The sequence below is a fragment of the Salvia splendens genome, chromosome 11 (genome assembly GCF_004379255.2).
Source record: "Salvia splendens isolate huo1 chromosome 11, SspV2, whole genome shotgun sequence".
Classification (NCBI taxonomy): Eukaryota; Viridiplantae; Streptophyta; class Magnoliopsida; order Lamiales; family Lamiaceae; genus Salvia; species Salvia splendens.
Window position 1 is genome coordinate 24,419,900 of NC_056042.1, and position 54,580 is coordinate 24,474,479.

The 54,580-nt window shown below is 38.5% G+C and overlaps 5 protein-coding genes across 10 annotated transcripts in view; 3 read left to right on the plus strand and 2 right to left on the minus strand.

Annotated features, from left to right (window-relative positions):
• LOC121756147 (mitogen-activated protein kinase kinase kinase 1-like) overlaps nucleotides 1–4,014 on the plus strand; it is a 5,573-nt gene extending 1,559 nt beyond the window's left edge. Inside the window, exons 2-9 of the mRNA XM_042151612.1 lie at nucleotides 112–196; nucleotides 318–380; nucleotides 540–697; nucleotides 1,839–1,911; nucleotides 2,055–2,114; nucleotides 2,709–2,813; nucleotides 3,373–3,578; nucleotides 3,759–4,014. Coding sequence (XP_042007546.1) covers nucleotides 112–196; nucleotides 318–380; nucleotides 540–697; nucleotides 1,839–1,911; nucleotides 2,055–2,114; nucleotides 2,709–2,813; nucleotides 3,373–3,570 — 742 coding nt within the window. The 3' untranslated portion in view covers nucleotides 3,571–3,578; nucleotides 3,759–4,014. The remainder of the gene's footprint in view (nucleotides 1–111; nucleotides 197–317; nucleotides 381–539; nucleotides 698–1,838; nucleotides 1,912–2,054; nucleotides 2,115–2,708; nucleotides 2,814–3,372; nucleotides 3,579–3,758) is intronic.
• Nucleotides 4,015–12,574: 8,560 nt separating this feature from the next.
• Nucleotides 12,575–14,985, minus strand: LOC121755891. Of its 4 annotated transcripts, none has more exons than XM_042151321.1 (2): nucleotides 14,416–14,985; nucleotides 12,575–14,130 (listed from the first exon to the last, which is right to left on the minus strand). In XM_042151321.1, the coding sequence occupies exon 2, from the start codon at nucleotides 13,711–13,713 to the stop codon at nucleotides 12,958–12,960; it is 756 nt and encodes a 251-aa protein (XP_042007255.1). In that variant the 5' UTR covers nucleotides 13,714–14,130; nucleotides 14,416–14,985; the 3' UTR covers nucleotides 12,575–12,957. The 4 variants fall into 4 exon arrangements, with proteins under 4 accessions (XP_042007255.1, XP_042007259.1, XP_042007258.1 ...); XM_042151325.1 differs by lacking the exon at nucleotides 14,416–14,985 and having other exon boundaries at nucleotides 12,575–13,004; nucleotides 13,159–14,368; XM_042151324.1 differs by lacking the exon at nucleotides 14,416–14,985 and having other exon boundaries at nucleotides 12,575–13,004; nucleotides 13,115–14,366.
• Nucleotides 14,986–33,184: 18,199 nt separating this feature from the next.
• On the plus strand, nucleotides 33,185–36,063 carry LOC121756260 (eukaryotic translation initiation factor 5-like). Its single transcript, XM_042151758.1, has 2 exons — nucleotides 33,185–33,339; nucleotides 34,114–36,063. Exon 2 carries the CDS (start codon nucleotides 34,457–34,459, stop codon nucleotides 35,786–35,788), a length of 1,332 nt encoding a protein of 443 aa, XP_042007692.1. The 5' UTR covers nucleotides 33,185–33,339; nucleotides 34,114–34,456; the 3' UTR covers nucleotides 35,789–36,063.
• A 2,612-nt stretch (nucleotides 36,064–38,675) lies between these two features.
• Nucleotides 38,676–40,495, plus strand: LOC121754974 (auxin response factor 17-like). The gene is made up of 2 exons (XM_042150261.1): nucleotides 38,676–39,712; nucleotides 39,922–40,495. The coding sequence occupies exons 1-2, from the start codon at nucleotides 38,783–38,785 to the stop codon at nucleotides 40,417–40,419; spliced, it is 1,428 nt and encodes a 475-aa protein (XP_042006195.1). The 5' UTR covers nucleotides 38,676–38,782; the 3' UTR covers nucleotides 40,420–40,495.
• Nucleotides 40,496–43,041: 2,546 nt separating this feature from the next.
• Nucleotides 43,042–45,549, minus strand: LOC121756106 (ADP,ATP carrier protein 1, mitochondrial). Of its 3 annotated transcripts, none has more exons than XM_042151564.1 (4): nucleotides 45,395–45,549; nucleotides 44,146–44,645; nucleotides 43,673–44,044; nucleotides 43,042–43,573 (listed from the first exon to the last, which is right to left on the minus strand). In XM_042151564.1, the coding sequence occupies exons 2-4, from the start codon at nucleotides 44,638–44,640 to the stop codon at nucleotides 43,277–43,279; spliced, it is 1,164 nt and encodes a 387-aa protein (XP_042007498.1). In that variant the 5' UTR covers nucleotides 44,641–44,645; nucleotides 45,395–45,549; the 3' UTR covers nucleotides 43,042–43,276. The 3 variants fall into 3 exon arrangements, with proteins under 3 accessions (XP_042007498.1, XP_042007499.1, XP_042007501.1); XM_042151565.1 differs by having other exon boundaries at nucleotides 45,399–45,501; XM_042151567.1 differs by lacking the exon at nucleotides 45,395–45,549 and adding an exon at nucleotides 45,120–45,210.
• Nucleotides 45,550–54,580: the final 9,031 nt, after the last annotated feature.

Sequence of the window (54,580 nt, forward strand, 5' to 3'; positions counted from 1 at the left end):
TCTGCCAGTTCTATGAACATGATAATGGACTGCTGATATTCTGAGCTCTGTAATATGTACAATGATACTGAATTTGGGCAAGAAGTAATTTAGTTAGTTTCTATGATGCAGTGGTGGATTCTTTTTTGCTGTAAAGGAAGTGTCTTTGCTTGATCAAGGAGAGGATGGGAAGCAATGTGTGTTCCAACTTGAACAGGTCTAGCAGTTTTGTAATCATGCTTGTTTATTAACCACCTTTGTACAATTGACCAATGCGGAAGGTACTTCTTTGTATGTTCCAACACTTCTGATCTTCTAGTTCCTCTTAATCTGTTCAGGAAATCGCTCTTCTTAGTCAATTTGAACATGAGAACATCGTACGGTATTATGGGACAGAGAAGGTACCATTTGCTGAAATATTTCTACCCAGCTTTATTTGTGCTAGTTTTGTCCTGTTTCTCTAATTCATTATGGATTCTCCACAGTACTGCTGCTTTCTTCTTTGTCTATCACTATACTTTATCCCAAGTTTTATTATTTTCCTATTTTCTGTAAAGTAGAAGGGGTCACATCTCTGTATTTTTCTTGAGCTGGTCACACAAGGCTCCCTTTTGAGACTTTACCAGAAATATGATCTTCGAGTGCCTCAAGTATCCGGTTATACACGGCAGATTCTACATGGTTTGAAGTATCTGCATGACAGAGATGTCATCCACAGGTGATGAAATCAGACTTTTTGGGTGTTTACTCTTCAACTCTACTTTCTTTTAGTTACAGCATACACCTGTTTTTACATAAATTGTATGACTTGCTGCATTAACAATTCTTTGTGTAATTATCCTTCAATAACCTTTTGTTTTAAAAAGATGGAATTCAACCTAGTTCCATCACTTTTATCCAAGGAAGTATGAATCTAGGGCTTCACAATAATTATATTAAAACTACTTCCTATGTGAAGGGAGCTTTATTCGTGGGAATCTCATCCACTAGGTGGTGAGGCTGATACCCACTTAATCACTTATGTGTGGCTGTCTGTTTACTTTAGTGTTGGTTTCTCTGTAAGAAATACCTCACACATCTGTTATGCTTATATAAAGAGTATGTCATGCTTGAGGCTTGTGAAAAAAGTGTTTTTTTTATGATGTTGTTTTCCCACGTTGTTACCCCCTTTTGAAACTTCCAGTTTTCAATCCACATTCATATGTATCTTTTGGATCATGATAATGTCAAATGATGCTTGCTTTGAATTGCCTGATCTCCATGATGATGCATGATGCATACCTTTTTGGGGACAGGAGAGGTAGTAGTTTTCTCTGACCTTATTTGTTATCTTCTACCCTTGCTGAATATTAGGTTAGTATGAATCCCTTACTTTAGCTCCAAATTATTATGGGTATCTTCACTTGGGAGTCTTGGATAGAATCATTTCATCTAAGTGTGTCAACTTGTGCAATAGAACACTCCTTTGTTACTGGACGTTTTTGTTGGCATATTACTATAATTTTGGTAAAAGCTGAATAATATTTTAATACATGTACTGCAACCGTCTGCCATGTTTAAGGGCCATTTACCACTACTATAAGATTTGTCTAACTTCTCGAGCCGACCCGGAAAGCTATCCATATAGTTGAAAGCCCAAGAGAGGGGGGTCCATTTAAAAACCAGATGGTAAAACAATTTAGGTGGTCTAGTAATGTGCATTTTGATGGGATATATGCCCCACGCACAGTGCCTAGATTTGAAATTCTCTTCTCTCAACTGACTTGCGCTCACCATAGCAAAGTTAACGGATTCGTTTTCTTTTTTTAACTGACTTCGAAATGTTAATTTTTCTTATCTTTCTGTCGTGCATATTGCAGAGATATAAAATGTGCAAATATATTGGTGCACACAAATGGTTTAGTGAAGCTTGCTGATTTTGGTCTTGCTAAGGTCATCTCTTATTTTCCATTTATAAATATATATGCAATATAAAATTGTATGCATATTTCGCACAATGCTTTAATAATTTCATATCATGCAGATGGTTTGGTAGATAATATTGTTGTGTGTCTTGTGATTATTTAACTATGCAGGCTGCCAAGTTGAATGACGTGAAGTCTTGCAAGGGGACTGCATTTTGGATGGCTCCCGAGGTCACTATTATACTCGTTTAGATGTTGACTTGTTTGATATTCTTAGGGGGTGTCTACGTTGGGTGTTAGCTTAAACAGATAAAATAAACTATAAGGCCTATACGCAATGATTCGCAATCCACCATATACTTTGATGTATTGAACAATTTGGAGTGTGTTTGATCATGTAATCCCTCTAATCCTCAATCTTATGTGCTGTCAATTAGGTGGTGTATACTTTGGATGACTGGTATATAGATCAAAATAATATAGGCTAATTTATTACTACCATTTACCATTAGTCTTTCACACAAAGTAAATGCACCCTTTATATATCATCCAAAGTAAACACCCACTTATGAAATGTAGTTCAGCATAATATATGTGAAGCAACTAATACTTCAAATTGTTGAAATGCAAGTCTGTTCAACAGTAAGAGTTTGTGTGTCTTTCAGAACATAACTTATTTGGAAGGAGTTGCATATGAAAACCTATCTAATATAATTTGTTGTTTTGGTTGAAATTGTTTCTTTCTGTTATCTATGTTGGGGAATGGAATGTTGATGAAACTCTAACGGTGCTACATCTACTTAATAGCTTCTTGTGCTTCTGCAGGTTGTTCGGAGCAAGGGCTATGGGCTTGCAGCAGATATATGGAGTCTCGGATGCACGGTGTTGGAGATGTTGACCAGACGTTTTCCATATTTTGGTTTAGAATATGTAAGTGAAAGAACTTTGCTGTTTTAGACTTTCTAAATGACTTGAAAGTTTCTTCTGCTAAGATATTTTGTCTGTTTTGTGTGATTACAATAATTCTGACCATGCATCTTTGGTGAGTTTCTCATATTTATTTCCACTTGGGCCCAATCGATCATTTGCACAGTGTGCTAGACACAATTTGCCTGACATTATTGACCAGTTGATTTATTTGAGAAATTGACATTTCCATTGTAAATACTCTAGTAAAGGAGACTGATACATGAAAAGAGGAATACTATCACCGAGTACCTCATGAATAAATTTTGTTTAGTTGTCCAAAGCTACAAACTTATATTGTTTTTCATGATTGCTTATCCAAGTGGGATGAAATATTTTGATAGCTATTAACTATGGCACTCGGCTTATTACCTGAAGCTCATTTTTTCAGCCATCTCGCTATCGGAGGACACTATTACGTTTTGCAGAAATAGTTGTAGGAAGTTTGTGCATGTGATCAGATCACATTGATGATATCCGCCTCATTACGCTGGACCTTGATAATCGTTCTCTCTCATGACAGATGACAGCATTATACAAGATAGGACAGGGAGTGAGACCAGATGTCCCCGATACTCTTTCAAGTGATGCGCACGATTTTATACTTCAATGCCTACAGATCGACCCAAGCTTGCGGCCAACAGCTGCTGAGCTCCTGGACCACCCCTTTGTGAAGCGGCCACTTTCATCATCTGCTCACAGCTTTGGCTGGCAGTTCTGATAATTGAGGTAAGCAGCACAAACATTACTTCCCAATTTTGAGTTCCAGTGTTGGCTGATGCAAATTATCAATAATGGTGAACTACTAGATGCTCCTCACTTCACTTGTTAACGCACTAAATGGTTCGAATTTGTTCTTTTTGTCTTTCTTCTCTTCTTGTTGTCATGGTTCGTTCTTTCTCCTTGTAGGACCATGGTGTGTATGTACTGCAAACCTGAGGATTTGACATTATACTAAGAATATAAGGCTCGAGAGTTTCCATTCTTCGATTATTTCAATACATTTCGATTTTGCCATATAGGAGTAGGAGATCCTTTTTTGTAATGTGTATTCATGCTCTCTCTTTCTCTGTTGATTCTGATTGTTATGTAGTGTGGTAGTGTGTGATCTTGTAATTAGTAGGATGTATATAAATGTTAATGATGCTTTGCTTCTTTTCTTTCATGATTTGCCCGAAGTTTCTGTTCAGGTAAAATAACATCTATTGTTGCAGACTACCAGTCATTATTTCTACGTTGCCACAAAAATTTCAAGAATGTACACTTCATATCTCTGGTTGTAATTTCTGAAAACTTTCCTGGAAAGAGCCCAACCCAAATTTTGTCTGATCTTTTATCTATATATTTGTAGTAAAATGAGTAATTTAATTGACTTTTTGAAACACACAATGCTATTGGTGCTTTTCACATTTACGTAATGCTAAAAAGGTCCCCTTTCAGGATACTTTTTTATCCAAATGCAACCCCAAAATCTATTTGAGAGATTTCGAAAAAAAGGATTAAATTCGTTGATCTTTCGTTATTTGGGATTAAATTCGCTGATCTTTTAGAATATGAGATCGAGGCGTGCGAATTTTTCAGATTAATGCTTTTTTATGTTTTTTCTCTTTTTTTTTCTTATTATTTCTCTTCCACCAATCAGTGGCGGATCTAGGGGGGGCAGGAGGGGGCGGTCGCCCCCTCCGTGCGACTATTTTTCCCTTATCGGGATGTAAAATTACCATGTTCGCCCCCTCCATTTGCCTCCGGCGTCGCCCCGAACAACAAAAGAAATAGCCATGTCCGCACTAAATCAAGCTAATACTATATATTCCGCCCCCTCCGTTTCCGGATCCTGGATCCGCCACTGCCACCAATTATCAACTGACTAAACTACCTCAGATTAATGCTTTTTTTTATGTTTTTTCTCTTTTTTTTCTTATTATTTCTCTTCCACCAATTATCAAGTGACTAAACTACCTCTTAAAATTTTTACCTAAATTCTAAACCTAAATTCTAAGAAATCAGCCAACCGGTTTCTGTGAGGACTCCCAAACAACCTGCCTCTTAATTCCAAACCTGCCTCCATCCTCCTCCTCTCTCCTCCACAGGGTCTCCACTCTTCACCGCCTTCGCCACCTCTTTTCCTTATTCCAAACCCGTCTCCATCCTCCTCCACGGGCGCCTGTTCGCTGCCTCCACCTTCACTTTCCTCCCCGCCGTCTCTTCAACCCAAAACAATAGTGAAAGTAAGGAATCCAAAATACATATTTTCTGTTTTGTCTGTATATGCATACCAATATTTTGGTGTGTTTGCATATGCAATGTATACAACTATACATACATATTTTTTGTTTTGTCTGCTATGTATCTCTCAAAAAGTGGAGAAATTGCGTTATGGCTGATCAAGGATAAATTTATTAGTGTTATAAATCACTTGCTTAAGTAATTGGAAAATTTGATATACTTTTGTTTGCAGATTTTGTGCAGGAGAATACACATACAGGGTTGTGATCAATTGAGATTTTTTAGCCTAATTGAGAATTGAAATGCATTATCAGTTACTCATTTTTATTAAATGAGTGGTCCAGAATTTGCCACATGAAAAATATTTTTAGATTAATTAATTATAAAAGGGCAGAATGGTAATTTCATGTTTGAATGGGGAAGAACTACAGCGCCAAAATAAGTTTCCGAAACCGCGACTGATCCTTGAACTTGTGGAGCGGGTCGTCGGGGAAGAATATCTCGGAGAGGCGGAGGCGAAGCTTCTGAGAGGTGGTTCTGGGCGGCGGCGGGCAGACTCTATGAACCTCCAGCGGCGGCATTTGCATTATGCTTCTCGGCAGCGGCGGCGGCGGTGGCGGTGGAGCTTCCGCGTCTGAGAAATTCTCGACTCTGTTCGAGTTTAGGCCCATTTTAGTAAATCACGGTGGCTCTGTTGGGAGTGAAAGAAAAGAGACGAAACCATATTGCTAGGTATATAGAATAGTAGCTTTCTTGAAAGAGACGTTATGTTGATTTTCTCAATGCATTACAAGCTTTACATCCATTCTATTTATACTAGTCTATGGAAAGATCTAGATAAACATAGTCTTAACCTAGCTAGCTATCATCCAAATACTACTACAAGATAAAGTGAAGTAACTGAAAGGTAAGGGGGCATCTGCTTTCATACGTGCTGTCGGCCAGCTGGGTTGTGGTCCTTTTCTTCACCCTTGACCAACTAAGACATCCTTCCAGCTCAATGTCGAGCTATGTGCTGGAGTCGGCTTTGTCGCGTTGCTACATATTCCAGCACGACTTAGGTTGACGACTTTATTCTCATGCAGCTCATGTTTTCGATTGCACTCTTCACCGAGCTCTTGAATTGCAACGCTAACACTTCCCCTCAATTCGAGCGAAGAGAGCGAACATACTCCAAGTCTGTTCCGGAGTCTCGCGAAGAATTGGTAGCTAAGTGGCTTGGTCATTACACCCGCAACTTGATCCAAGGTGGGCACATGTCTTAGGTCCACTTCCTTTTTTTGCTACTTTGTTTCTAATGAAATGAACATCCAATTCAACATGTTTTGTCCTAGCATGTAGAATTGGAATTGATGAGAGAGCTATCGCACTCAAATTGTCGACCCAAATAGTTGGCGCATTCTTCCTTTCAATCTTCAGCCCATCCATAAGAGAGCTCACCCACGCAACCTCACAAGCAGCTTCAGATAGACTGCGATACTCTGCTTCTGTTCTAGATCGTGATACCACAGATTGCTTCTTGGATTTCCAAGATATCAAATTTACCCCCAAGTAACAGCAATATCCACTCACAGATTTGCGATCGTCAAGATCTGCTGCCCAATCTGAATCCGCAAATGCAGTGATGGTACTGCTCGATGCTCGAATGTGCAGACCATAGTCCAAGGTTCCAGCGAGGTATCTCAATATTCGCTTCACCGCTTTCCAATGAGTCTGCAGTGGACAAGACATAAACTGACTCACTTTGTTTATGCTGAAACTGATCTCAGGTCTAGTGATGGTGGCATATTGAAGAGCTCCCACCGTGCTCCTGAACAGCTTCCCATCGAGCATGGGATCACCATCTATCTTACTGAGTTGTGAGTTAGAGATCATAGGTGTGGCAGCTCCTTTAGCTTCTTGCATCTTCAGTTTACCCAACAAATCTTTGATATAAGAAGCTTGATTCAGATGAAGACCTTCATGTGTCTTGGAGACTTCAACACCCAAGAAATGTTTCACTTCTCCAAGGTCTTTGATTGAGAAATGCTTACTTATCTGATCAATAATTTGTTGGATGACCACTGAGCATGAACCAGTAATAAGAATATCATCAACGTATATTAGGAGATAAATTACCACAGAACCTGAGATCTTGTAGAAAAGAGAAGCATCGGCCTTTGATTGAGTGAATCCCAGTGAGAGGAGCACAGTTTGTACAGTGAAAAACCATGCTCGAGAGGCTTGTTTCAGGCCATAAATTGCCTTATTAAGCTTACAAACTAAATGAGGGTGGCCTTGTTCAAAGCCAGGAGGCTGCTTCATATAGATATCTTCTTTCAAATCACCATGCAAAAAGGCGTTATTCACATCAAGGTGAGTAACTTTCCAGTTGGAGGAGGCTGCAAGGGAAAGAATAATTCTAATGGTTGTGGATTTAACAACCGGACTGAAAGTATCTGTGAAATTAAACCCAGGTTGTTGAGAGAAGCCTTGAGCAACAAGCCTAGCCTTGTGTCTTGCTATAGAGCCATCAGCATGCTTTTTAATCTTAAAGATCCATGTACAACCAATTACATTTTTACCCGGTGGGAGAACAGTGAGTGTCCATGTTTTGTTTCTAAGGAGAGCAAGGAATTAAGCTAACATAGCTTCTTTCCATACGGGGATGAGGAGAGCAGCAAGTATAGACTTTGGAAGAGAGGACAGTGAGATAGAGGAATTGTACACTTTGGGTTTGAAAATGCCTCTTTTTGCACGAGTGACCATAGAATGTTGATTGACCACAGATGGATCTGCATCAGCAGCAGGAGGAGAATCAGAAATAATTGGAGCTGTATCAACAATAGGAGATGCATTAGAATTTGGAGCAGCATCAGAGGAAGCTACATCAGATGCTAAGGAGTGGGAATATGTTGAGGGGAATTCACATGAGAAGAGGTGGAAATATGAGATGGAGTATTATGCGGCAATTGTTGAGTGGTTTCTATATGTGATGGACTCGGAGGAATAGTAGGTGAATGGGGGAAGACAACTTGTGGGATATATGGCATGAAGTGGGGCACAAAGATTGTTTGTGAGCTCTTCACAGTAGTGGAGGAATAAGGAAAAATTGACTCTGTCAAATATTATATCTCCATTGACAACAACTTTTCCAGAAGGGAGGAGGGCTTTGAATCCTTTGTGTGAGGGGCTGTAACCGATGAAGGTGGCTGCTTCTGATCTATTTTGTAGCTTGTGTTTGTTGTAGGGCCGCAAAAGAGGATAACACAAACACCCAAAGACTTTCAATCAAGTATAGTCGGGTTTAGATTTGAAAAGCATCTCAAAAGGAGAATGGAAAGAGATGGTTTTAGTAGGAGTTCTGTTGATGATATAAGATGCTATAGTGAAGGCATCATCCCAAAATCTAGAAGCCAGACCCGCTTGAGACATCAACGCTAAGCCCATCTCAACCACATGTCTATGTTTCCTCTCTGCAATCCCATTTTGTTCGGGGGTATATGGACAAGAAACTCTGTGAGTAATACCACACTGCTGCAAAAAAGATGTTAAACCTTGATATTCTCCCCCGATCAGATTGCAATATTTTGATTTTGCAAGATAGGAGGTTTTCAACCATATCCTTGAAAGACTTGAAAACTGACCGAACTTCCCCTTTAGATTTCAACAAGTACAGCCATGTGAATCTGCTAAAATGGTCAATAAATGTCACGTAATATGAATACCCATTTCTAGAAACAAGGGGATAAGGCCCCCAAATGTCACTATGAATTAAAGAGAGATGCATACAGTGTTGAGTAATGGATGGAGTATAAGTAGGCATGCACACGGGTAGAAACCGCCGGTTCCAGTTCATGAACCGGAATCGGCCCGCCAAGGGTCCCGGCGGTTCCGGTTCCGGTTCAAAAAACCGCCGGTTCACGAGGCGGTTCAAAACCACCGGTTTTTTGCCTGAACCGTCGGTTCGGAGTGTTCGTAATTTTTTTTTTTTGCATTTTTTTTTGTTTATCTATGAAATGTGCGTAAATAAAATTCAAAAAAACACGATGAAAGTTGCACTTTTATTGAGATTACAAGTTACAACAATTACAAATCACAAAAAACTTGAAATCTTAAACAAAAATTTACATACAACGAGACTACTAGTCTACAACTACAACGAAGCGAATTACAAATTACAAAAAAGACGTGAAGTTCTGAACAATAAATAGTATATATACTCTTAGTCGGCAAAGGAGATCTTTCTACATAACTAAATTGAGGACACCTTTAGCAATTCAACCTTAAATGTTGAGTTTAGTCTAACAATCAACAATTATAGTAGAATTGTCAAAAGTTTCCCGAATTTAGCCTTATAAAGAAATCTACTTCATCGACTAGAGTGTATACAAATACAATTATTTAATTGTATTTGCATATTTTTAAACTAGAAACAAATGAAAAAAAAAGAAATAAAAGAAAAAGGACTTGAGCTCAACTTAAATTTAAAATTTAAGTTGAGGTGCTTACGTATCCCCAATGCTCATTTGCATTAGGGAATCAAAGCCCGCATAGTTCTCTCACCTTACTTACCTATTTGGCTTGGCCGGCGGTTGACGATTGGCCTACGATTCATCCCCGGTGAATTCTTTTTGTGATCCCTCCTAACAATCATCCCAATCATTTTCTTGTTCTCTGACGTCAGCTTTGGCCCAATCATCAAGTAACATCACGACTTCCATATTTTTCGCGGAGAGCTTACTTCTTGATTCATCCAACACACGTGAGCCAACACTAAAAACGGACTCGACGGCTACAGTGGAAGCCGGAACAGAAAAATTCTCCTTGGCCATTGACGCAAGTATAGGAAAATCTTTCTCGTGTGTTCCCCACCAATCGAGGACGTCGATTTGGGCGGGAGGAGTAGGACCTTCATCACAAAAGGAAAAGAGTGAATCGAAATATAAATCTAACTCACTTACCATACCTGAGGTCGACCTTCCGCCGGTGCTGTAGCTGTATAGGTCGGCGAATTGGGATTGCGCGTCGGGGTCATCATAATCGGCTTGAAATGCGAAGCCAACGTTATGTTGTTGAGGAGGGGGGTCTTCTGACTTGGTGGGTACTGTTATACTTGGTTTCATATTCGGTGTAGAGAGCACGCATGTTAAACTCGAAGGTTTGTTGGATAATTGACCGGTTCGGGAGGTTTATTTGAAATGTTTCTGAGAGGTCTACTCCGAATTCGTCACTGGTATCCGATTGCTATGCTTTAAGTGGACCAAGATCAATAGAACTCAAATTCTTATAATAAAAATCTAAAATCTTCGAGGTACCGGCAAATTTCCATTTTGGATCCAAGACCTTTGCAATAAAAAACACCGTTGGAATCTCACTGAAATACTTAAGTCATTTCTCAATCATATAATATAAAACACACATCAATTCAGGTGAAGAGTAAGCATTTTTCATCACAGCTTTAAAACCAAGTGATATATACATGCAATGCTCTAAAACACGAACAACAGTGCAATAATAAACACACGATAATTCAACAGTTGCATTTTTTAAATATTTGAACAATTTAAATAAAGCCACGTTATGATCCCAACAACTATGCGAAAGATGTAAATCAGAAACGGGATAGGATCTAAAAAAATCACACAAAGAATCTTTATGCGTCAAAGTAGAATTCAGACAATCATATGTCGAATTCCATCTATGAGACACATCCATGGTAAAATTCGTATATCTTACTTTCTTTTGATGACAATACTTCTTCCAAGCCTTGCCGATAGGTGGCTTTTGATGGATTAATCTAACTGCAGTTCTAATAGGACTAACATGCTTTTGCCATAATTCAAGCGCATCTTGTACTCATAAATTCAAAATATGACATATACATCTTTGATGAAAATACGTACCTCCAATAACCGAAGCACAAGCCGCAATCAAGTCATTAATACTTACAGTGTTAGCAGTTGCATTATCAAAACCAACAGAAAATATCTTATTGCATAATTGAAATTCATTCAAAGCTTAAATAATTAAAGAAACAATTTCGGGTGCAGTGTGTGGTGTCTCAAATCTCTAAAACCAATTAAACGTTTGTTCAAAGTCCAACTATTGTCCACAAAGTGAACCGTAATGCCCATGTATGAATGCCGGTTAAAACAATCAGTCCATTCATCTGAGCAAATGTTCACCTTATGTCCCAAGTTTAATAAATAACGTGATAATTCAACTTTTTTCTCCAAACATTGTCTAACGGTAGATCATTGAACGGTCATTCGACCTACTCTTTTGACAGCTACGTTCAAACCATTTTGTATAGTAACCTCAAATTTTTTGTCATCATAAACATTAAAAGAAAAATGCTTCATTGCAGCCCATCTAGTCATAACGTTAGCAAAAAATTTTTGATCATAATTAAAAAGAGGCGTACCTGACGAACCTGAGCCACCGTGTTGGAAGTTTAGTTGGGTTTGGGTAGAGGTAGTGCCACATTCTACCGGATGCTTTGTCACCAAATGACGACGGAGGGTGCCATATCCCCCACCACTCGCAAATTTGTAGATTTTATCACAATAGTTACAATATGCATGAAACGCCGATGTCTCTTCTTGAGAGCGCAGATCATGAGGACTTGGAATCACCTTCTTGTAGTGTTTAACAAAAATATCAGATTTCAAAGCTTTTGTAGTGTTAGTGGGTGGAGGGGGGGAGGCATGTCCTCATTTCCGCCGGTGCTAGACGGAATATGAGAATGAGATCTATCATCACTGTTGTCCGAGTCCGACGATATAGACACGTCATACTCGTCATCTTGTTGTTGGGAACTACCACCGCCCCTCCCCCCACCTTGATGTATTTCAGCGAGTAGCATAGTCATCCTATGATTTTCTTCTATCTATAAATATTATATAAGTTGAAGGTTTAATTAGGAACACAAAAAAAATTAAAAACCCAATCTTATGAAATTATGAATTGTAAAAATAATTTTATTTTTTAGAACTTGCTTGCATGCGTTCAGCCGCCACTCGGGAAACCTCTTCCATAACTTCTCGACGACTAGGTCGCCTTGATTTTGAGGGACGACTACTTTGATCTTGGGCAATTCCTTTGCCCCGATCACCACGTCCCGTCCACCACGAGAAGAAGACATAGTGCAAAATCAAAGTAGTATGGAATATGGAGTTTTGAATAAATGATAAATTACGAACACAACAATAAATATAGTACTCCCTCTGTTTCGTCATAGTTGAGGCGGAACTTTTCGGCACGGAGTCTAAGAAATGGATGTTTAGTAGATTAAGCGGGTAGATAACAAAGTAGATGAAGTAGGTGGAATTTTTAGATTTGAATTTCAATTTTGGATTTGAATTATTATTTAAACTTGAAACAATAATTCCTTTTTTAAATGATTTATTTATTTGTTAATTATTCACATTCAATATTTAAATTCTGTAGATAAAAAAGAGATGGACCTACAACGTGCAAAATGAAATCTGTAACACTTCAATATTTAAAACAGATAGTAGATAGAAAGGTGCTCTTTTATTAACTCAAAATGGATTCTGTAACTTTCCAAAATTCAAGTCAAAGACATTACAAAAAATTCACCAAAATACTGGCGCCACTTTCCATTCACTTTAAAGGTGGTGCCACTTTCCATTCACTGTATTAATACTCCACTGCCTACAAAGCATTTCCCAACCACTGCCATTACACCAAATGGAGTAAATGCTCTCTATCCTGCCACTGCCTTGAATGCTCTCCATCCAAAATCTACCTTGAATGCTCTCTACCCAGCCACTGCTCAATCACTGCCTTGAATGATCATAATGGGGCATCAAGAGTACTCCTCAGAATTCAAGAACCAAGCGGTTCAAATCATCATTGGAAGGTGCATCGGCATTGTTCATCCTCGCGGCACACTTAAGGAGGCACAGCTCAAATTCAAAATCTCTGCAAAGAAACAACAACAACAAGGACAACAATGAGTCGCTCTTGAATCTGGATACCAAGAGGCATTAGAGTTAACATCAAAACCACATTTTGATACAAAATATAAATACAGTGAAGGGGAAGACTGAAAGCTTTGTGGCCCCTGAGCACGTGCCAAATTTGCAGTAGGATTTGAAGGATGAAAGTGACTTTGTTGATGAAGATGAGACTGCTGATTTTGTCTGGATATAGGTCCTCCACCATTGGACGGCTCATACCTATACCAACACCTTTCAGCCGAGTGTCCAGGCTTTTGACAAAGCTGACAGATGAGGCGGTTGTTTGAGCTCCTGCCTCCTCTACCTCTAAAGGCATATCCTCCTCTATTTCCTTGTGTTCTTCCAGAGTTGTGAAAGTTCCCCCTCTGTTGATATCCTCCTTCTTTCTTTGGCTCAAATGAGTTAGCAACATTAGCAGTAGGTTGCGAGCCTTCAAGATTTATAGAGGAATTCTTATCTGCTTCAATTCTCGACTCAAAACTCAGTAGCAAAGCACTTACATCCTGTACGGTGGAGCTTTCAGCTTTGGAAGTGACTGTTACCACCACAGAGTCATATTCTCTTCCAAGGCCACCAAGAATGTACAGTATTTGATCTTCCTCTTCGATTCTGCAGCCAGTGGCTCCAAGCAGGTCACAACAAGTTTTCATCTTGCTCAAGTAATCCTTCATTGGCAGCGACTCCTTTGAGTTGTAGTTTGTGCTGCATTATCTTCGCTTTGGACTGACTTGCGAAGGTGGTTTCAAGAGCATTCCATATATCCTTTGTAGATCTGAGTCCCACTACAAGGATCATGGCACTTTCGGTCAAGGAAGCTTGGATCCAAGCCGATAATCTTTGGTCCTGTCGATGCCAAGCGAGAAACTCTGGATTTGCCTGCATCTGTCCAGCTTGACCAGCCTCGATCATTTTTGGTAGATGGTCACCAATGAGGAAAGATTCCAGACCGTATCCTTCTATGGTTGCCAAGATTTGCTGTCTCCATATCAGATAGTTGTTGTCTCCAAGTTTGACAGAGATCGGATGGTTATTTGGTAGAGTGGGAATAAGAGATGAGAGAGTATTTGAGGCACTGGAACCATCAGCCTCTGCCATTTATCAAAGATAGAAGAAAGAGAGGTTAGAGGGGGTATAGAGATACCATGAAAGAAAAGAGACGAAACCATACTGCTAGGTATATAGAACAATAGCTTTCTTGAAAGAGATGTTATGTTGATTTTCTCAATGCATTACAAGCTTTACATCCATTCTATTTATACTAGTGTATGGAAAGATCTAGATAAACGTAGTCTTAACCTAGCTAGCTATCATCCAAATACTACTACAAGACAAAGTGAAGTAACTGAAAGGTAAGGGAGCATCTGCTTTCATACGTGCCGTCGGCCAGCTGGGTTGTCGTCCTTTTCTTCTCCCTTGACCAACTAAGAGATCCTTCCAGCTCAATGTCGAGCTATGTGCTGGAGCCGGCTTTTCTTCACCGAGCTCTTGAATTGCAAAGCTAACAGGGGAGCGGTGGTTTTGTTTGCTAATTGTTGGGTTTTATTTGCTAATTTTGGATTTATTTTTGGAATCAGCTGCAGAATTCCTGTTGATCCCCCAATAATATTCTTTTTCGATGCAGATGAATCGATTCTGGGTTTTGAAGAAGAATGGCCATCTCCAACTCTGGGCTTCAGTTTCGATAAATTACTCGATTTAGTATTTGTGGCCATCGCTGTTTCTTCGCTAATTGATTCCTTCTCTCTCTAAAACCCTACCCACAGTCTGATTTAAGCCTTATTCCTCTTTCTCTGCAATATCCATCGCCGAAAAATTGTACTTGTGAAGAAACAGAGGAAAGGGGAAAAGATTAAAATTGATCGAATTGGTTGAGAAGTAGTTAGTTATTAAATTGTGTTTTTGGGATGTCCTGTCCTAGTGGGATGTCCGCCCACTGGAGATGCTCTTACATTCAACCAAAAAATTATTTATGAAATTGAATTTACTGTGTCTGAAAATCTATGTGAATCTGGATTTATTGTTGAATTGTGTGATTGAAGTGATTTATTGATGAAATAAGGTCGTAACAGAATAATCAATGCTTTTGGATTAGCAAATTGGAAGTTTTAGGGTCAAATGTCTTGGAGGTGAGCTGGATTGGGGAATCAAGTTTAATTATAATGCACTCTAGGTGTTTGGTGATATTCCTCAGTTGGGAATTAGTTATAAGAGTTAGATTCAAAATTTAGCCATCTCCATTTTTTAATGTCAACTACATATATAATCTAAGTCAACTACATACATATAATGTCAACTACATATACAGTTCATATCAATTACACGCATATAATGTCAACTACATATACAATTCATGTCAGGGGATTGATCAATTGATATAATGTCAACTACATATACAATTCATGTCAATTACACACATATAATGTCAACTACATATACCAATTCTTGTCAGAGAAGTGATCAATTGCTAACTCACTCTCTAGTTGCTAACTGCAACTAATTTAAGACTATAGGATTTTAGAAATCTAGTGGTCTAAAATTTTCCATGTGTATTTTTCATTTTTATTAATTAAATCGAAAAAGATAAAAAAAACTATCAAATTAGAGTTTTGGATGAAAATGTCAATATAGTGTTTTGAAAATATCAATACAATGCTTTGAGAATGTCAACACATTGATTTAAGAATGACATTCTACATGTATTATATTGTTTTCTGGGATTACAAGAGATAAAAGCCGGGCGTAATACAACCCTAAGAAGGAATACGAAAAAGAACAAACTGAACTTAAATTACAATGAAAAGAAAATCGAAACAGTAACCGTGAACAATTGTTTAGCCGAGTCGAGGAGGCCTCTTTCCGCAAGACGAGATACGCCCCGGTAGTGCTCTCGGTTTGGCGTGTCGTCCCCAAAGATAAAACGACTATGTCTCTGGTGAAGCAGCACCGCAATCAACAGAGCTCCGGCGAATTGGATGGAGGAGAGGGCAGAGCTTTCGACAGAAAAAACAATGCAGAGAGAGGGAGAGAGCTTATGATGCAAATGCTTGTGAATATTGTGTCTAATGCAGTGGAATGACTAGCCTATTTATAGGCCAAGCCACCATGCAGGGTCAACCAAGCCATGAAGGCTCATCATGGCAGATTCGTAACCGTCGGCGGTTACAAGCGTGTGGCAGGAGTGTGCCTTTCGCGTGTGGATTTCTCACGTGGCAGCCTTATAGGCTTTGACTGTGCCACGCTTGACGATGTGTCAAGCCACTTGGATTGCTGACTCAGCGGTGGTTTAAAAAGATTACTACGGGTCCAGACCCAAGCCCACCCAAAGACCAATTGCCAAGATCCAAGTTCAAGATTGAGATCGAGATCGGGACCGGGCCCGCGGCCGCGAGCACGGGCTGGCGGGCGGCGGCGGCGACGCGCGTATGCGCGCGTGTGGGCTCTTTCACCCATCTTGGTCCACTATAATTATTAAGTAACATAAAGTCACTTAATTTAAACACATTAAAAGATGTGTCACCTCTCCAATGTGGGATAATTAACACCAGTTAATTATTCCCTAATCTCAAACTCCAAACTTTAAGTAAAAACCTAATTATGCCCAGCTTTAATTAAAAAACTAATTATGGCCAACTTTAATCCACTATTTCTCACTCACCGGAAATCAGATTTGAGAAAGTGAATATACAACATTTATCTACGTAAAATGTAGATCGACGCTATATCATTTAATTTCACAAAATTAGATGTCTCGTCAAATTTATTATTTGGTCAAAATCCATTGACCGGACATATTTATTCCATGATTTCTACAATCCTCCACATGAGTGGAAATAGCCAAATGCATATGCATGCAGACACAAGCTCAACCCTCGAGAGGTGTATAAGCATAAGGATATGTAGTTGTTGGCTTTGAACCCTCCATAGTCGACACCATTGGATACACAGGCGGCTTAGTAGTGCGATGCTTTGCACTAATCCCCCACGGCGTGCACCGAGACAATGGTGTTAACGCTTAAACACCTCAACCTCATTCGTTCTCACGTTTTGTGTCCATTGCAGTCTTGGACACCACTTTGGTTTCATAAGTGCGTTTTATGAAGCGACCACACTTCGCACTTACATAGGTGATTCTTAGTCAAATACCTTGTCATACTTGGTCTCTTTGAGAACTCCATCTCTTTGAGATCCTTAAGAACCATTAAAAGTCATAGACTTATCCTTTACCACTAGGCAAGTTCTCCAATACTCTATTGCTCTTTAGGGAATAGATATAGTTGAGTGTTTCTCATGAACTCTCATAGCTTAGTTTTCCCATTAAACCAAGTTCTTGGGATCTCCAGTCATCATGGTTAGGTTACCACTATGACAATTCTTTAATTTGTGGGTTTCAAACTCATTCCCTCTAGCAACTTATTCATTTGATCACGGTTTAACCCTTTGGTTCGCGGATCCGCTAGATTATCTATTGACTTCACATAGTCAATTGTAATCACCCCTGTTGTGATCAAATGTCTCACGGTGTTATGTCGTCGACGTATATGTCGAGACTTACCATTATAGAAACCATTGTTTCCCCTTCCAATAGCCGCTTGGCTATCGCAGTGGATCAGCTCTGGTGGCACTGGCTTAGACCAACATGGAATATCTTTAAAGAAGTTCTTAAGCCACTCAGCTTCCTCACCAGCCTTATCTAAGGCAATGAACTCCGATGACCCGTGCACAAGCAATGTCAGGTCGAGTGCAATTAGTCAAGTACATAATGCATCCGATGACCCGTGCATACTCTTCTTGTGCAACAGGCTCGCCTTTGTTCTTGCTCAAGTGAACGTCGATTTCAATTGGAGTCTTAACCGGCGCGCCATCATAGGCTTTGAATTTATTCAATATCTTCTCAACATAATGTGATTGTGTTAAGATGATTCCATCAGACGTTCTTAGAATCTTCATTCCAAGAATTACATTGGCTAGACCCATGTCTTTCATGTCAAAGTTTCTCTTTAACATGGCCTTTGTATCGTTAATTACTTGAGTGTTGCTACCCAAGATTAACATATCATCAACGTATAGACACACTATAACATGGCCGTTATTAGTGCTCTTGATGTAGACACATTTGTCGCACTCGTTGATTTTGAACCCATTTGATAACATCACATTATCAAACTTCAAGTGTCATTGCAATGGCGCTTGTTTCAATCCATATAGAGACTTTACGAGCTTGCATACATTTTTCTCTTGTCCAGGTACTACAAACCCTTCGGGTTGCTCCATATAAATTTCATCTTCTAATTCACCATTTAGAAACGCGGTCTTTACATCCATTTGATGAATCTCAAGATTGTGCAATGCAGCAATAGCGAGAAGCACTCGAATAGATGTAATCCTTGTTACAGGTGAATAGGTATCGAAGAAGTCATGTCCTTCCTTTTGTTTAAAACCTTTTACTACTAGTCGGGCTTTATACTTATCCATTGTTCCATCGGCCTTAAATTTCCTTTTAAGTACCCATTTGCAACCTAGAGGTTTCGCACCTTCAGGTAGATCCACCAACACCCAAGTGTGGTTTAGCAAAATTGAATCAATTTCTCTTTGAACAGCTTCTTTCCAATGTAGCCCGTCTCATCGAAGGCTACTTTTATAGATGTTGGTTCTTCATTTAACATAAAAGCAATGTAGTCAGGACCAAATGTTTTTGGTGTTTTGACCCTACTACCACGTCTTAGTCATGTATCCTTTGGATCAGACCTTGTACGCTTGCGCGATTCAGGTTCCTCATCCGCTGATTTAGAACTAGTGGCTTCTTCTTCAATTCTTGTCTCAGAATTGGTTAAGACTTTTTCCTTGTCCTTGCAAGGAAATGTATTTTCGAGAAATACAACATTCCTTGACTCAACGTTGTTCCTACTGTAATAGTCGATATTTCAGACTTGTGAATAACAAATCGATATGCACTACTATTAAGTGCATATCCAATGAAGATGCAATCAACCGTCTTAGGTCCGATTGTAACTTCTTTGGATGGAGGAACCATCACCTTTGCCAAACACCCCCACACTTTGAGGTATTTGTAGGATGGCTTCCTTCCCTTCCACAACTTATAAGGAGTAACATCTTTTCCTTTGAGAGAGATTTTATTCAATATATAGTTGGCTGTCAATACAGCTTCCCCCCACATGTTATGTGGTAATCCTGAAGTCAGAAGCAGTGCATTCATCATCTCTTTTAGAGTTCGATTCTTGCGTTCTGCGACACCATTAGATTGTGGTGAATATGGAGCAGTTGTTTGATGAATTATACCACTTGCGATGCATAACTCCTCAAACGGGACTACATATTCACCTCCTCTATCGCTTCGAATCATTTTGATTTTACAACCAAGTTGATTCTCAACTTCGTTCTTATAATTTTTGAACGCTTGTATTGCTTCATCTTTACTTCTTAAAAGATAAATGTAGCAATATCTTGTGCAATCATCTATGAAAGTGATAAAGTACTTTTTACCACCTCTAGTTTGCACCATCTTTAAATCACATACGTCCGTTTGAATTAATTCAAGGGGTTTTGTGCTTCGTTCAACCGAGTGAAACGACAACTTAGTTATTTTTGCTTCAAGACAAATTTCACATTTATCTTGGGTATCCACTTCATTAGCCTTTAGTAAATCTAAATTCACTAATCTTTTAATGGCTTTTGAGTTTACATGTCCCAATCTATAATGCCACAAATTTGAACACTTAGTCAAGTAAGAGGAAGTAGATGTTTTATTATTATTAGCCAACGGCTTTGCAACACTGCGAGTTGCTACACTATGCTTGAAAAGCCCATCGGTTACATAACCTTTTCCGAGGGATTTTCCAAACTTGTACAATGCAAACCTATCACACTCAAATACAAGTTTAAATCTCTTATTAACTAGTATTGATCCTGACACTAGGTTTCTTGCGGATGTCCGGGACATGCAGCACATCCTTCAAAGTGATAGTGACGCCAGACGTCATCATGAGAATCACGTTGCCAACGCCGAGGACTTCGGACGATGCTTGATTCCCCATGTTGATCTTCCCCCCTTCAACAGCAGTGTAGGAGGCAAACTTGCTCCTATCTGAGCAGACATGAGCAGTAGCGCCAGTGTCGATGTACCAGCCACCCTTGTTATCAACAAGGTTAACTTCTTCAGTGACCACAGCAATGAGGTCGTTTTCATCCCAGTCCTTGAACTCCTTCTCAACGACGTGAGCAGTCGGCCTCTTCTTCTTGCTGCAGCAGTCCTTTGCAAAGTGGCCCTGTTTGTAACATTTGTAGCAATCTCCTTCAAACTTCTTTGTAGGCTGCTTTCCCTTCCCTTTGTCACTTGGACGATTTGGGCGAGGGCGTTTGTTGGAGGAACCGCCCCGCTCCAACAAATTGGCTTTGGCTTCAAGTGGGGTGAAGCCCTTAGCCTTTTGGTCGCTTTTGCGCACATCAGCCTCAATGCACAATTTCACGATCAAGTCTTCAAGGGTCATCTGCTTTCGCTTGTGCTTGAGATAGCTCTTGAAGTCCTTCCAACTAGGAGGAAGCTTGTCGATGATCGTGCACCTTACGAATTTGTCGGGCAAGGTCATCCCTTCAGCCACTAATGCGTGGATAATCATTTGGAGCTCTTGGACTTGCTCCATGATGGGTCGAGAGTCGACCATCTTGTAGTCCATAAACTTGGATGCTACAACTTGTTCAGTACCTGCAGCATTATCTATGCTATACTTCTTTTCTAGGCTTTCCCACATTTGTTTAGATGTGGTTACATTGGAGTATACATTGTAGAGGCTATCATCTAATGCACTTAAAATAAAATTTTTACACAGATAATCCCCTTTTCTCCAAGCATCATAGTCCGCCATGACTTCGAGCCTAGTCTCTTGATCGCTTGGCGTGGGCGGCTCATTTTCCGTGAGGAAGTTGGCGACGCCCAATGTTGTCAAGTAGAATAACATCTTTTGGTACCACCTTTTGAAGTCAGATTCTCCAAACTTTTGTGGCTTCTTGGCAGGTGGCATCATTCTTGGTGCCAAAGGTGCCGAACTTGGTCCATGGAAGGAACCAATTCCGTTGCCCCCGAAGGAGCCAACAATGTGGTTGGGCATAGAGCCCCCACCATTCATGTTGGGCATAGAGCCCGCCATGATCGTACTATCCCCAAAGGAACTAGCACCCGCGTGAGACCCGAAGGCCCCAGCACTCGATCCATTAAAGGATCCGAAGGAACCACTAAAAGTGGAACCAACCGATCCACTCGAGGTGGATCCACCAGTGGGCCCAAGGGGGTTAACAAACTCCCAAGGGGTTGTTGATGAAGATGGATAACGCCCGGGAGTGGGCATCATCATCGGGATCGACTGAGTGTTGACAGGTCCAGTGTTCGCCATGGTGGATGGAGTTACAGCGGCGGTGGTAGCAACGACAGTGTTGGCTTCAGTCGACATCTCCAGCAAAAGGTGTTTAAAGTTTCGAAAGTTTTAGTTCAGTTTATGGCCTAAATTCCTTCAAAGGCAAGTTATATCTCGTCTTGCGATTGTTTGTTTTCTGGGATTACAAGAGATAAAAGCCGGGCGTAATATAACCCAAAGAAGGAATACAAAAAAGAACAAACTGAACTTAAATTACAATGAAAAGAAAATCGAAACAGTAACCGTGAACAATTGTTTAGCCGAGTCGGGGAGGCCTCTTTCCGCAAGACGAGATACGCCCCGGTAGTGCTCTCGGTTTGGCGTGTCGTCCCCAAAGATAAAACGGCTACGTCTCTGGTGAAGCAGCACAGCAATCAACAGAGCTCCGGCGAACTGGATGGAGGAGAGAGCAGAGCTTTCGACAGAAAAACAATGCAGAGAGAGAGAGCTTATGATGCAAATGCTTGTGAATATTGTGTCTAATGCAGTGGAATGGCTAGCCTATTTATAGGCCAAGCCACCATGCCGGGTCAACCAAGCCATGAAGGCTCATCATGGCAGATTCGTAACCGTCGGCGGTTACAAGCGTGTGGCAAGAGTGTGCCTTTCGCATGTGGAGCGTGTGAATTTCTCACATGGTAGCCTTGTAGGCTTTGACTGTGACACGCTTGATGATGTGTCAAGCCACTTGGATTGCTGACTCAGCTGTGGTCTAAAAAGATTACTACGTGTCCAGACCCAAGCCCAAAGACCACCCAAAGACCAATTGCCAAGATCCAAGTCGAAGTCCAAGATCAAGATCCAAGTCCAAGATCGGGCCCGGGCCTCCTGATCCCGGTCCCGCAGCCCGCGACCGCGAGCACGGGCACGGGCTCAGGCGGGCGGCGGCGGCGGCGCGCGCGTGTAGGCTCTTTCACCCATCTTGGTCCACTATAATTATTAAGTAACATAAAGTCACTTAATTTAAACACATTAAAAGATGTGTCACTTCTCCAATGTGGGATAATTAACACTAGTTAATTATTCCCTAAGCTCAAACTTCAAGCTTTAATTAAAAAACTAATTATGTCCAACTTTAATCTACTTTTTCTCACTCACCGGAAGTCGGATTTGAGAAAGTGAATATACTACATTTATCTACGTAAAATATAGATCGACGCTATATCATTTAATTTCATAAAATTAGATGTCTCGTCACATTTATTATTTGGTCAAAATCCATTGACCGGGCATATTTATTCCATGATTTCTACAATATTGACATATTTTATATACTATGTTGACATTTGTTGCTGTAAGAAATAATTGAAAATTTTAAAAAAAAATTCAAATTTTGATATCGGAACATATGCAAGTGAGATCTCGTTAGAATCCTTATGAAATTATCTTTAATTTGATTTGTGCGAAAAAATAATTTAAATCAAGAAAGTTATATGCATTTTAAAATTATGTGATATTTTTCAAAAGTTAGTTATAACTAATATGTTGTAAATTGACTTTAATACCCTTATTGACATTTTTTGTTGAACGTATTGACATTTCAGGGCCTGATGATCTAGGCCCTTGATTTGAATATCTGAGGGTTATTATTTAATTGTAGTTAGCAATTAAGTACTAAGTTAACAATATAACACTCCCCATTCATGTCAACTATACACATATAATGTCAACTATGTGTACAATCCATATCAATTATATATATAATCAATGTCAACTACATACATATAATGTCAACTACATATACTTACATATATTATATGTAAAACGTTGTTGGTTACATAAATAATAGAGGTCGTTGACATGAAAATATGTTGTTGTTGACATAATAGTTGACATAAATAACTTTTGATGTTGACACCGTAGTTGACGTATTGTCTCTGTAGTTGACATTGCGCAAAAATGACAATTATGCACCCTAGTTGACATAATGTCTCCGCAGTTGACATCGCGAGAAAATTGTGAATGAATGGCTGAAAATGCATCTTAGTTCTCAATTAGGCCCAAAAATCTCGACCTAACAGGACCCTACACATGTATATATATATATATGCACGTTTGTCTGTGCCAGTAGAATACACGCATATATAATACATATATACATAGAGATGTAATCAAATACAAACTCTATATGGTATAAACTACAAATTATGATCTGGACCATTAGAAAATGTCAACATAAAATAACATCAACAGAAAATGTCAAAACAGTGTTAACTGTTGACACTGTTTTGACATTTTCTGTTGATGTTATTTTGTCATCTGTTGATATTTTCTAACAGTCAAGATCATAGTTTGGAGTTTGTACAATATTTAGAGTTTACATTTTATCATTGTCACATATATAGGGGTGTTATATTGTTAACTCACCCTTAAATTGCTAACTCCAACTAAATAATATGCATAAGATCATCCAGCCACGAATATCAATAAAGTGTATAAAAAATCAATTAAGAGTATTAATATCAATAAACAAAAAACTATTTATAACTATCTCAATTTAAATTATATTCTTACACGACATATATCAATATTCTAACATGATCCTAAAGTTGAGTCTATCAATTGAATGATATACTATTACTTTAGATTCATTATTTGCATAAATGTGTACTATAAATTGATAGAAGTGCTACATTATTGAGGCGTTTGTATTTACATTATGTTTTGTTACATTATTTAGGCAGATAAAGCCATTATATGTTGCAGCCTTGTTACATTATTTTGTTTTATTGCACTTTAACATTCATGATGTCTTGTTTTGGACAACTTCAGACTTGGCAAGGGTAGAATACGATGATGCCTTGATGACGTTGTTCCCCTTGCAATTGCGCAACGGTTTCACCATAGATTGGCTGAACAAAAGGAGGCTGCTAAAGTGCAAGCAGAAGATGTTGCAGGACCGAGTCGAACCAAGAAAGACAACCGCCTGTACTTCAGGAGGTGTCCGATAGATTTTGTGAAGGGGGTGTGATCCGTTGCTAACTTTTATTAAGTTGCTAACTTGCTAACTCATCAACGTAGTGTATTAAAAATGTCAACACGATGATAATGAAATGTCAACATAAACTTAAGTTGATATTTTAATACATTGTGTTGAAATGTCAACACAAATATGTGTTGACATTTTAATGTGATCGTGTTGACATTTTTAATAAACTACGTTGATGTGTTAGCAAGTTAGTAATTTAAGAAAAGTTAGCATTATACCGCACCCCTTTTGTGAAGTACTCCCTCCGTCCCATTAAATATGCAACATTTGTTTTTCGGCACGGGATTTTATGTAGTGTTGTTTTGTGAGTTAATGAAGAGAGAGTAAAGTAAGAGAGAAGAAAAAGTAGAGTGAGTATTGTTTCCATTTATAGAAACGTTTCATTTTTAATGGGACAGACCAAAAAGGAAAACGTTTCATTTCTAATGGGGCAGATGGAGTATATAAGACCATGTTTATCTGTCTCTAGTGGTCGACCGCCACCTCATTTCCATTTATAAAAAAAAAGAAAATTGAAGGAAGTAGTCCTTCTCTCTCCAAGACCTTGGTCTCTTCCACACCCACCACCAACTGCCACGTCTCCCTCCATTCATCCTATGAGATTGTGCCAAAAGGCATAATCTCAGTGGTTGATAATTTTTTTCTTTTAAAATTTACATATCTTAAATATGTTATATTAAATAATTATAAAAATTATACCAAAACTTATAATTTTTCAACCTTTATAAATACATACCACATTTGCTATAGTTTGCGTACAAAAAATATCATTTTTTCCTCCTATAATCTTTTTCTTTCATACAATTTCATATTCTTTTAATTTCTTAATTTCATTTGTTGCTAACTATAGAAGAGGATTAGAATAATCAATATTTTATGTAGTAATATTATAATTGAAAATTAATATAACAACAAATGTATAATGGTGTGGTTGGATGGTCATTGATAAACCATAAAAAATAGTTTGGTTAGGTTGGATGAATATTGATGATGTGAAGAAATGATGTGGAGGAGATATAAATTAATTAAATATTAAAAAAGTGGTTGGTTGTGTAGTTGCTGATAAACATAGTCTAAAGATGTTCGATCCATGACAAATTGAAGCCGTAAGCGAATTGGGATTTGAAATATCCTAAACTACAATATACCAGAAGTTCCTGGTTTCTTAGCACACTTGATTTTGTCTGCCTTCAACAAACTTCATTGTCGGATAGCGTTTGCTGTTGATGAAAACGTGCACCTTGGAGAGGACGATGTGCATCTGACCTTTGTTTTCCAAAAGGTCCAATCCTCATTGAACGCACTGGCAAAAAGCAAAAAAACTTTGCATACAATGATATCGTCGCAAACCGTTGTAATAAGGGCATGTATATGTGCACTCCTGCAGAGATTGGGGAATTGATAATCCATGACGTCGAAGGGGGTCCCGTTTTGAAGAAACTATTCATGTTCTTGATGGAGAATGCAATCATCGAGACATTGTGCGATGGGATGTGCAAGCCCAAGATTCTCCACTATATCGATGATGTGGATCGGATAAGAAATATGAACTGGTGTGGCTACCTTATCTCGGTGATGGACCACACGTTGAGCTTGGGTTTCGGGCTCAAGTGCATCATTCATAGGGCTAATATGCTTTCAAGGGGTGAGTGATGTACTGCATACGTAATGCATTGAATTTAATGTAACTTGACAAAGTATCTGACACATTTATTTATTTACTTATTGTCAGTGCGTGTATGTGGACAGAGTTGTTCACTACCGACTGATAGTGATTCGTGTCTGGCCACTAACAAAGGTTGGACAAGTGATATTCTTAGACAGCGACAGGATGAAGAGATGAAGCTTAACAAATTCGGGACATGTAGCTGGGAGGCCCTGTTGGAAATAAATTAAGGAGATTGGAAGAAATCACGAGATTAATTGAAGATGATTTTAGTGAATATTTTTCTTAGAAGAGGGATCAAAACACCTATGCCCTTTCTGATTTATTCTGTACCCCAAGAAGACACACTTTATAGCGCAGGTGAAAAATTTATTTCTCTCGTGTTTAGGGACATGGACATAAACAGAACACCTAAAGATTTTCTAAGGTAGGGTAAGAGGTTCTGGTACGTGAGTCAATGTAGATAAAGTCTGAAGAGGAGTTTTCATGTTTAGGATTTTTGTAGGAAGACGATTGGTCAAGTACACAGATGTGGCAATTTCCTTGGGCCACAAGAATTTTGGAACTTTAGAGTCAAAAAACAAAGCTCGGGTAATTTCCAAAATAATTCTATTTTTCCTCTCCGCGACTCCATTTTGTTCGGGGGTATAAGCAAAAGAAGTTTGGTGAATTAAACCCCTCTTTTGAAAAAATTCTGACATCTCTTTATTAACAAATTTTCTTCCATTATTCGATCTAAAGGTTCGAATAGTGGTTTGAAACTGAGTTTGAATCATGTTAAAAAAACAAATTTTGCATATACGTCAGATTTGTTTTTCAAAAAATACACCCAAGTCATTCTAGAATAATCATCCACAAAGATTAAAAAATACTTAAAACCATGATCACCAACAATAGGCGCAGAGCCCTATACATCAGCATGAACCAAGGAAAAAAGAGTTTTAACACGAGTTTCACTAGATTTAAAAGGCTGTGTGTGGCCTTTGGCCAAAACACAAGACTCACAATTAATATCCTTGAGATGAGAAAAATTCGGGAAAAGAAATTTAAAATAACCAGGTGACGGGTGACCAAAACGTCGATGCCACAACCAAGCTTCTCGAGATGCAGATCCGTGAGATAGCATCGCGGCACTGCCGTGGTGAGCCATCTCATCAACATAGTAGAGGCCTTGACGCTCAGTGCCACGCCCAATTATCCTCCTCGTCCTAATATCCTGTAAAACACAGAAATTTGGATGCATTAGTAATGTACAATTTAATTCCTTTGTTACATGACTGATGGACATTTCAGAACATAAAGACAATTCGGCAACTTTAAAGTTGGTGAAATTTCAATTGTTCCACTTCCTTCTATGATGTTAATTTCCCATCTGCAGTCTGAATATGACTTTTCATGCCCCACTAAAATTCACAAAGTCATTTTTATCATGGGTCATAGTATCAGTTGCCCCACAATAAAAAATCCAACTCTTCTCCTTTTCACTAGGCTTATATTCTGCAGTACAGGCAATAGGCAATTTATCCAACACTTCAAACTTATTTGGGGTAATAAAATGGTTTTCTAAAGCCTGGGGTCGAGTTCTACAATTAACAACACATTTGGGGGCAGATTGAATAATATTTTTGAAATGGGATACTATTTGCAATTTAAGGGAAATATGGGGTGTTGACTGTAACTGAGAATTTGGGCTAGATTTTTTTAATTCTTGCCCGTTACCTCCATTCCCAATTGCAATTGCAGTTCCGCCGCCTCCTCCCATCCTTGCATACCCCGCCTCTCCTACTACCTCCTCTCCTCGTCTTCCGCCGCCTCCATTCTGGGAGTTCCATCTCCGGCTCTCACGCGAGGATTGGTGGCCTCACGGTTGCCTCCTCCCGTCGGAAACAATCCACCGTCGTTGCCATCGTCTACCCCGATTGCCAATCGGGCTTTCGCCTTTTGATTTTCGTCCCACCATTCGAGAAATCCTACCAAGAGAAAACACGACTCTCTGGTATGTTTCTGTTTACCGCAATGAGAACACCATAGCTTAGATTTGTCCGGTTTGAATCCTCCTCCCCTGCGGTTGGGTCCGGCGGCGCGTGGCGGTGCTTGTTGGTTTATGTCACCACCAAGAAACTCGAACGTGGAACCAATAGAGAAAGCTAGTACTTCTGCCGAGCCCGTCTTGTCACTTGTAGAGCCTCCTCAACCGCCACCTCCCGACAATCCTCCTCCAGTGATATCTGAGGTAATTCCTGGTACTGGATCAGATTGTACAATTATTTCTAATGACTTATCTACAGAAACCGTTGAGAATGTTGTGGAGAATGCAGCGGTAGATGGTGACACAGGGCGGTACATAATGCCTCCGAGAAGTAATAGAGCGATTCCACCTAAGAGGTACAGCCCAGAGCGTATTTCTAAAAAAACCAGATACTCGGTGGCGAACCTGGCTAAGGCAAATCTCACTGAGATGGCAAGGGCGTTCACTGCTGCCCTGTATGAGGAAGAAGAAATTCCTAGAACTACCGAAGAAGCTATGAAAATTAAGCACTGGAGGGAGACAATGATAGTGGAAATGAAGGCACTAATGAAGAACAAGACTTGGGAGGTATGTCTGAGGCTTGAAGGATCTAGACTAGATGAGCACCATCCGAGTTCTTTTTTCAATTGCTGCAAATAAAGATTGGCCGCTACACCAGTTTGATGTGACAAACGCCTTTCTGCATTGGGAACTAACAAAGCCAATATATATGGAAGCCCCACCTGGCTTTGGTGGAGACTTTAGAGGACATGAAGTGTGTAAACTAAAGAAGACCTTATATAGCCTGAAGCAATCACCAAGGGCATGGTTTGGGAGGTTCACTGAAGTAATGAAGAAGTATGGATACAAATAGAACAACTCGGATCATACACTATTTCTCAAGTATTTTTTGGGAATTGAGGTGTTGGATCTAAGAGAGGAATATTTATAAACCAGAGGAAGTACGTCTTGGATCTTCTAGCTGAAACAAGAATGTTGGATTGCAAGCCTGCTGAGACACTGATGATGCAGAATCACGGTCTGCAATTAATCGAGGGAGCAAAACTCATAAACCATACTAGATATCAGCGCCTTGTGGGTAAGCTTATCTATCTTTCCCACACTAGACCAGACATTGCCTACGCAGTTGGAGTGGTTAGCCAGTTTATGCACAAACCCCAAACGGATCACTGGGAGGCAGCATTGAGAATTGTGCGATACTTGAAGGGAACTCCGGGATATGGAGTTTTATTTGAGAATCACGGACGTATGGAGATATTTGGGTTTACAGACATAGATTGGGCTGGGAATCCAAATGATCGAAAATCAACGGCTGGGTTTCATACCTTTGTTGGAGGAAATCTTGTCACTTGGCGTAGCAAGAAGCAGAAAGTAGTAACATTATCCAGTGCTGAAGCAGAGTTTCGAGGAGTCAGGAGTGGTCTAATAGAGATCCTATGGCTGAGGAAGCTTATGACAGAACTTGGCCTGATATCACAACATCCGTGTAAACTCTTCTGTGATAACAAGGCAGCTATTAGCATATCTGAGAATCCAGTACAGCATGACCGGACGAAACACGTCAAGGTGGATCGACACTTCATTAAGGAGAACATAGAGGCTAAAATTGTGGATCTTCCTTTTGTTAGATCAGAGGACCAATTGGCAGATATCCTCACCAAAGTAGTCGATTCGAGGAGCTTCCACGGAGTATTAGACACAGTGGCGGACGGAGTTAAGGACAAGGGGGTACGACTGTACCCCCAAAATGCTGAATATCATAGTGGTAAAATACTCCTATTTTTTAGTGTAAGACCCGGGTTCGAATCTCCTAGGTGTATTTTTTTGCTATTTAGTCTTTTATTTTTTGCTTTTAGTTGTTAACTGTTTTGCTTTTATTGCTATTAGTATGTATTTTTGTTTGCATTTATTAACTGTTTAACTTTTACTATTACGTATTACTGAATTTAAGCATTTACTAATGTACGATTAAACATAGAGTAATATAATTTATTAATTGATTTTTTCATTTATTTTTTACACAATAAAAGCATGTGTAGTTGAATCTAATCTTTATTATTTATAGTTTTCAATTATGTTCATATTTGAAATTCTATAAATTATATGATGCATTTTCTTTTATTTTAAATATTAAAAACTATTTTAAAACTGAAATAAGTTCTCAATTAGAAAAGAACCTCTATTTAAATAGTACTCCATAGTAAAAATCTTTCTACTAATAACACTTAAATATCATCTATTTTTATATACAATGAAGTGACTTGCTAGAAAAATTGAGATAACGACAAAAAAAAGTTATATCTTCATGCCGATTTAACTATATATCGCACCCCCAATCTCAAGTATATGGATCCGCCACTGATTAGACAAGTTAAAAATGGTCGATCCCATTGTTTAACTTGAGGGGGAGTGTTGGAAATAAATCAAGGAGATTGGAAGAAATCATGAGATTAATTGAAGATGATTTTAGTGAATATTTTTCCTAATTTGTAGCTAGGGTAAATACTTTCTTATGTAGTTAATCTCTAGCCTATTTAGGCGTGTAAAATCCTCACAATTCATAAAACAGTTGAATATATCAGAAATACATTATTCAACAAGCCCCAATTGACGACTTTAAGAAAATACCGGTTGAGCTGATGGACGACGAATGCTTTGAGGCAGTGGCGGATGCAGAAATAAATTTTGGCAGGGGCTTCACTAAAAATTTTCATACTCACTCCGTCCCCTAAAAATAGAAATTCTTTTGTTTTTTGTCAGTCCCCTAAAAATAGAAACTTTCCATTTTAGGAAATTTTTTTCTCTCATTAAGGATCCATTTTCCACTAACATATTTTATTTCTATTCATTTCTTATTTTACCAATTTTGCATTAAAATTCGAGCAGGTGAACAATGGGACATTTATTCATGGATGAATATAATTTTATATTAACAAAAAGAAAAATAAAATTGTTGTGTTTGTTTTGCTAAAGCAAAGTATCTAATATTACATAAAAAAATGCATAATTATCTCGTAAATTTTAAAATTTGAATATAAATATATGAACTTTTGATTTTTATAACTTTTCTCCTAGATCTAAAATCAAAACATAGGTGGCAAATTAAAGCTTATGTGGCAATCAAAACTACACAAATATGTTTATATTAATTAAAAATATTAATTTGAATTTGTGAACTATGACAAAAGAAAAGGAAAAAACTGACCTGGCCTAACCCATTAAAGTGGTAAAGAAGACAAGTTGTAATTCTCGTTTGAAATTTGTGGGAGAAAAATTCAATATTTTTTTGTTCTACCGTTTGGAATAAATTTAAATGGAGTGTGGCTGTATAAGGGAAAAACTTTTTTAATTTTCGGTAAATTACGTTGTTCAATAGAAAAATGTTTCTTGCAAATTTAGGAAACAATTTTTAAAGTTTTATTGTTATAAGTAAGATCATTAAAATGTAGTTACACTTGCAAGATCGTGCCACCGTTTAACTAGGGAATAGGGATTCACTTTTTCAATATTATTATCATATTGTATTCATTTAAGTTTAACAGCTTTTATTTATTTCTATCTTCTTCTTCCCATTATATGCGGTTGCCATGGTTCCAAGACGTTTTCTCGGTGATTTTATTTTTTCAGCCCCTCCTTCCCATTAAATCTTCTTCCCATTAAACCCCAAAGATATTAGCTTGGGAAGGGCTTAAGATAATTTCTAAGAAAGTTGAAATTTTTTATAGTATAAATTTATTATAAAAAAAAAAGTTTGGGAGGGGCTTAAGCCCCTCACCCCCTCCACTTGTGTCCGCCACTGCTTTGAGGACACAAAATTGGGAAGAAGCTTCCGGTTGAGGACACAATAGAATTGTACTAATTTTGACTTATAAAGATAAATATTGCATGCCAATTCATTATTTGTATTATTAATATTTTTATTATTTTCTTTGATCATATCATTATTATCAGGCAATGATCAATTGCTAACTCATTATTTAATTGTTAAATACAACTAATTTAAGACCATAGAATTTTAGAAATCTTGTGGTCTACAATTTGCCATGTGTAATTTCGTTTATCATTTTTTAAGAATAAAAAGATAATAGGAACTATCAAATTTAGGGTTTAGAAACACAATGTCAATACAATGTATTAAATACATCAACACAAAGACACGACAACGTCAATACAATTTCATATTGACATTGTACAAGCAATGTGTTGACATCTTATATGATGTGTATTGATATAAAGATGTTAACGAAATTTATGAATATTTACGAAAATTGTATCAAATTTTGACATCGAAACATATACATGTTGGATCTCGTTGTAATCCTTATAAAATTATCTTTAATTTGATATATGTTATGCGGAAAAATAATTTAAATCGAGATAATTATATACATTTAAAGTTTTGGGATATTTTTCAAAAGTTAGTTATAACAAATTTGTTGTTAATGGACATTAATAGCCTAATTGATATTAAAATTCTAATAACCTTTAATTTAAAATTCTAATGGCTATCATTTAGTCGTAGTTAACAATATAACACACCCCTCACTATTATCTTGCGTCATTTGTATGTTTAATATTTTTATTATTTTCTTTGATCACATCACTATTATGTCGCGTCAATAAATAATTCTAACAAAGAAAAATGCATGATTTTTTTATTTTAAAAAAGATAGAGAGTTATAGAATATTAGAGAGAGACTATATGGGCAGGGACTGATCTATAATAGGGTGAGAAGGGGCAAATGCCCCACCTCATTTTTCTATAACCATGTAAATATATATATTATAAAACCAAAATATATACATATTCACCTAATTTGTCCCCCTAATTTAGAAAAAAATAATTTTACTTGCCCCTCTCCTGACATACGCATAGACTTATCATCCTCTAAAATAATATACTATAATATTTTAATGTATATATATTATTTTTATATTTATTTATTTGTATGTTAATATTTTTGACCCTCCTAGTATAATTTCCTGGCTCCGTCCCTAGAAGGCGGTGTTTGGTTTGTAATTTGATTATCCCCAAATTGGAATAATCGCAACTAGGGTTTCCTACTTTCTCTATATATACGTCATGTCTTTCCGTTCCTCCTCAACCACTCGCTCTCCTAAGGAATTTCCCTACCTTCCGTTCTCTCGTTTCTCTCTATATTTTCCTTTCTTCTCAGCATAACTAAGGTATTTTTCATATTCCTTTCCCTATCGGGGTTTATCGCTTTGTTTAATTGCTGTTTTCGATTTTATATTTTTTGATTGGATTCGTCATGAGCGGTATCGTCGATATTTATTCTACTATCCGTTGTTTGTGCATAATCGTGGGCTTTCGATCTGGATTTGCTTTTGATTTGAATTTCGAGTGTCGAATATTATTCGATTGGATTAAGGTTTGTGCTTGATAGATGAACTTTTAATTAATCTGAATTTTCATGCTTCAGAGGATTTAGATTGAATTTTGCCGGTTTTCCGATTTGGATCTCTGGGTTGTGGGTGTGTAACTGGAATTGAGGTGGAAGATTATGATTGGGTTTCCGTTTGTCTGTTCCTAGATGAACTGATGAGTATGCGTTAAGGATTAGTTTTTTTTTTAATCTTTATTCGTTATTAGTAATTTTATGCTGGAAAAACTTTATTTTTGCTAGCTTGATGATCGAAGTTCTTGTTAGTTTTATGTGTGTGGAAATACTGGAATCCTTTATATGCTGTTTGGTTTTATCTGTGTCAAATATTCAAATTATTCGGTGTTATTATTACACGGCATTGCCATATAGTAATTTGTGTGTTAGTGCCTTCATAGATAATTGACAGCATGTTCTTGGTTCAGATTATAACTTCATGATACAGATAAACATGGTGTTATCCTAGTTTTGGATGACTTTCTATTTTTGAAGGGTTTTTTTTATATCAGTACAAAGTCATCGTTACCTTATTTTGGACTCTTGTGTTTGTATGCAGGGCTTTGGCTTGTGGAATTGCAGTAATTGCAGTCAGCAAAAGTGGAGTGTTTCAAGTCAGAAACTTCTTTTATGTCTGAGCAAGCATCTCTGTTTTTATTATCAATTGGGTTGCTTGGAGAGTACTGTCCTTCACAGAGGAAAAAGGATAGAAATTCGGCACCTCTAGTTGGCTGTATGCATCTCAAGTCACACCAAGGTCATAAAATACGTGGTCAAGACTGCCAGTTTTTGGTTCCTGCTCCTTTTCTGTGGAATTCTTACAATTTTGGAGGAATAACTCTTGCAGAACAGGAAACCTCGCGTCCATACTGACATAGATTGTTACTTGCAACACCTGCAAAATGGCTTTGCAAAACATTGGTGCTGGAAACAAGGATGATGCCTTCTATAGGTATAAGATGCCCAGGATGATCACAAAAATCGAGGGCCGTGGTAATGGCATCAAAACCAACATAGTCAATATGGTTGACATTGCAAAGGCTTTGAGTAGGCCGGCCTCTTACACAACCAAGTATTTTGGCTGTGAGCTGGGAGCTCAATCAAAGTTTGATGAGAAGACTGGAACTTCCCACGTCAATGGATCTCATGATACTTCAAAGCTTGCTGGACTTCTTGAGAATTTCATCAAGAAATTTGTTCAGTGTTATGGTTGTGGGAACCCTGAAACTGAAATTATCATCACTAAGTCACAGATGATCAATCTCAAATGTGCTGCTTGTGGTTTTATATCAGAGGTTGATATGAGGGACAAGCTCACAACTTTCATTATCAAGAACCCTCCTGAGGCTAAGAAGGGAGGGAAGGACAAGAAACTGAGGAGGGCTGAGAAAGAGCGACTTAAGGAAGGAGAGGCAGCTGATGAAGAGCTGACGAAGCAAAAGAAAGAGGCTGCAAAGAAGAAGGTGTCATCTGGTAGTTCCAAGGATGCAGCATCAAAATCTTCAAAGAAGAAATCCCACTCTGATGAGGACCATTCTCCACCTGGTAGCCAAAAGGATGATCGTGAAGTGGCTGAAGACAGTGATGATGATGTCGAGTGGCAGACTGACACTTCTGCTGTGGCTGCACAACAAACAATCCAAGAACAGCTGAATGCTGTTACTGCTAGTATGGTCATGCTCTCAGCCAATGAGGAGAAAGGAAAATCAGGTAAGAGCTCTCCTGCAAGGGAAGGGAAATCCAAAGGGAATGGAGAGACAAATGGGAAAGCTGCTGCGGATAAAGATGAACTCTTTGTGTTGATCAAGGAGTATGTTAGCAGGGGTTCTTCTGCATCTCAAATCAAATCATTCCTGGAGTCTCTCTCTGGCTCTCGCCAGCAGCTTGTGAATGCGTACTTTGAAGCCTTATTCGAGGGAGCTGGAAAAGGTTTCTCCAAAGAGGTTGTGAAGAAGAAAAATTATATTGTTGCAGCACTTGAGGGCGAGGATTCGCAGCGCCATCTGCTTCTAGCCATTGAAGCCTTCTGTGGGAAAGCATCCCCAGAGGCTGTGAAGGAGGTCGCTTTGGTGTTGAAGGCTTTGTATGATGGCGATGTGCTGGAGGAGGAGTTCATAGTAGAATGGTTTGAGAAGGGCCTGGCTGGTGCCAACAAAAGCTCTCCAATATGGAAGAATGTCAAACCCTTCGTTGAATGGCTGCAGAGCGCAGAATCTGAATCTGAAGAAGAGTAACTCTTTACAAACTACTACTTTATTTCCCAGTACAATTTCCCATTATGTTCTACTAGCGTCTGTTGCAACGGCATGGCACGAACGATGCTGTTGCAGTGTTGTTGTCGTCGTCATCAATAAGTGCCGTCGGACACAGGTTTTTATTGTGGAGTGGTTTTAAGTTTTTGTTGTTTAGCGTCTTGGAAGAGATCTTTCTTGTTCTAAGAAACTCTTCTTCAGTGCTTCTGTTGCGTTTCGTTTGCTATTATTAATGACATTTTTCTTTAGTTATTAAATCGCTGGTGGTTGTTATTAATCAATTGGTGGTCTATGAATGTGTTCCCATTCGATTTCTTATATAACTAAAGTATATAGGCATAATTAAAAATAAAATCTGATTTATTGGGTCATATCACATATATTATTTATAATTTTTGGATCATTATAAAAGTATATTGATAATGATGATTTTGGTTAATAACTTAGTTCTGAAAAGAAAATTATTAAAAATAATTTTGATTCTCACTAGCATTTCATAACTTGAAAAAGTGAGTCATAAGAAAATATAAATTTGATCATATTTTACATTGTTTAATGACATACTATTATGTAATGAAAAATGACTTAGTATTATTTTACATCAAATACTAGGTTGGATTATTGGATCCATAAATTTAATGACATGTTTTCACATTAGCCCTAGATTATAAATGGGAAAATAATTGGTTAGTTTAGGGCGCTGCTATTAATGAGTGAAAAACCGTTTCTTTAATATGCTATTCTGCTCATACAATAACAGAAAAGTAATATGGCCAAGGTTAAGAGATAATACTAATGATGTACTAATAATAATAGGAGTATAGGACCAACTCGCCCTTTGACATCAAGGAATAGCCGATTTATTTTTGTACTGTTATTTTTGTATGAAATGAGTTAATTAGCCCAATTGGTAACTTCCTCCATTGATAAAAGAATTTTCATTTTCTGGAGGTAGCATTACATAGAATAAGATGGGTTTTTTATATTTTTTAAAATAAAGACTTAATTGATTTTAACACTTATTAATCATGTGTCTTTCAATTCTTAAATATAGATAATGGACCATAAATGGGAACATTTTTAAAACTCACAAAGAAAAAAAAGTGAATTTAGTAATAAAGGCTAAGGACAAAAAAAGTACTTACACAGTTTTTTCGATAACTTGATAGGTATTAATCCTATCGATCGCAAATTCTCACGAAGAACAATACGAAAGATGAGCGAGAGAGAGACCCTAGAACGAAATTTGAAGAGAGCATATTTTGAGAGAAATATCAATTGGTCATATTTCTTGGGTGAATAAGTGATACAACTCCCCTATTATAAGATTAAAAGCATACGATAGGGAAAGAACCGACAATTAAAATTCGAACGAAGCTTCTAGATATTCTCAACACTTACAATAAGATTAAAAACAAAAGAGAAAACAAAAGGAGAGGATAAGGTTTATCGAGCCTTATCTGCTCACATAGTTTTGCTTTACGATCAAGGCGTCTGGTTTGACCTTCAGTCGTTCCTTTAGCGATGTGACTACCTTGTTGGGCTTGATCTCACGGGCCGTGCCCGCCGGCCACACCTGCATTGCATGGCCTCTTGTCTCGGGCTCTTGAGTGCCTGTATCATAACCTCAGACCAAATGTTCCTTGACTTTCTTGGTCCCATTGGACCATTTTTTTATATGCATTGGAATCCCGACTCAGTGAATCTCTCATCGGTTCAAGAAACAAGTTAAGAGAATTGGACTGTTTCGTCCCGCTTGTTTTCAAAATTAACAAATGTTAGTTAAACATATGATTCTCATAGTAATTTAGAGTATTGAATCAATCTATATAGATTTGATTCAGAATTCGGATGGGACTATATATCCTGTTATTTTCCTAATGCATATATCATGAATATTTGTACTTAGAAAAAGTATAATACATATGGCTTTTCTAAAATGTCTGAAATTGACAGGAATTAAAACAAATTATAACACCATGATATATCAGACTCCGTTTAAATTTGCTAAACGATTCCTAATTAATCTTTTCTCAAACAAGTGGAATGATAGTTAGCTTAGCATCCACGTGGAAGTGTTTAAATGGATGTTTTGTTTGCTAGCTGATTGAAAATATAATTTGGCGAATTCAAAGGAACTGACCCATTTATACTGATTCAGTAAAAATATGTCGACAGTAACACCAAAGTGTATAATGGATATTATGTATTTAATAAAAAAAATAGTGATTTATATAATAAAAAAATCAGGTTATTCTTTTACAATATACAAATAAATATTTGCAGATCGATAGTATATTTTATTAATGATTATTTTTTATGCACATGCATATAATATCTGTCCAAAAAAATAGTCCAATCATGGACAACATGTGTTTTAATATAAAATTAATAAAATAAAAAAATATGAGTTAAAATACTAATAAAATGGAACTCACTCATTACAGATAACAAAAATTACTACGCTCTAAAATTAAATAGTAGTAGTACATTACTAGTACTATAAAAATTATTACTCCCCATATTTTGAAATGATAATCATTATGTTAGTGAAAAATGATGTCTATTTTCTTAGAGTGAAAAAGTTTTAAAAAATAATCTATAGTTTGAAATGATAATCTTTATGTTAGTGGAAAATTATTACTAGTAAATGTCTAAATAGGATGAACAGACAAAAGTTAAAGGAGGAACTGATGAGATATTTATTGGCAGTCTTTAGAATTCGTCAAAATATGATATGTATTGAAAATTAGCAATCATTTTGAAATGTATATAATAGAATTATGAATAAATCTTTCAGTTAGGATTTATGAACAGATTTTTCGAACTGTTAGCGTCTCTCATTCATTCCATCGACTCTGAATTGCACTCCACATTTTACCTGTCTTCTCTTTTCTCTCTCTATATCACAATTCACAACATATATATATCTATAAATATATAAACAAAATTTGTTGAAACGACAAAACCTCTACCATGACTTCACCCCCAACTGCCGCTGCCGAAATCGATTCCTCAATCTGGCACGCAATCGCCGGCGCCGGCGTCCACGTTCCTGCCGTCAATTCCGCCGTCTACTACTTCCCCCAGGGGCATCTCGAGCAGTGCTCCGCCGCCGCTAATCACAATTTCACCCACACTTGGCCCTGGATTCCTTGCCAAGTCATCTCCGTTCGCTACCTCTGCGATTCCGTTTCCGATCAGGTTTTTTCCAGAATTCTCCTCCAGCCGCTGTATCAGTTCGATTCGCTTCCGACCGGTGGAGGCTCCGCCGCCGCCGATGACGAAATCCTCTCGTTCGCGAAGATCCTGACGCGATCGGACGCCAACAACGGCGGCGGTTTCTCGGTGCCTAGGTTTTGCGCGGACATCATCCTTCCGCCGCTCGATTTCGAGGCGGATCCGCCTGTGCAGACGCTGGTGACCAGAGACAGCCACGGCAATGCCTGGGGTTTCCGCCACATCTACCGCGGCACACCGCGGCGCCACCTGCTCACCACCGGCTGGAGCAAGTTCGTGAACGCGAAGCGCCTCGTCGCCGGCGATTCGGTCGTGTTTATGAAGAGGAAATCGACGGACGAGCTGTTCGTCGGGATCCGGCGCGCGGAGAGGTTCGGCGGCGACGAGAAATCGGAGGCTGCCGAGGCAATTTCAGCGATCGAGAGCGCGGTGAGAGGAATGCATTTCGAGGTGGTGTACTACCCGAAGGTAGGCTCCCCTGATTTCGTCGTGGCGGCGGAGAAGGTTAACCAGGCGCTGAGGATCCCGTGGAGCGCGGGGATGAAGGTTAGGATGGCGGTGGATAGTGACGACGCGTCACGGTTGGCGTGGATCCAAGGTGGCGTAACCGCCGCGTCGACGCCGATGACCGGGATCTGGCGCCGCTCCCCCTGGCGCATGTTGCAGGTTAACTTTCTCTGCTTTGTTTATGTTTAATTTTATGATGATTTAATTTAATTGAATTGAATTGAAATGATATGTGAGGCAACATTATAAATGTGTATAGTGTTTGATAGAGTAAAATGTGTGACTTGGTATAGTGGTAATGTTTGACATCTAGACGCGGCCTTTAAATTTATGTTTATACCTATAACGTTCTAGTACATATACTTTAGGTGAATTGGGATGACCCCGAAGGTTCACATGCGAATGTGAGCCCATGGGAAGTGGAATACCTACCACTCTCTCCGCTAATCGACCCCGGGTTCCATCCCGCGAAGAGGTTGAGATTCGTGCCTGATCCGGGCATCCTAGCGACCGATTCGTCACTATTGCATCAATATCCTCCTGCTGGCATGCAGGGAGCCAGGCGAAACCATATGGCAGCCGAGGTCCTGCAACCTCCAAACAACGACCCCCAACCTCCAAACAACGTCGTCCAACCTCTGAACGACGTCCCCCAACATCCGACCAAAGAACCTGATAAAGAAGTCATCTCTATATCCACAGTGTTGACTATTGGGAGATCCAGCTCGGACAGTGTGTCGCCGGTCAGCCAGAACGGCGATCAGGCTGCTACGACATTCCAGTTGTTCGGAAGGAAGATTGCGACTTCTACGGTGAGTAGTGTACCGGGCGTGGAGAGGGATGCTGTTGCTGCACATAGAGAGTGATTTTTTTTTACTGTATAGGGAGTCCATTTTTAGATATTGTTTCAAAATGTGATTGACTTCTTTGGAAAATACTACTAGTAATTGTTGTCTGGCTTGCTTTGCTTCTTGTTTTAATGCTTTCAACATACAAAATTCGTCAAAATTAGATGCTGTCACCTAATTCAAAGCTAGAGATATTTCATGTATAATTATAACGTTTGCATGGACTGCAAAAGCTTACGTATGGGACTTAACTTGGGGTATATATATATATATATATATATATATATATATATATATATATATATATATATATATAAGTAGTAGTATATCACTTGATCCAAGATAAAATATAATACACAGATGATAAATATATACTATACTACACCATTACCATATAACATGAACAATACAATACGCAACGAGCAAGGTAATAATATAACATACTTGAAATATAATTTACATTAAATGTATAAGTGAGATTTGAACCCAAATTCAACCAAAAACCTTTCTCCAAGAAAAATTTCCACACTTATTTATGACTAATTGACGATGAGCCCAAACATGTTCTGTTGAATCAAGTATCTTGTTCAAAATATTTGGGTATGTGTCATAGAAATTGGTTTTGTGGTAGTAAAATAATGTGGTTTCAGTTAAACTTATTTATATGCAATATTTTGCAGACTCACAAAGAAAAATACATGCTGTTTGCTTGTGTGAAAGAGAGTTTTTCAACGATGTTTTCTTAAAAGTTAAAAATCTCTCAAAGACCTAGATTGAACTAATCATAGGAGAAATCATAAGTCAAGGAAATAATCACTATTTCATGAGATAACTTACACACACGGTCAATATATCATCGGCCAACACTTGGAGAATTGTTAAACTAAATATGTTAAAGGCAGTCAACATAATTAAAAGTACTCCGCTCATTTATGAGAAATAGCCTCATTATTGCTACTTATATTTTAATTAGGAATGTCAATCAGGTCAAATCTGCTCGAATTTGAGTCAATCTTATTGGACTGTTTACGGACCAGTTACTTTACCTAAAGGTGAGCTTTTGGCTTTTGGTAAAACTAAGTGAGTCGTCAAAAAAAACTAAACCAAATAATCCAAAAGGCATGTACTAGCATATTGGTGGAGAAAAAGGTTGATAATTTATCTACTAGTATCAAAAACACTTTGAGCAGATGAATCAGGAAAAAAAAATTCCATTGCTAGAAGACAAATGGGAGTCTATATAAAAAAAAATGGTGCAAAATATAAAATCGTGAAACAAACTTCACACAACCTCTCAAGTATTGATTTATCCCTTATTTTCGATTAATAAAGGCTCAAACCACATATAAAATGGGAGAGCAAGTAAACAAACAATCTAGTCTAAGATTAAAAAAAAAACCAAAACAGCTACGGTAGCCAAAACAATCTAGTATTGATATATCCCTTTCAGCATTACTCATTGCTCATTCCTTGGGTACGTTTTCATTCACAACATAATGAATTTTGGAAAAGTTTATGTGATTATCTTGTCACAAAATATAGACCAATGATGGGTAACATTGAGTTATGTAAATTTATGGTTGAGAAGCTTTGTCAAGAGATCAGGTGAACTTCCTTTCGAAGTTCACCGACGAGCAATGTCATGCGTATGATTTGATAATGTCGTCGATGAATTCGGATATTGGTGGAATATATTTTGTTTATGTATATGAAGGAACTGGATTTTTTTATATGGAAGCTGGTGTCTGTAGGGTTATATTCAAAAGGATAACTTCTTTTGAATATAGCTTGAAGTGGTATACTTTAATATTAATGCAAGGTGAAAAAACAAACTCACTCTCGATTCAAGATTTCTATTAATCCAAATGAAGAATTAATTGACTTTAACATCACACATGGAAGTGTACATGCAGAATCCATATGTTACGTATGTACTGTATTAAAAGTTAAAACATTAGATAGCAGTTTGCGAGGTATCATATGTATGAAAAATGAATGAATCGATTGGTGATGAATTTAGACAAATATTAAAAGCTAGTGAGCAAGATGTGGTCAAAAAGCTACAATTAACTCTTAATATCTTCATAGTTACAAAGTTATGAAGTTTTTGGAAAACATGAGATATTTTTTATACTGAAGATGCTTCAATATTGAAGGATTTCTCTGATTGGCATTATAACAGATGTGATTATTGAGGGAACTAATGATAGTAATGTTAATAGAGTTAGACCGAAAATTAACCCTATCTTCATAGGATTGCCTGAAATGAGTTCATTCTCCTTATTTATGAAAACTTGTATTTTCATGCCTATATGAGATAGATATTAGTATTTGAATTGAAATAAACGTTTATTATATATATAAAATTATCAATAAAAATACATTAATTAAAAAGGATGTAATCAAATATAAACTCTAAATATTATACAAACTACATTTTCTAAAGGTACATATTTTATCACTACCCTTAATTAAAAATTATAAAAAAATTTAACCCAATTAGCCTAAAACCCGAAGTTGTAACATTGTCAATTTATACTGTAGGTTACGTCGAAGTTTGAAGTGTATTATTTGAAACCCCAACCTTCTTGAATTTTTTTCTTTAAAACAAAAAGCTTTATGGGAAAATTCGACGGAATACATCCGAAACATGTACTTAGTAACATAATAGAGTATGAAATTAATAACAAAAATACTTATAAAAACAGGAGAGACAATTCCCAAATTAAATGCTAACAAAAAGGCTACCATCGCGCATTGTAAATTCTCAAACAGTATATTTATCTTCGATCATACTTGGTTTTGTCATTTTCTCCAACTAAACAGCAAAAATGGATTTATCATCACCATCTCTTTTCAAAAAACCAGTGGACACTTAAGCACCACCAGATCCATATTTCTTTCCAAAAACGATAACCTGAAGCTTGTCATAACCCGCAAGCACACCAGCACCAGCAACAGCACGAAGAATGTTTGCTCCGGCACCCTTGAACAACGACTTGGCACCCTCGTTCTTGAGGATCTGGGTGAAGGCATCCATTGAGCTCTTGTACTTAACAGCCTCACCCGATGTCATCATCATTCTTCTGCGAACAGTGTCAATTGGGTAGGAGGCAAGACCAGCACCGTTGGTGATGAGCCAACCGAGGGCAAAACTAGCAAAGAAACTATCCTGTAATCATCACATGCATTGCCAGTTTAGTACGGTCAGGAATTTTTTTCGGATGTAGATAGCATTCTATATGGATTCTAGGGGAATGTAGTAACTAACCTGCAGAGATCCAGTTAGGAGGACTGGCTTCAGAGAGTCGTACATACCAAAATACAGACCACGGTATACAATGATACCAACACACGAGATGTTGAATCCACGGTACAAACCAGCCAAACCATCTGATTTGAGAGTCTTTCTGTAGACATCAACCAGACCATTGAACTGTCTCTCACCTCCTTTCTTTGCAGCTTTGGAATCATTGGCAAGACGAGTACGAGCATAATCCAAGGAGTACACAAAAAGAAGTGAGGAAGCACCAGCAGCACCACCGGACGCAAGGTTGCCAGCAAACCATTTCCAGTAACCATCACGGTCCTTCTTGAAGTTAAAGAGTCTCTTGAAGTAATCCTTGAAAGCAAAATTCAAGGCCTGTTGAACCCACAACAACCATGAGTTAGCATCATAACAGCATATAGATAATGATACAGGCAACTGCATGACTGTGCATGAAAGTGGAAAACAAGGTGGACCTGAGTGGGGAAGTAACGGATGACATTAGCAGTGTTTCCTCTCCACAGTGATCCAAACCCTTCATCCTTAATTGTCCTACCAAAACACTCTCCAATTCCCTTGTATGGCTCAGAAAGACGGCCAGCCTTGATCATTTCATCTTGGTTCTGGATCAAAAGCTTCACACGCTCAATAGGAGCAGCAGCGGTCTTTGACACAGCAGCTGAAACTCCTCCCATAAGAAAGTCGATCGCAAAGCCAGCAAAGCCTTTCTCTGATGGAGCCTGAGCAAACACTGGGTTAGCATTCACAGAGACCAACGACAGATCCTGGGTTGCAACACAGGTCTTAGGATATTGGAAGGCTTGGTTTGTGTAATTGCCATAAGCAAATTGTCTCTGATATGCGGCAGGTTGTGGGACACCTCCATTGCGAACTAGTGAGATGCTCGATCCCAGATGTAATTGGTTAGCTAGCTTCTGGGAGATAGTTGGGAATTGGTTTTGATCTGCCATAATACCTAATTATCCCAATGTGACCGAATATTAGGCACGTAAGTGGCTGGCAGAAACTTGATTACAAGTACACATCAAAGTTACAATGGAACAGATATCTACTAACTCTTCATATTCAAATCCTATGCATACACAACTTGCTTTGTCAAATAGCAAGCCAACATTAATTATCTAATCATAATAAGTAATAACTCAATGACAGAAATTTCATCATATTCTAATTCGCAGTAACTTCAACAATCTGGACTCCAGAAATTCAGAGCTAGCCACGAATAAACACAATAACATACAACAGTAATAAATGATTTAATGTTATTCTGCAAGTTCTGCAAAGAAAATGATTGCCTATCATAAGCAAAACTAATTATCATAAAATTAATGGAAACACATTTGAACATGCTTGTTTATATATGTAAATGAATCAGATCTAAGTCTAGCTCAATTCGAATCTAGAATTCCAGATCTAGGCGAGTTCATACCTTTCTCTATACAATAACCCTACATGAACAACAAAAATTTGCAAGCCACATTCGGATCCAAATCAGCATCACAGAGGGCAAACTTAAATACTTGTACAGAAGCAGTAAATAGAAGAAAATTCAAATACGATCGAAGCAAAAACAGGGAAAGAGAAGTTTTCAGAATCATACAAACACGCAAATTCCGCTGAATCCACAAAAAAACAAAAATTCAAAAAATAGATTTTTAAAAATGGCAGTAAAAAAGAAGCGAGAATTAGGTGGGAAGGTGTTACCTGCCTGCGGTCGACTCGAAAATGGGGGAGAAAAATGATGGGATTGGAGGAGAGACGACCGAGGAGCGAGAGAGTCCAATAAAACTGGCTGCTGATGCCCATTTTATAGTAGCCGAATACCTAGCATGAATATGACGAAGAAGGGCGCATGGTAATACGCTGCGTCGCGGAGCATGTGAAAATTAGCGCGGAACCAGGGAAGTCGAAGTAAGTGGATTCTTTTAACCTTGGTCTTTAGCGCATCCACAATGGTGAGCTTGTGCTCACCGTCCGTCCGTGCCGCTGGCAAGGACACGCTCCGCTGCCTCTCCGCTCTTGCCGCTGACACGGACGTGCTCTTAGCTAAAAGCACGGCCGTTCCAGCGGCAAGAGCATGGGGCGGCGACGTGGCATGCTCTAATTGACCCGTTGATTTATCATTTTTTATTATTTTTTTTTTAAATCGAAAAAATCTGAAAAATTCAAAATTAATAAAAAAAATATTTTCTCACTTCCCAATAAAATATATCCATTTTTTCCACACGTTTAATTTATTTTTTTTCATTATTTTTACCCCAAAATTAATACTTTCATCTATAAATACTTTCATTTCAAACACAAAAAAATGACACTATACCAAACAACTCTCTCAATCTCAAATTTTAGGATTTTAATTATGTAATTTTAAATTTTTAGGAGTCTAATTATGTAATTTTATTTTGTAGGAGTTTAATTATGCAATTTTTATTATTTTTATAATTTGTAATATTATTCGGCAATGAGTAGTGGTTTTTTTAATTTTTAGGATTTTAATTATGTAATTTTTAATTTTAGGCTTTTAATTATGTCTTTTTAAATTTATTTGTAATTTGAAATGTTATTTCAGTTTTTTTAATGAATTTTCATATTATGGAAATGTTTTTGTTTAATTGAATTTTAAATTGAATTGTGCTCGTCCTTGCAGAAGAGCACAGCTGTGGGTGTTGTGCTCTTGCCAGAGAGCAGGCAGAAAAAGTGGGGCCGGGCCCACAACCGTGCCGCTGGCAAGAGCACGGTTGTGGATGCTCTTAGAGCATACAAGCAGGACACGGCGTCTGTCCTTGCCAGCGGCACGAAGACGCTGTCCGCCGCTGGCACAGCGCTGCTCGATACATCGAGCACGTCCGTGCCAGCGAGTAGGTGACGTGGCAGGTGCGGATTGGCCATCGGCTTAGCCGTTGGCAATTTTGATTTTTTTTTAAAAATCTGTTTTTAATTAAAAAAAACGATTAAATATATATATATTTTCCCACTTCCCAAAAAAAATATATCCATTTTCTACCCACTTTTATTTTTTTCCCCAAAAATACACATTTTCATCTATAAATACCCCAACTTTCACACCCAAAAATTCACACCACACTACATAATTCCCATCTACATTCTCTCATTTCCATTCTCATCTACATTCTCTCATCTCCATTCTCAATCTTTCTTCCACTCCTACAACATAACAATGTCCGGCCACGGCGATCACCCCCGGGCTCCCACAGTTGGAACCCCGATTCGTTCGGTTCACAACCGTTTCCTAGTCCGGAAACGGAATATTCGGCCCCTCCTCAAACCCTAAGTTCGGGAGTTCCGGGTGGCTACCGGTCTTACCCGATCGACAACCTAGATGCCCCCGAAGGGTAATACGGGTGGACACCCGAGCCCAGAGCGAGGTCGAGCAGCCCCTCCCAAACTCCGACTCCTCTTACTCGCGGTGTCCGCACACCGTACACTCCAGCGGAGATGGAGCAATTGTTCAAGGCGTTCTTGTCAATCTCCGAAGATCCGGAGGTTGGACGAACCAATCCAGCGATCATTATTGGTGGCGCATCTGTCGCCGGTACAATGAAAACCGGCTGGTGGGAACAATCAAGCGCAACGAGAGTATGGTGTGGAACGCCATATACAGAGCCAACGAAGAAATCCAAAAGTTCCAGGGGTATTACCTCCAGGAAGAGCGGTCGGAGCGAGGTCGACATCATCAGTTCCGCCTTGTCGACCTACCAATCCATGAACTACAAGCCGTTCAAATACCTCAACATTTGGCAGGAGACGCGGTCGCATATGAAGTATAGAGGTGGCGTAACATCCTCCTCTAGCGGCTCCTCCAAACGGTCAAGTTCGGTATCCCTATCCGACGCCGGCTCCGAAGACATGGCTAGCCAACTTGCCGGAATTACTGCAGTCTTGGCTTCTTGAACATCCCTTAGGACTTTGTCTCTAAGGCACAGAATTACTGCAGAGTGTGCCTTGAGTTGCATCTCCTCCATCTTTATCTGGGCTTTATCATTAAGCACTGGAGCCTTTCCCTTCTCTTCTGGTTTTGAAAGGACTGCAGCCAAGCCTTGCTGGATCAAAACCGCCTTCATCTTCATCTTCCACAGGCCATAATCATTCTTGCCTGTGAATTTCTCTGCATCAAGCCTTGCTGCCATCTCTGAAACCGTTTGATCTTCTGCAAACCAGCTTCAATCTTCCCACAGACGGCGCCACTTGTTATGATTAGCACTCAAGGCTCACACACACTAGAGTTGATCACACACACTCACAGCAATATGATAAACTCACACACTTTGCAGAGAACACACACTTACACTTGGAGTAGTAAAGAAGATGGTTTCTTGGAGAAAACTGATTTTCTTTATTGAATGAATTAATCTCTAATTACATACATTCGAATCTGAGCTATTTAAAGCTCTACAATCAGGTAGCAACTGCTACTAACCAACTACTAATCAAGAATCAAGAAAACAAGAAGAATAACTGCTACATCTTAACAGACTAACTGCTACTCCAACGGCTAGTTCTTCTAGGTTTCTTCTTTTCTTGACCAGCCTTTAGATTCTCTTCTAGTAACTAAATGAGCACTCTTCTTCTTACAATAAAGATTGTTGAGACAGTAACAATCTTCCCCTGAGGAGTCTTCTCCCAAGGCATCTTTTCCTAAGTTGTCTTCTCCTGAGGCATCTCGTGGAGCGTCTTCTCCTGAGGGGTCTACAATTCTATCACAGTATAGCTTCAATGTTTTGATATTGGGGATCCTTACTTGATAAAGTGTTTGTAGGTTTTTCAACACCAAATCTTCTTCGTCATTTACAGAAATGGGGAGACCCTTTATAGGTCATGAGATGCGTTAGTTGAGGCATTTTCCAAAACTCAAAAATATAATCATGAGTTATGATTAAAAAATATAAACATATTGTCTGTAAATTCCAGAGAATGGAGACCGAGGAAGGCATTCTGGGTAATGGATCCTCTTCAACATTGACCACAAGAAAATTTCTTTTGTTGGATCAGACTTTAATAAGAGTCCCCCTACCACAACAATTGACAATGGAAGTCCTTTACAACCTCTCACAATCTTCTTTCCACTGTCCTCTAACTCAAGAGGACAAGTTTCTTCCCCAAATACAATTTTGGAAAATAGGATCCAACTAGCATCATCATCCAAAAATTTCATATCAAGACCATTGGAGTAGTTCAAACAGGATGCCAAGTTTGACAACCTTGTTGTCACTATTATTCTACTCCCATTTTTATTATCAGGGAAGAATCTCCTAACTCCATCCCATGCCTCAATATTCCACATATCATCCATTACTATAAAATACCTCATTCCTATCAAATGTTGGTACAATTTTAATCCTAATTCATCTTCACTCAAATTACCCCCATTCTCGATGTCCACCTGACTAATAACTTCTCCAAGAATGTCTCGTAGATTATAATCTTGAGAAATTGTAGACCACGCACAAATATCGAAATGGAGCTGGACAAGTAGACTTACATAGATATTTTGAGCAAGAGTGGTCTTGCCTATCCCACCCATTCCAACAATCGGGATAATTTGGAGATCGAGTTCTCCTCCAGTGACCTTGTCTAGCATTTGATACAAGAGATCATCAAAACCAATCATGGTAACGTTCTGAGGCGTGGAAGTAGATCTAGACGAGCCTGTACCAGCACTGCTCACAAACTTTATGATGTCGAGTTTATCTTGGACTACCTTCTTCTCTATAAAAATATTAATGTTGATCAAATTCATGTTTTCTATAACCTCGTAGAGACCTACCTGTTGAAAGCAAATGGTCGTCGTGCCTTGATTAGAATTTCAGGGAGACATGTACAGAAGTTCAACTGTTTAAGGATTACTAGCAAGTAATATGTAAACCAATAAGAGAGATTTTATTATTTGTGGTAAATTTAACAAGACCTTGATGGAATTGATTGTAGCTGATGGTTTCCACTTCATTTCTTGATCGAGTACGAAGTTGATCAACGATATATGACTCGATCACATCTTCAGCCATGGTAAGCTGCTCCAGAAAATGCTTCTCTCCCAATAATCTTCTTCTTCGGTGTAGCCATGGGGAGAATAGCTTTCAAGAAATTCTTGCAGGGAAGTAACTAAATGAGTGAGAGAATCAACCTGTGCTTGGTCAATGGAAATAGGAGGGCGTGGATGTGTTTGAATTTGATCTATAATATACTTAAGTGAAACTAAAGCTCCATAGGCAGCCATTCCATAGGCAGCCATTGGCCTCAATCTCAATTCATAGGGGTTTCTGAAAGGTAAGCAAAGTGGAGTTTGTAAAGAAAAAGAAAAGTTATTCCGACATTGTTAGTAAAAAAGTTTAGGTTGGTAGTAAATGTTTGTCTAACAACCAAGTGACAAATTAGATAATCTTATATTGGGGTGTAAAGAATACTCCATCCGTCCCATAGAAATATGTCATATTTTCTTTTTTATCTATTCCATAAAAATAGTCCATATTCATTTATGGTAACTTTTTTTTCTCTCTTTTTGCTTGATCATTTATGATCCCACCACCCACTACACAATTTCAACTACTCCCTCCGTCCCAAGGAAGATGACCCCTTCCTTAGGTGGCTCCGATTTTTATACAATTTTATTTTGTGTGTTAAGTGCAGAGAGTAAAGTAAGAGAGATGAAATAAAATAGAGATATTGTGTTTCCATTTATACTAAAGGGTCATCTTGGATGTGACAAACCAAAAAGGAAAGTAGGTCATCTTTAGCGGGTCGGAGGGAGTACTTTTTCTCGTTCTCTCTTACTTTACCAACTACACATTAAAACCAGTGCTAACCCTAAAGGGCTTATTTCTATGGGACAGAGAGAGTATATGTCACGGCCGAGGTTGATTAAGGATAATCTAACTCCGGAATACCGTGACGTAGGGGGGTATAAGAGGAGGGGAAAGAAATTGGGGAAAATAAGAATAATCTCAAAATAGATAATCGAGATACATTAAAAGGAAGAGTATTTAATGAAAAAGGCACTCGATCATGCAGACTCGAGTGATTGTTCATACATATATTTAACTATCAGAGTTTTTAAACGAAATAAACGTTGCATGCGTAAAGGTTAAAGGCACAGCGGAAGCAAAAGAACTCGGTTCCATGTTTGAAGACATGAACCTCCGAGAGTTTATTCTTGATAGATGACAGCACTCACTTTACCCGTCGCAGCTCAACCTGCACATTTAGAAATACATGCAGGGCTGAGTACAAAAGTACTCAGTGAACACATTACCGAAAAATACAAATATACTTTTGAAAATATTGTCAAGCCATCATCACAGTAACACCCAGGGGTTTAATTTAAAAGACCTGAGCTTACTAAAAATCTTTATTCGACTGCGCAGTCTAAGTTCTTTCCATTCTTTGCCATATCCGATCACCCAGTGCCGTGGAGATGGTGTTCTCCCACGGTCACCTTACTTTCATGTGCCGTGAAGGTGGCCACCTTCCTCGGTCACCAGACCTGCCCTCTGGCCATAGGTCTCTTGTGTACACTAGTCCGAGTAGGGACACCACCCTCACTTGGACCTGAATTCGATTCACAACTCACTTTCTTGGCCTTAGCCAACAGATAGGCATCACACATAAAATATTTATGGCAAGACAACATCACTTGAAACAACAACGAACATAGGTTCGAGTTTTCATAAAATATCACCTCCAAATAATTTGCATTTTTATCCACATTAGTATGTAGGATAGAAAACTTCACCTCGTGTGTCTTCAAGGTTTTTTTAGGTATTAAATCCTTGCTTCGCGGTATTACTCTCCTCGCAAGTTCTCCCCTTTTAAGAAAAGAAGAGGTCGGACTATACTTAGCATCAAACGGATAGTAATTAAGTAATGCATAAAATTTTGTATTATTCTCTTTATTGGTCTTGGGTTATACTCCTAAAATTTTTAATCTGGAAGATTTAATTATTCCAACATAACTAGATTAGTACATGGAACTATAAATACTCAAATAATAAAATCTACAAAGCCTTCATTAAAGACATACTAGCACTCCCCTTTTAATCCCACGGCCTAGATAAAAGAATTCCGGAAATGGGCCTTTAATTAATTTTCTACAACCATCATTTATAACATGGCCCTCACTTATTTCCCTTACTAAATTGGCCCAAGTGAAAATAAATCAGTGGCCCAAATTAGGGCTGACAAATCGTGCGGAATGGGTCGTTATCGGATCAACCTGATAATGACCCAACCCAATAAGGCCTAATCTGAACCCGACCTGTTAAGGAAACTGTAAATCCGAACACGAACCCGACCTGCTACCTTCAAATCCGAACACGACCCGCACCCGACACGAACTCGTTATCGACACGATATAATATGGGTTGACACGACACGATAACAACCCGAACCTGATATTACACGATTAAAACCTAATATTACACGATTAAACCTTAATTTCTAACCTAATTTACACAATTAAAATTCGTTTTATACTATTTAAACCTAATTTATAAGAAATTAAAAAATTAAACTAATATATATTTTTTTAAATAATAATAAAAATAGTAATATTATTTCTTAATGGGTTACCCGTATCCGACCCACATCCGATCCGAACCCAACCCGAAATTATCGGGTTCTTAATGGGTCAACCCGATAAGGACACAGATCCAATAAGACTTGACCCCAACCCAATAATTTCGTGCGAATTCATGTCGGATTATCGTGTCGTGTCGAAAATTGCCAGCCCTAGCCCAAATCAATTAAAAGACCCATATATATATATCCAATAATCATAACTTAATCCCTAACTCTACCCACAAAGGAGCAGCTCTCCCCCTCCATCTCACTCCCAGCCACCGCCACTGCTGCGAGCGCGACGGCTAACCGCCGGCACCACCGTCTTGCCGCCGCCTTTTCCTTCTCAGGTCTGCCGCCGCCGCCACTGTGTATGCACAGGCGGCGGCTTCGCCGCCCTTCTCTCAACGATCCGACTGTCTCCAGTTAGCGGGCGAGCTCTCCACCTCCACACCAGTTCACCGTCACCCCCCCTAAGGCAAGGGTCTGGTACTTATTGGTTTATGCTCTAAATTTGTTTTTCTAGAGAATTCCTATTATTGTGATATTCATCCTATTATTTTTGCATAGATTGTGGACTTATTTCCAATTATGAGAGTTTGAGTTCTCGTCACTTTATGTTTCTGGACTATGAAGACTTTCTATTCCTTTTGTCAATTTCTATCACAATATGCTTATATGTGATGCAATAATGGAAGGAAGACATAAAAAGGGGTTTCTGGTGTTACCTTAAAAAAAGGCAGCGTATATTAAATTTCCAGATTCTGCACTTCCTGTCGTTCTCGGTCCCACTCTTAATTCTTTTCTATTCCTTGCTTGTAGGTATATATATAAGTTGGTGAGATTTTGTTGAAAATGATGGGTGTCAAATTAGAAAGTTACTGTATTTATATACCTCTCTCATCTGGCAAGTGGTGATGCAAAAAGGAATGAAACATTAAATGTTACTGACAAGGTTCATGTTATTCTCTGGGAGATTATCCTTCTGTCATGTGGAGAACTTTAATCCTATGGTTGGAAGGGTTAGAGAAAATTTAGGAAGGCTATAGGACGTTGATCTTGTGCAGACTCATTAAATGCTCCTACCAAGTTGTTCTTCCATCATACGTAACCGCCCATGGAGATCAATAATGTGATCATACTTATTAATTTATTGTTATCATTATTAGTAATTTTTTTATTATATTTTTTCATATTAAATTAGTCAAGGCAACACGACAAACTTCTTTTGCATGTCTATGCTAAATTTTCATATATTATTATTATTATTATTCGTATTTTTTTCTTTTAACATCAACGAGGGTGATCTCCTATTATTACAACGAATACTAGTCCATACACATTTGTAGTTAAGCTATTAATAATAGAAGATAATAGTCTCGGGTTGTTACATTCTACCCCACTTTAAAAAAATTCCGTCCCGAAATTTGAAATATTCCCTAAATAAACAACTTAGGGTATTGTTCTTTCATCTTCTCTTCTAATTCCCAGGTTGCTTCTTCTTGTCCGTGGTGGCTCCACAAAACTTTCACTATTGAAATTGATTTATTTCGTAGTTGTTGCACCTTTCGATCTAGGATCGCCTTTGGCTTTTCTTCGTAGCTCAAGTCTGGTTCCAGAGTTATCTCCTCATGGTGAATTACATGTTTTGGATCGAAAATGTACTTTCGAAGTTGAGACACATGGAACACATTGTGCACATTTCCAAAACTCGGTGGCAATGCTAACCGATATGCCAGTGGGCCTACTTCCTCAAGGATTTCGTAGGGCCCTATGAATCGGGGTTTCAGTTTACCTTTGATACCAAATCTTGTTATTCCTTTAGAAGGAGATATCTTCAAGAAGACTTTATTTCCGATACCAAATTTCAACTCAGTTCGTCGTACATCCGCATAGGATTTTTGCCTATCTTGGGTCTCCTTAATTCTCCTCCGGATCTGCCTCACAATCTGGATCATCTCACTTACACAGATTCTGGGCCAAGCATCTTCCTTTCGCCTACTTCGTCCCAATAAAGTGGGGACCTACACTTTCTTCCATACAGAGCCTCGTATGGTGCCATGTTAATGGTGGCTTGGTAACTATTGTTGTAGGAAAACTCTATTAGAGGTAAGATGGATTCCCAATTTTCCCATCTATCGAGTACAACTGCCCTTAGCATATGTTCCAGCGTCTGGATTGTCCTTTCAGATTTTCCGTCGGTTTGGGGTGGAACGCTGTGCTGAAGTTTAATCTCGTTCCTAGTTCCCTTTGTAGGCTTTGCCAAAATCTGGACGTAAATTTCGAGTCCCGGTCCGACGTGATGGATACTGGTACACA

Coding starts and splice junctions, on each gene's coding strand:
- LOC121755891 (XM_042151321.1), bottom strand. CDS start 13,713: ATGAAGGATTACTTGAGCAAGATGAAAACTTGTTGTGACCTGCTTGGA.
- LOC121754974 (XM_042150261.1), top strand. CDS start 38,783: ATGACTTCACCCCCAACTGCCGCTGCCGAAATCGATTCCTCAATCTGG. Junction 39,713..39,921: donor CCCCCTGGCGCATGTTGCAG/GTTAACTTTCTC, acceptor CATATACTTTAG/GTGAATTGGGATGACCCCGA.
- LOC121756106 (XM_042151564.1), bottom strand. CDS start 44,640: ATGGCAGATCAAAACCAATTCCCAACTATCTCCCAGAAGCTAGCTAAC. Junction 44,045..44,145: donor TCCGTTACTTCCCCACTCAG/GTCCACCTTGTT, acceptor TGGGTTCAACAG/GCCTTGAATTTTGCTTTCAA. Junction 43,574..43,672: donor TCCTAACTGGATCTCTGCAG/GTTAGTTACTAC, acceptor TGATGATTACAG/GATAGTTTCTTTGCTAGTTT.
- LOC121756260 (XM_042151758.1), top strand. CDS start 34,457: ATGGCTTTGCAAAACATTGGTGCTGGAAACAAGGATGATGCCTTCTAT.